The sequence below is a fragment of the Mesoplodon mirus genome (assembly GCF_964341445.2).
Source record: "Mesoplodon mirus genome assembly, contig: SUPER_3_unloc_1, whole genome shotgun sequence".
Taxonomy (NCBI): domain Eukaryota; kingdom Metazoa; phylum Chordata; class Mammalia; order Artiodactyla; family Ziphiidae; genus Mesoplodon; species Mesoplodon mirus.
The window spans coordinates 5,336,248-5,408,336 of record NW_028295818.1 but is presented as its reverse complement, the minus strand read 5'-3'; the positions used below and the strand labels follow the sequence as shown (position 1 = coordinate 5,408,336).

Genomic DNA, 72,089 nt, shown 5'->3' with positions numbered 1-72,089 from the left:
TTTACCTTAGTTTCTCAATCCTGTGTTTCTCTTATTTTGCCTTCTTGTGGGTTACTTAAACATTTTTTAATAAGCCCATTTTAATTTAATTTATTTATAATCATTTGTGTATACTGTTTGCATAGTTATCTTAGTGGTTGCTTTTGGCATTACACTATACATATGTAACTTATCATAGCCTACTGGAATCAGTGTTTTATTACTTCAAGTGAAGTTTCAAATTTTTACTTCCATTTAGTTCTCTTAATATTCCCCAGTTTTAAAGTATGATTTTCTGTAGTATTTCCTTTCTCTACATTGAGAACCACATCAGATGGTGTCATAATTTTTGCTTTGACCATCATATAGAATTTAAGAAACTCATGAGGCTAATGATAGTCTCTTCTATTTACCCCATTTGTTTTCACCCATTCCATTGCTCCCCTTTTCTTTCTGAAGTTCCCAGTCTTCTATTATTGTTTTTTTATGTTTTCATAACTGTAGGTGATATCTGGGCTTTCCAGTGCCATTGGATATGAGTTTCAGGAAACACTGAGCCTGGCTCACTTAATGCTACTGAGTTGGAGGGTTTGTATATGTTGGGCTTGTTGGCACAGCAGATGCTAACAGATTAGACTAATGTTGATGGGACTAGTGCCACAGGAGGATGGGTTCCCATTCAGGCTATGCTGCTGCTACAGTAGATCAAGTCCCCCTCTACCCCAAGTGTGGGGCAGTGACCTGCTGCTGTCACTGCTTTGTATTAGGCTGCTTTTGCCTCAGGTGTGTGGTGGGATCCCTTGGAAGCTGCTGCTGCTGTCAATCACAAGGTTAAATTCATTTCAGAAATACTTAAGTTTAAATATATAGCCTGGCTCTTGTAGGACTTCTCTATTTGTTTTTTATTGCTTTCATACAAATTACCAAAAATTTAGTGACTCAAAACAATGTAAATTTATTACCTTACAAGTCTGACATTGGTCTCCAATGAGTAAAGTAAAAGTGTTGGCAGGATCAACAGATGAATGCATAAAGATGTGGCACAGGGCTTCCCTGGTGGCACAGTGGTTGGGAGTGCACCTGCTGATGCAGGGGACATGAGTCATGCCCCACTCCGGGAAGATCCCACATGCCGTGGAGCAGCTGGGCCTGTAAGCCATGGCCGCTGAGCCAGCGTGTCCAGAGCCTGTGCTCTGCAACGGGAGAGGCCACAACAGTGAGAAGCCCACTTACAGAAAAAAAAAAAAAAAAGTGGCCCATATATACAATGGAATATTACTCAGCCATAAGAAGAAATGAAATTGAGTTATTTGTAGTGAGGTGGATTGACCTAGAGACTGTCATACAGTGAAGTAAGTCAGAAAGGGCAAAACAAATACCATATGCTAACACATATATATGGAATTTTTAAAAAAAGAAAAAATGGTTATGAAGAACCTAGGGGCAGGGCAGGAATAAAGGCACAGCCATAGAGAGTGGACTTGAGGACACAGGGAGGGGGAAGGGTAATCAGGGATGAAGTGAGAGAGTGGCTTGGACATATATACACTACCAAATGTAAAATAGATAGCTAGTGGGAAGCAGCCGCAAAGCACAGGGAGTTCGGCTCTGTGCTTTGTGTCCACATAGAGGGGTGGGATCGGGAAGGGAGGGTGGTAGGGAGATGCAAGAGGGAGCAGATATGGGGATATATGTATACGTATAGCTGATTCACTTTGTTATGAAGGAGAAACTAACACACCATTGTAAAGCAATTATACTCCAATAAGGATGGTTACAAAAGAAAAAAAAGTGTTGGCAGAGCTACATTCTTTTCTGGAGGCTCTTAGGGGTGTTTCTGTTCCCTGGACTTAATCTGCTTCCAGCGGCCACTTGTAGTCCTTGACTCAGAGTCCCCTTTCTCCACCTACAAAACACAAAATGTTGCATCTCTCTGATTCTGCTTCTATTAGGACATCTCTCTCTTTCTCTTTCTACAGTTGGGAATGGTTTTCTACTTTTAAGGACGCATGCAATTAGATTTGTCCCATGAGGTAATCCAGGATAATCTTTCTACCTCAAGGTTTATAACTTCAGTCATATCTGCAAAGTTCTCTTTACCATGTAAGGTATCATATTAATAGGTTCCAGGGATTAGGGTGAGGGCATTTTTAGGAGCCATTATGCTTCCTACCACACCCTTAACAAGTGACCTTGAGAAAATTACTGAGATTTTTAAAGCCTTACTTTCCTCAAACATTAAATGGAAAGCTAACTAGTTAATATCATGAAAGTGAAACAGTATATATGAAATCAACTAATTCAGAAAATAAGATTTCTTCTTTTTCTTTATGATTTACATGATTCTCAGAGTTCAGTTACTTTAAGAGTTACTTTTTTTAAACAGAACTAAGGAATTTCAGGGTTCAGGTGCTGTAAGATTGTCTGAATTATCTGAGTAGCAGTTAGCTAAGCACAGGTATAAAACATTTGATTTACTCCCTAGTGTTCTCTATCTTCACATCCCGCTAAATACATATCCCTTGTCGAGCTCCAGCCAGTAGAGTCAGAGCTTGTTTTACTGTTTAAAGTTCAATTTAAATTCTCTCTACATCTCCAGATTCTCAGCCCTGGTTGCATATTATAATCACCTGGGGAGGTTTCAAGAACTACTGATGCCAAATTTCTACCTATCATGGATATTTGAGGAGGGACCTGGAATGAAATGCTCTAGCTTATGGTTTTTGGAGCCAAATCATAGTCTACACTGAGCCAAATCATTTGCGAGATCACCTCTAAAAAGGAATTTATCTGTGGTAACTAATGCTCTTCCTTTGTCAGTATGCTTGATTTGTCCCTCTTTGGGGGCAAAAAAGAGGGGGAAAACCCCCCAGCAGTTGGACTCCCTGAATCACAACCTGATGCTGTGGAATTAGTGTTGGCTTAGAGCGCACATCTTCAGATACCCATTCTCTTTCCTGCTTCCTTGCATGAACTTATATCCTTGGGCAGTTTTTCATCCACCACTCTCTTTTGCTTGTAATCTTAACAAGTAAACACTCCCCTTGATGAAGCAGCATTTCATGAGACTTACTTGGAGCATAGGTCTGTTCCATACCTATCCTATGTTAGCTAAAGCAGATATAAATGATATATTTTTGGCAATCATCCTTGTGGGTTGGAGAGAGAAGACAGAATTTTATCCTTTAGGTGTCATCTGACTGGGCAAATGGGCTCTTTCCCTCTGCTGCCTACCATGTGAAAACCTGAGGGTGTTACCTCTAGAAGGTATCTTCTAGGTATCAGAATAGTTCAGATAATTCAAATTTCTCAGTAAAAGATGACAAAACTATGGCTTCGGTTGTTAATTTTCCATGTCAATTTGTCTGGGCCACCATGCCCAGTTATTTGGTCAGATATTATTCTGGATATTTCTGTGATGGTGCTTTTGTGTTTTTTCAAATTTTTGTTTGTTTGTTTATTTATTTATTTATATTTTTGGCTGCGTTGGCTCTTCGTTGCTACCTGTGGGCTTTCTCTATTTGCAGCAAGCGAGGGCTACTCTTTGTTGTGGTATGTGGGCTTCTCATTGTGGTGCCTTCTCTTGTTGCAGAGCATAGGCTCTAGGTTCTTGGGCTCAGTAACTGTAGTGCACAGGCTTAGTTGCTCCATGACATGTGGGATCTTCCCAGACCAGGGCTCAAACCCATGTCCCCTGCGTTGGCAGCCGGATTCTTAACCACTGTGCCACCAGGGTAGTCCCTGTGATGGTGTTTTTGGATGAATTTCATATTAAAATTGGTGGTGGACTTTGAGTAAAGCAGATTATCCTCCATAATATGGGTGGGCCTCATCCAATCAGTTGAAGCTCTTAATAAAACAAAGACTGGCCTCCCTGTCGCAAAAAGGAATTCTGCCAGAAGACTTACAGAACTTGAACTGCAACTCTTCCTAGAGTCTCTAGACAGCCAGCCTAACCTGCAGATTTTGAATTGACCAAGCCTCTATTATTGTGTGAACCAATTGTTTAAAATCTCTCTCTCTTTCTCTATCTTTATATAGATATGGATATAGATCTAGGTATCAATATTGATATCTAGATCTAGATCTATCAATATATATGGGCACATTGTATACACCTGCTGTTGGTTCTGTTTTTCTGGAGAACCTTGACTAATATAGTGGCCCATATAAATAAAAGGATGAACCCAAGTTCACCCAGGTAGAAAGTAGTACAATGAGAACTGGAACTTAAGGCCTCATGACTCATTCAGCTGTGAACACTGACCCAGAACTGGGGTCCGCAAACTCTGGCCCACTGATCAGATCTCGCTTGACTCCTGGTTTTGTACATAAAGTTTTGCTTGAACACAGCCACACCCATTCATTAACGTATTGTGCATGGCTGTTTCTGTGCTACAGCAGCAGATGGGCAGTTGCAACGGAGAGGTATGGTACACAAAATCCAAAATATTTCCTATCTGACCCTTTACAGAAAAGATCTGCTGACCCTTGCTCTAGGATGCCATCTGATTTCTGATAGCACCGAGGAGAATAATTCATGCACATTGGGGTAGATTGTTAATCTCCTGTCCTCCTTAGGTCAAAGATCTCTTAAATGCTCACCCTTGCAATAGCCAGCTTGGGGAGCACTGTCTGAGGTTGCAGAAATATTTCTTGCCAGGTCTTTCCAATCCACACTGCTCCCTAACTATGGTTCTTAAAAACTATGTTTTAGAAATTTTTTATTGGAGTATAGTTGATTTACAGTGTTGTTAGTTTCAGGTGTACAGCAAAGTGAATCCGTTATACATATACATATACCCACTTTTTTTTTTTTTTTTTTTTTTTTTTGCGGCACGCGGGCCTCTCACTGTTGTGGCCTCTCCCATTGTGGAGCACAGTCTCTGGAAACGCAGGCTCAGTGGCCATGGCTCACGGGCCTAGCTGCTCCACGGCATATGGGATCTTCCCAGACGAGGGCTCGAACCTGCATGCCCTGCATCGGCAGGCGGACTCTCAACCACTGCATCACCAGGGAAGCCCCACTTTTATTTTTTTGAGTCTTTTCCAAATAGCCCATTACAGAGTATTCAGTGGAGTTCCCTGTGCTAATAAGAAGAGCAGGTTCTTATTAGTTATCTATTTTACATAGAGTAGTGTGTATATTTCAGTCCCAGTAGACTCCCCTCGACAATCCCCTGGTAACCCTAAGTTTGTTTTCTACATCCCTGCCTCTACTTCTAAAACCTGTCTATTTTAACCAAGTACCACTCATTGCTTACTGTCTCTGGCTTCATTACTTGATAATAAATCTACTTCTTGTTCTATCCTGGATGACATGTTCCAAGGACTGAGATAATACCTCATTCTACATAACTTGTCCTTGATATTGTCTATCTTGGGGTCTTCATCTATGTCCCAAAGAAGACAGTCACACTCTGTCTTCTAGTACTACTACTAATACCACATTTTAGGGCATGAATTTGACCCAATGCACTGAACTATCCATTTAGAAGCTGTATTCAACCTGTCACTGGGTTTTAGCACAGGGGTAGAACTCAGATTAGTGTTCGTATTTAAACAAATCTACTTGACCAGAAACTTTTTGTCTCACCATTTATTTTATTACACAAATAACTTATGTCTTTGCATCTATGATGTAAATATTTTTAATTTCCTAAATTATCTGAAAACATATTTAGAGCCTCCATTTCAATAGGCATTGGAATTGTTGTGTTATGACTATTTCAGTAGTTTATTACCAAATGTTAAATTAGGCTTCAAGCTTTGGCCAAGAGTAGACAGAAAAGGGTTTAAAAACAAATGAAGAGTGGGAAAGATTTCTGATGCAAGGGAGACATAATAAAGGTTTGATTTTGAATCAAGAATTTATAATAAAAGTTTGATTTTGAATCAATAATTTATGTCATTGCAAAATAGCTCCCTGGTAAAATGCCATTCTTTGGTCATCATTAAGTACAGAAATTAACAATCAAAATATGCAGTGCTCTTCTTCATTTTCTAAACACAAACCTATACCTAGATGAGAGGAGAATTCATTTCATCACTCAGGCTCTGGACTTATGACTCCAAGTCCTGTCTTCTTTCAACCATACCTGCTAAGTTTCTGTCTAACTTCTTGAGCATGAGGTAATGGCTTCAGCTTTCATCCCCTTTCTCAGTATATAGCTTGGTGACTATGAGTAAGGGATCTAAAACTTGAGACCTTGGGTTCAAATCTTGACTCTAAAATTTACTTGTTGAGTACTCTTGAGCATGTTATCTGTTTCTGCCTCAGTTTTCTCATCTATAAAATAGAGATAACATTACTTCTCTCAGCGAGTTGCTATCAGGGTTAAAAGAGAAAATTCATACAATGCAAGAATTTATCAGTTCTTGGAACACAATAAATACCGAAAAGAAATGTTAGCCATTATCAAGGGCCCCTCATTTTATGGATAATATAGATTAGTTTATATAGGTCTAATATTTACATATACATAAACATTTTGTACCTATATGTGTGTATACGTTCCTCTTAGAAATTGAGCAGTCAACATTCACATCTAAAAGTATGTGCTCTGTGAAATGTAGATCTCCTGTGTATAAACACAGTGCTATAGTTATCTATTGCTACATAATAAAGAAATCCAAACTTAGTGGTGAAACAAACAAAAATTTTAATATGTGCCCAGATTCTGTGGGTCAGCAATTCAAACAGTACGCAGAGGAGATGGCTTGTCTCTACTCTGTGACTGATGTCTGAAACCTCAGCTCATGAGGATTCAAATGACTGGGGCTGCAATCATCTAGGTAATTTTAATTCACATGTCTGGCCCTTGAGATGGGATTACTTGAACACTGCACCCAACAAGGACTGTTGCCTGGAGTGCCTATAGATGGCTGCCCATGTGGCTTGGACTTCTCATAACGTGGTAGTTAGGATTCAAGATATAGTATCCCAAAAATGAGTGTCCAGAGTTCAAGCATTCCACGAGAATCATGCAAAACCTGCATGACTTTTTATGACCTAGTCTTAGATGTTACATAACATCACTTTCATTATATACTATTGCAGGCATTGGAGACCTTTTTCCATAAAGTGTCAGATGGTCAATATTTTAGGCTTTACAAGCCATACAGTCTCTTTTGCAACTACTTAGCTCTGCTGCTGTGATGTGAAAACAGACACAAACAATACATATACTAAGGAACATGGCTGTGTTCCAGTAAAGCTTCATTTGTAAAAACTGGTAGAGGCCTAGATTTGGCCCACCAGCCATAATTTACTGACCCCTGCCCTATTGTTTGAAGCCATGGAAAGCCTGCCCAAATTCAAGGGAAAATGCGCACATGTGGATGCAAAGAATGGCAAGGAATCTGAGAACCTGTATTAAAACCACTACATAAGAGGATCTGTCTGCATACCTTGTTTCTCCCATGTATGGTGGATATGAGGTATTGGGACATGTTACATCTCTGTAAGCCTGGTTCAAGGTCAAAGTTGGAATCTGAACTTAATGACCTTGATTTCTGGAATAATTGGTAACTCTAATTATGATTTCCTTACACTCCTTATCCCAATAAATATACCGTAAAAGATAGATTTCAAGTAAACAGCTGCTTTATGGCAGATTTTTATTAAGTCTCCATTGACTGAATTATTCCATTTTGGTTGGAAAGCATGAGTTTTGTTTCTTTCCTAAAGAGATCTGCAACTTTTCAGATGTGGCATCTCAGTCTACTGAGAGGGTGATGTAGGCTTTTATAAACGGAAAAGGCAGGGTAGGCTGAGTTCACTCAGATCCTACTAATGCTTACAGGAATAACCGAAACTGGAACACAGGCTTCCAGGTTTTCCTGTCCTGTGCTCTTTCCGGTAGGTGCCATTGTCTGCTGGGCCTGGCAGTAATAACTCTTGACCTTTACCTCTCTATGCTATTGTGAAGTGGTTTTGGGCTTTGTTAGCTTTCTTGTGAGTTTGTACTAAATTGTGTCCATAAAGTGGGCTGAATTCCTCAGGGAAGGATGATAGCTGTTACTGTGTTATTACTGCAAATGTTGTGTTGGTTACTTTTTTTTCTTTTCTTTTGTCCTGTTGTATCCTGAACTTAAAAGTTGTATTATCTGAAATGAACGATGTGCATCTGGTGGAAAACGCTAATTAAAGGGAAGAAAATTCCTGATGATTGCTTCAGTCAACGCTTAATACACACTGAGCTTCATTAGTAAATAGACAACCCTCAGACCTTTCCCTTGGAAGAGGTCGCATAATCAGGCTTTGTGTTGATTTCGCATTCTCTTCGTTAGACAGAGAACAAATTAGAATAATTGGCTGGTACAGGGAAAGCAGAAAGAACTTTCTTCTATTTTGTTGATGCATCCTGTAATAAGGGTTGAAAATGAGACTGGAGGTAAGAACATGAAACTCAGAAGAGCAAAGGAGAGAGGATATTGTTTCTTTGAAAATATTATTTCAGTGTTGGCCCAGAAGATATATGAAGCTGAGGAAATTTTTTTTAAATGATGATTTTTGTGTTAACGATGTGAGTGTGGAATTAGTAAGAATCAGGAAGCAAGCATCCTTTTCCACCAAGGACTTGGGAGTAAGTGAAACCATAAATACTCCCCGCTCTTGGAAACCCTTTTGGAGCAGTAATCAGAGAAGGGTAAAGGCAAAGCCTCAGAGCAGAGGTGTTCAGAGCAAAGGGATAGGAGGAGAACAAAAGGAGAGTGGATATTTTTAGAGCTGTCATTTTGAAATGTACCTGCTTCTGATTCAGTGCTGCTTTGCTACTGTGTTGATCCCGTGGAAATCCTCAAAGCAGGAGCAGCCCTATTTTAAAATAATAAGGTTAGAGCAAGTGACTTGAATCCAGGTCTCTTTAGCTCAAGAGCACAGAGGAGAGTGTGAGGAAAGAGTGAGGCCACAAGGAATTGTTCACTGGGTACATTTTCCCCAAACCTCACTAACTGGGAGAAACTGACCACTGGATTATGTGGCTTGAAGGAAAGCAAAAATGTTGAAAGCAAAGAGTGTGGAGCTTGTTTAGAAAGCAAGCTCTATCATTTGGTCACCTGCTGATGATAATAACATCGGCTGAGTCCTGACCATTTACAATGAAGGCACTTCTGTAGGTCATAAGTTCCAGGAGGGCCAGAACTGAGTATGTCTGTTTCAGCATTTAGCATGGTTTAGCATCTTAGAGCCCGGTACATTATTGGCATATAGTAGACTTAAAAATGAATATTTGTGGATTGTCTGAATGAGTGGATGGATGTGTGTGATTCATATCCTATTTGCAGGTCCTATGCCCTACAGTGGATTTTCTGTGTCAGATTGTGAAAGTATTTATGACGGGGATTGGCGTTGTTCCCTATTTTATGGATAAACATTACACATGAAAGGACTTTACATTGACATCCCAAAAACCTCATAGGAATTACTTAACAAAAAAATAAACTTGGATTCTGTATAATTTCTAATTTATAAGCTGGCCAGGACACTGGTATTTCTGCCAGTCCTCTGGTAGTTCGGATGATGTCCCCATGATGACCCAGGCATAATCAGAATGGCTTTAGGATTTGGGAGCCAAAATGTTCCTCAGTATTTACTGCTTTGCTAGTCCATTTAAGAAAATGGACTATGGATAAAATAGCTTCAGACACAGTATGGCATTTTATGATTTAGCATGAACTTTGAGAAATATAGAGGTTATCTGAAGCCTGCAGTGGTAAAGTTCCCTCTGCTATCGAAGTTATTGTCTTTAAACAAAGATTCTACATCAGTATTTATATATATATAGATAGATATATTTTATGATATTCAGGTTAATTTCCTATTCTCTCTAAGGAAGTAATTGGTTGGTTGGTATGAGAGATAGTGTGGCTTCCAAAAGTGAAAAGTATTATTTTGTTGTAATTTCCGGCTACCTAAGGATGGGAGAGGCTCAGGACACTGCAGTCAGTATATTATGTGGAGCAGGTTATATTGTGGTTTATTTATGACCTTTTACACGTTTATTTTCTATTCAAGTTTGTGTGCTCCTTTTTGAATTTTCGTAGATAAGTGTTTTGTAACTTTGGAATACTTGGAGTTATATATATATAACTTTTATATATATATATATATTTTAACATATTAGTTAAAGCCATGGAGAGTGTACTAGTCTACCTAGGTTCAAATTCTGGCTTTACCCTATGACTTCCCTGTGGCTTCCTCTGCTCACCTATTAAAAAGGAGTATAATAAGACCACTGTGGTGAGTTATATACTAAGTGCTATTTAAGCATTTGCTATAATGATTATGTATACTCGAAGGCAAGGAACTTGCCCCTTGATCGTCTCTGTATTCCTACTGCTTAAGAATTCCTAGTGCTTTTCTAGTGCATTGTCTTAGGATAGAGATAGCTCAGTATAGTTTTTCTCACTATAAAGTACTGTTAAGTTGAAAGTCTTTGCTTGTGTACTAATAATCTATGACATATCTGCTGAGGAGAAGGAAAGGAATAGTTTTAAAACTGCAATGGATAACAAAAGATTGTATGATGTAATGCCTTTATTATGTAATTATAAAACTAACAAATGATCATGGTAGGAAATTTGAAAAACTCCTAGACAAAATAGAGATCAACAAAATTTGGAGTAACTTTCAGAGTGTAGAATTGTCCATGAATATTAGTGCTTTCACATTTTCCAGGACTTTACGTAGACTCTGTTTCTTAAGAGTCTATTCATGATATTTTATTTTAATGATGTTTTCATCATGGGGACACACACACACAGAAATCTGTTAAAAAAAAGAAAGACATGTAAATCACTGATGTTTCAGATAGCCACATGAAATAAAGTGAGAAAGGTCAACAAGCTGAAAGAATGTGGAGTAGCATCTCCTTAATCACTTACATAATTCTGATAATTACCTCTTTGTGGGTAAAGTAATTAATGGGGAATCTAATTCAAGAAAAATGTATGAACTTCAAGCCTTCTTGAAGCCAAGTATTTCTTTCCACAAAAGGTTACTTTCCATGGCCGTGCTTCCTTATTACCTGACAGGGAAAGTGTATTGTATGGCAAAGGATCTTCCCGAAGGAGGGTGCTTCCCACACTGATTGTCATAAATGACTTCGGAATTACTGTTGCTGTATTACCAAAATCTTAAACTAGGATATTTTTTAACAAATGCGGTCCTTAGTTAATTTTTAGAGCTACAAACTGTCAGATGGCTCTGAAATAACAATTGTCTGGCTATTCTTCAGGGTGATCACAATATGTAATGACCTTGAGGTATCACTAAAAAGCAGAAAGGTGTGAGTCTTCCTTTGGTTGCAGAGTGAAATGCGAGTTGGAGTTGGAGTTGGAAAAGAGGCCGATAACCAAGTGATACAGAAGGAAATGTGAGGTCATTAGTGAAAAACCAGGTTTAAGTTAAGGTGAAGAGGCATGAGGAAATGGTCAGCTGTTACAGTATTACAAAGATCATGAAGAAGCATATCCATGAATGTGGTTTGTATTGCAATCTGCTGAAAAAGAGACAAATATCCTGGCCTGACCTTCATGGAGATTATATTTTATTGACCCTGATAATAGATTATTGTTAAAAAGGGCCTCCTATAAATTATAACCATGCAAAGGCAGCAAGATAATTTGCTTTTTCTTTATGTATGTGTTTCTCATTCCTACTCACTTCTCTCTTAGGTGAAGAGAAAATCACAAAACACAAAAATGTCAAATCTCAGCTATTCATTTTCAAAATATTTTTTTTTCAAAATTCCAATGGAGGCAATAGGTTAACTGTTAAGATTTGTAAGGCTCAAAAAGCTAGATTTTTACAAAGTGTAGCTAAATTTTATTCCATAAATAATAGATTTGGAAAGAATATGTGATGATGCAAAGTTGGAAAAAGCTGGTTTTTCTTCCGTAAATGACTTCACTGTGTTGGGAGAAGAGGCAGAGAAGAAATCAAAGTAATTTAACATGGGGTGAGATTTTCTGATAGGAGACTCTAGTGCTTTAAAATAGACTAGATAATCCTCGGGATAATCTGAGGGTAGAACAGACCAGTGCCTCATTTCCAATCTGGTACCCTGGAAGAAAACAGTGTATTTCCTTTGAGGTCTTGAGAGGTACTTCCTCTGCATTGTTTTGTTTTTGGTTCATTTTGCAATCAACCTTATTAAGGTATCATTTACACACAATAAAATGCAGACATTTTTAGTCAACGGTTCAGTGACTTTTAATTAATGTATACATTTGTATAACTACCACCCCCATAAAGATAGATAACAATTCTAAAACCCTAGAAAGTTTCCTCCTAGGCTTTTGCAAAAGTATCCCCGTCTCCCACCCCAAGGCAACCACGGATCTGATTTTTATCTTTAGAGATGAATTTTGCCCAGTTTAGAATTTCATGTAAGTTGAATAATACAGTAGGTGCCCTTTTGATCTGGCTTCACTTGCTCAGCATATGGTTTTTGAGATTCATTCATGTTGGGATGTTTTAAACCAGGACTTTAGCCTGGGTGGCTGATGTTGTCTGAAGGCACCTTATAGGTACATCTGAGTCTCTGGCATTGTCACTGTCTGTTCTTGGCTCAGTATTTTCAACTTTACTAAGAAGCACAAGGTTGAAGTAAGGAAGATCATTTTCAGTATAATGGAGGTGAAGTGGGTTCTGTTATATAATATTCTCAGCATAAATTGACCTGCTTGGAATCATTGTGTTGATAATTGACAAGGATACTCTTCCTCCAAAAACCTTGATACTATAAAACTTCTAAAGGACGCTGTCCTAGGACTCTTTCAGTTTTCATTTTTTGGGAAACATTTGTGGAAAATTGAAATGCTCACAACCTGAAAGAAGCAATTATTCACCTGAAGGCTAACTCTGCTAAAGTTGAGTTGTCCAACCTTTATATGCTGATAGAACCCAAATAGCCTTGCAAAACAATGCTCTCTTATTGGATATAAGCATATAGATTGTTTAAGATGGATGTGTATATGCAGTAAAGTGAAAAAACAAAGAATCTTTGAGTTTTCCTTGCTGTTTTTTTTTTTATTTTTTCACTTACGCTTCTATATCATACGCTAATAGTTTAGGGTAACCTCAGGTTAGTTTTAGGTCCACTCTTTACATAAATGTTGAAGTACTCCATACCCACCTTTTTTCTACCTTCCTTCTTTTCTTCCATCTTTCCTTTCTAACTTCTTATAATCCATTATACTTAATCCTGCATTTGTTGAGGTGGCAATTAGTGTAGGAAAATTGAAAGCAGTGTGAAATTTTGTTGTTCAGAATGCATTTTGACCAAATTCTATATTGAGAAAAGGTCTGAATTTACCCACAGTAACCCTTTCTCAGCATCTTTGAATAAAGGCCATAGAAACTGGGCTTTATATAATATCCTGACAGGTATGTAGAATTCATAGCAATTGCCCTCAAAGAGCTTAACTAGCATAGATGCATATGAATGCATTTAATGATTACTTTATTGGCTGCAGTGCCAACATACACAGTCTATTTTGTTTTATATCATTATCATTACCTGTTTACCACTGTATACATTGCTAATGGTGTGATTTCTATGGCTTGTGAATTTCACGGACAAATAGTATGTAATTTATTACACACTTTAGTGTAGAAGATAGAGACTTCATAAATTTTCGTGTGCTCTTTGCCCCCTTTGGAATGTATTACACTGAGATCAGGAAAAGTAATAAATTTATTTCAAATGTACGTGATAGCTGAACATCAATTAGGACTGATGGGAAATATTTATTCTTCCAGCAACATAACAGTTTTTAAAGACTAAGCCATTGAGTGTGGAGTTACTGAACATGGGACTCAGTTCACTGGGATCCCTTCTTAGAAAAATAAAGGAAAACTTGAATTGGATATGTGTGGCTTATTCAAGTAGTAACTAATCAGCTACATCTTGGTTAACTTAATTTGTCACAATGATTTGGTATTTTATTAACTCCCTTCCCCTTCTTCCCCTGACTCTCCCGAGAATGGATCATGAGTATGTTAAAACATACTAAGTCGTCTTCTATCCCTGTTAATCTAACTACAAAAACACACTTTCCTTATCCAATGTAACTTACTGTCTTTTAGAGTAGCTGTGGTTTTAATTCTCTACAAAATTAAAACCAGCAAAGAGAAACATTTTCAAGGAGCCACCACATTGCAGAGCTTTAGAAAGAAGACTTTAGAATTAAGGGCAACTATATCATTTTATAGCTAAAGCACCTGAGACCTAAAGTAGGAAGGTAACCATCGAGGTCAGGGAAAGGGGTTGAAGATCAGGTTTCAAGCTGAGAAAGAGTCTACAGGGACTCAATCTGAGCAGGTCAAAAACTGAAATGAGACCACGAATGTTCTGGGAAGGCTGGCATCTGGCCTCAGGTGTGGGATTCAGACAGGAAGTGGGCCCGGGGGGAACTGAGCTTCTGCAGTAGGCAGAGAAGTCCACCTCATCTCTGGAAAGTGCCATTAACATCAGGGAGTTGAGGGGAAAGAACAATGAATTCCAGTCCCCCTGAGAAAGCAGGCCAATCTGATTAACTCTGAATTTAGGCTTATTTCAGATACTTCTTGAGAAAGAACTTGGACAAGAGCAAATCCCGCACAGCCTCTTTAAATCCATGCCCAGTATTTTCTGGTGGAGCTGCTTAAACCCTCCAAGTGACTCCAGTATTTTAATTTCACGCTATGTTTAATTCCGACAATTCTATGATTGATTATTTAATGGGCAAATAAGTAGGGTCACAAAAGAGTGTGAATGTATTTTACAGGATGAGGATGGGCGGAGTGGAGCAGTCTGGAATAGGACACCAATAAAAAGGGATCTTGGTAAATAAGAACGTCTATTAGAAATGGAGAGGAATTTGCAAGGAAATTAGTGCCTGACACCACGCCCTTCTCTCTGCATGTTTAGAAGCTAGTTTCTAATTTTATTTTCATAGGAGATGTCCCTGTGATGAATTGTCTTTTACCTCCACACTATTTATCACGTGACATATTGTGAAGTTTGTGTGAGAGAAAGTAAGTATTAGCATTTGTCTTGGAAGCAGCTATAAACATTTCCTGGAACAATCTAGGGTAGAAGGAAAAGGAAAGGAAGGTGGAAACAAAGGAGAAAGACAGCTAATGGTGCTGGAGTCTCTCGCTGGGATTTGTGATATCTCTTTTTGAAACTAACTACAGAAAGTCAGAACTTGACTGATTGTTTCTTGATCACGGTTTGTTTTCATTTTTGTTTTTTTCTTGCTCTCTCATCAGTTATTCCAGCCAGTGCTATGTCATTTTCAGTTTCATTAAGCATGCCTGTCTTGTTTCCATTTGCATTATTCATGCAAACGTTGATTGAACTGATGACCCCGAGTTATCACGGAAACATTAGATACACCAGTGGATACATTTCTTAATTTTAGAAAAAAATTACCGAGTGAAGGTTAAAATAACTCCTCTTAAATTTGTCATTTAAAAAAAACTTCTCCTAACATACAATACCTCATTGCCTAATAATGCCAGATAAGTGAAGAATACCTATGTATTCATGAATGCAGGCTAGTCTGTATATTTTTTGGCAGGTATGACCATTACCGAGGGTAACGGCCTGGTTTGCTAGCCATGTCCTGTCTCCTAGAAAGTTGTAGTTTCTGTTGTCTTTCAGTTGGTCCATTGGATATCAGAGGTGAATTTATAAATCTATACTTCCCTTTACACTTACTTTGTTTTGTTTTGTTTTGTTTTGTTTTTTACTTGAAGTATAGTTGATTGACAGTGTTGTGTTTCAGGTGTACAGCCAAGTGATTCAGATATATATATATATATATATATATATATATATGTATGTATATATATATATATTTCTTTTTCAGATCCTTTTCCACTATAGGTTATTACAAGGTATTGAATATAGTTGCCTGTGCTATAGAGTAGGACCTCGTAGTTTATCTACTTTATATATAGTGTACACTTAATTTGTGTGATCCAGGCTGGTCAGACCACATAATTATTTTCACTTCTGATATATTTTTTTCAGGTTCAACCTCAAATCTTTGATAAGAAGATATTTTAAAATAAGGTTAGCATGTGTGTGCTCTAAATCCAACAGTAGTTATTAGAGATATGGTTTTGCACTAGGTATTCCTCTCTTTTTTGTTCTTGGACAACCAATTGAAAATTAGCTTTTATTTTCTGGTTGGTTTGCTAGATGTTTATGACTATAATAAAAGTCTTAAATTTTGTCTCATATCTTAAAACACAATCTGAATTAGCAATGGATATTGTGCTATACATAGGGGCTGTGATATAAATATAGTTTCTAACTTCAAAAACATATAACCTAGAAGGGAACACAGACACATATGCAGCAATTATGGCAACTGCATTTGTTTACTAAGTGAAGTAGTACTGAGATGGATAAAGTGCTAGCAAGCCTTGAACAGACAAATCAGCTTCAAAAATAGATGTGCAGTTCTTTAAAATATTTTAACATTTTTCCAGCTACATGTAGAATATAACTTAACATAAAAACGGTATGGGTTTGAGGATATGGGGAGGGGGAAGTGTAGCTGTGACAAAGTGAGAGAGTGGCATGGACATATATACACTAACAAACGTAAAATAGATAGCTAGTGCAAAGCAGCTGCATGCATAGCACAGGGAGATCAGCTCGGTGCTTTGTGACCACCTGGATGGGTAGGATAGGGAGGGTGGGAGGGAGACAAAAGAGGGAGGGGTTATGGGGATGTATGTATATGTATAGCTGATTCACTTTGTTATAAAGCAGAAACTAACACACCATTGTAAAGCAATTATACTCCAATAAAGATGTTAAAAATAAATAAATAAATAAAAGAAGACTGACTCATCCAATTAAAAAAAAAAGAAATTCTCTCGTCCTGGATTCAAGAGAAGGGATGAAGTAAAAGGGTGAGGAAGAACAAGAAGAGGAAATGTGAGCGTGGAGAGGGTAGGAGGAAGAGCAGAAGGCAACTAAGTGTATGTGCTTCCCTTACCATCCCTGACTTTTTTTTTTTTTTTGGCGCTTCAGGAAAACCCAAAAGCCAGAAAAGAGCACGGAGGTGGTCACCACTGCGTGTGAACAAAAAGGTGGAGACAAGAGAATGGTGGTAATCTGCGCAGGCAACTGGAGGATGACCTGAGTGCATCTCGCCAGGTAACGGTCCCCGTTCCATAGAACCCCTGAAGATGCCAGGCTCTTATGTTTAGAGGGGGGCCGGAGGCGTCTGTGGGGTCACCACATACATCACTCCTGGTGGTGGTGTTCACATTGTGTTCTTTGTAAAGAGTGTCCCTGGTGAGGTTCAACATCTCCCTCTGCAGGACCCAGCCTTGCCCTCCCAACCCGCCAAGGTCAGCAGGCAACATCCCCAGTTAATCACCAGGTGTGGTGAGATATCTGGAGTGGCCTTGGTACCCCCCAGTTCAGGCCTCCTGGGGAAAGGGTGAGGAGGACAGAGGCACCGGGGCTTCTTCTCATGCAAGAAGACAGCTCACCTGGCCCAGCGCTGCTGCGTCCCTGTGGGCACGCGGTAGCCCTGGTATCCAGTAGGGGACACTGCAGGATCCACACCTGGCCGGGATTTTCCCAACCCCTGGGGACTGGGGACCCCTCAGCCTCTGTGGAGCCCCACTGCAAGGCCTGGGTCACCTCATGGCACCATTTCTCAACCTGAGGTTCTATAGATTTTTCATAGATGTGTAAAAATTGAATACAACACACACAAAAAATGAAGGCAATTCAAGGCAATGCTCATTTAGGATGAATTGAAGGACCAGGATTCCAAATTAATTATGACCTTAAAATTAAATAACAAATACATCTGGTTTTATTACACTCTGAAAGGCAGTGTCTTCTGTAAACTTTTCATGTTGGGATATAGCAAAGCTATAAAATTTATGATTCTATTACCACAGCATCAGGATATTTTTATTTTTATTTTTTTTCCTTCCCTCTTGCATCTCCCTCCCTCCCACCCTCCCTATCCCACCCCTCCAGGCGGTCACAAAGCAGTGATCATCAGGATATTTTTTAATTAAAAAGCACTGGCAAGTTTGGCTGGGGTGTTAAAGAAAGAAAAATGAGTATTAGGGGAAAAGGGAACATTACGGTTCTCTGCCCACTTCCACTGTGCTGGTCTCATGATGGGCCGTGTTGTGTGTGGGCTGGAGGGACAGGGTCACTACTCCCACCTGTGTCATCAGACCTCCCACTCCTCACAGTGCCCAGGTGAGAGGGACCCACACTTTTCACCCTGGAGCCCCAGGGCCTCCCCTTTCCTCTGCATCACTTTCACTGTTCAGGGGACCAGTCACTTGAACGCCGCCCAGCCAAATGCCCAGGTTAAATCGCCCCTGTAGGACATCTCTCTCTTATACCAGAACACACTTGGCAAAGAGCAGCAAACAGGCCTCAGTGCCCTGAGGATGTGAGCCCTGTGGATGTCAGGGCCCAAAGTCACTTCCAGGGTCTGAGTAGCCCCCTGGGCCCCACACACCGACCCCAGGGAGCCCACCTCCCCACTGATTCCAGTCCCTGCCTTTGTGTGGCAGGTTCTGGTCTGACACCTGTGAAGACCGTGACCTGGAGGCCTCAGCCTGAGACTCAGAGGGGATGGAGCTTGTGCAGTGTCTGGCAGCTTAAATGAGACACGAGGCCTAGGAAGGAGGGCCGCCTCTCTGCTCCCCCTCCGCTCCTGAGTCAGCTAGTGAGTGCCGGTTACTTCCTGTCAGAGCTGTACAGATTTAGCATTAATTTTAGATATATGTTTTATTTTTAACACTGGAGGCTCTTACATCAAGCAAAATTGATCTCCTCCTTGGTTTATTTTTTAAACATTTCTATGTAAAATAACACACAAGTATAGAAAAGCACTCTCCGCAAAGGGAGGGCTCAGTGAATTACAATGGGCGCTCCACTCTGGGGAGCAGTAGTTTTTCCCTCTGTAAAAGCCCAGATGCTTCTGAGAAGCTCCTCTCAGCTTCCTTACTCTGGCCCCAGACCTCGACAGCGGAAATCCCAAAGGGACTGGATTCTCCCAGCCCTCCAGCGCCCTCCACTACTTTCTGATTGTGCTGCCACACTAATTTTGAGTTATTTGTGTGTAAATCACTGCACTTGGAATATACACGGAGTAACTGATTTCATTCTTAGAACCGAATAAGTTAGCACTTATTCTTCTCCCCTTCTACAGGGGGCTGTGAGGGTGCTGGGGATGTCCTGTGTATTGAACTGGGTGTTGGTAATAGATGTGTTTATATTTACAAGACACCATAAAGCTCTACACTTAAGATCTGTGCCCTGTACAATACACCAAGTAAACTTCAATTAGAAAGAGATGCAAAAAAATTTCCCCGCAAAACAAACTTCAGGCCCAGGTGGCTTCCTCTGATTTCTACCAAACATTTAAGACAGAAATGATGCCCGTCTCCTACACACTCTTCCAGAGAACAGATACAGAGGGAACACACCCACACTGCTTTCATCGGACCAGGAGAATACTGATGTCATACCAGCAGCAGATATTACAGGACAGGAGAAATTACAGGCTAAACACTTCTGAATGTCAATGTCAAAATCCAAAAGCAAATGTTAGCAGTCTAAATCTAGAGGTTTTCAGAAAGGAAGGAAACTGGGATTTCATGGCAGTATTTCCAGTGGTTGATGTGGACAGGATCACTGGGTGTTTGCGTGGAGAGAAGGGACAGTGCCATCGGGTTAGTGGAATGAACATTTGGTGACAGAGATTGGGAGGGCCTGGGTCATCCTCAGAGACAGTCCTGGGATGGGATCTCTAGGCTGTGGCTATGGAGGGGTCCCTCTAGGAGGACATGGGCCTCTCTCCTGTGCCACTGCAGGGTCTAGGGATGGATGAGGAGTTTGTAGGGGCTGGATTTTGATGAGGAAGGATGAGCAGGGAAGGTGCGCCCTCAGAGCCGGTGCAGCCACGGCCCCTCCCCAGCCGGGCTGTAGCCCAGGCTACTCAGACAGTTGCTCACATCAATAGTCAGGCGACAGTGGGGCACGCCAGCTTCACCCACTAAACCACCAAGCACAGCCCAGCAGGCCACTGTCCTCATTAATCAGCACTAACTGTGCATCCAGGGCTGGTTGTTGAAGACCAAGCTAATTTGTTAGAGATGTGCCATGTGGGCAGCTGGCTTGGAGAGACCAGGCCTCTGGGCCACGTGGAGACAAGCCAACCACTGGTCAAACCACCAGGAGGCTCACCCGGTGTGTGAAGATGCTGAGGGAGGAGGGTCGTAGATGGGACCCCCTGATCCTTCAAGGGACCCTCTTTCAGGGATATTTAACAGCTGTGGAGTCAGGGATCAACATGTAAGGGAGGCAGCTGGATCAGGCATGGGCCCTCCTGTTGGCTCAGACCCCTCCTGTCCTTGGAGCAACCATGGGGCAGGCAGGAGGATTGGGGGGATGGAGGGAGGGGAGCCCTGGGCTCAGGAGTCCAGGGCACCATCTAGAGGATTCAGGGGTTCAGTGATTTCTGTCCCAGGGAACCAACTACATTCCTGTCCCACATCCATCTGTCATCAGCTTTGCGACTCTGGGAAAGTCACTTAAAATCTCAACATTTTAGTGCCATGTACCATAAAATATGGATCACAGCACCTGCCGTGAGTTCCCCACGGGGCTGATGTGGGGATCACAGGAGATGATAACAGATATTCTTCACAAGCTCTAAAGCATCACACCCATAACCTTCCCTGCTCCCCTGCCCTGTGGCATCCAGGTCCCCTCTCTGGAGGCAACACTACCACATTTCTTGCTTATTCTTCCAGACATTTACTATTTGAACACTTAGGTAGCACTTATGAAGTACCCATCATTTTTCGTCAGGGTCTACCTGATTTGTTGTATTAAGCTTCATCATGTAATACTAGTAAGTGGGCCCTATTAACATTTCCATTATCACAGAACAAGGAAGTGAGCACAGAGGGTCTGCATAACTTTCCCAGGTTCACGTGGCTTCTGGTATGATTTGAATCCAGACCATCAGGCACCAGCCCCCACTCTGTTGGTCACTGTGCTGTGCTCCCTTTCTATATTATCTCACTAAATAAAGTCATGTCCCCGTGCAGTCAGCCTGCTGGCTAGTTTAAGTGCACACCACATTGCAACACCCTCTTCTCAAGCCCAGCTTTGATTCACTTGGCTCCCCTAAGAGGCTGGTGAACAAAGAGAACAGACGTGTGACCTGGGAATGAATTGGCACCTCCTCATGGTCTTCTCCCAGCAACATATCAATAGTTCTCTCAATTTTTCTTGTGTTTTCCAGGATCATGACTTGGGTACCAAGAAGAAAAGGAAGATTATAAAGGAATCAAACACAGGATGCACAAGAATACCTTCTGCGATCAAGATAATCTGTTGGCCATCCGCAGCGGTGGTTCAGACACATCAGAATCAGCATCTGGCCAAACAACAGGGTACAGACACAAATAGCACCCCCACTAACCACTCCACCGAAGGTACTGTGGAAATAATACCAGTAAGTAGATTCAGGAGTAATGGCTGTAGTTTGTACAGCAGAGCCTGGATCTGGCTGAGGGAGGGTTGGGCAGGGAAGGTGCCCACTCAGAGCCCATGCAGCCACTGCCCGCTCTTAGCCAGGGCTTAGTCCAAGCTGCTCAGATGACTGGGCAGTTTCTAGTCAGTGAGACCCTGGGGGGCTGTAAACTTCATCTGTTAAGCCACCAAAACACCAGCCCAGTAGACCCTGTTCCCAGATAATGAATATTAACTGCTCATCATCCAGGTTTGGTCAGTTGAAGATGATGCTAGTTCTCTGTGCAACTGTCATGTGGGCAGTTGGTTTGGAATGTCCTGGGTTCTGAGTCGTTAGGGAGTCAAGTAGACTACTGGTAATTCAGGGTGGTCACCTGACCACCAGGAAGTCTCACTGCAAATCAGCTGCTAGAATCCAGTGCTGAGGGGGAAGGGAGGGGAGATGCACACATATTTGGATATCCCGCTCCATCAGGGGGTCTTCATTTGGGGGAAAGGCATTGTATTTGGGGTCAGGGATTGAAACGTAGAGCCAGGAGGTGGGTCCCGATTTGAGCCATTCTCTTGGGCCTGGTACCTCCTCCGAGTATCAGCTGTCTCCCTGCAGCATCCTTGGGGCAGGAGGATGTGGGAAAGGGAGTGAGGAGAGCTCTTGGTTTGTGTATCCAGGGCATGATCTCATGTCCACGTGTTCAGGAATCTCTATCCCCAGGGAATCAACTCCCTCCCCTGCCTCAGACCCATCACTCCTCAGTGTTGTGACTCTGGGCAAGTTACTCAATCTCTCTAAATTTCAGTGCCCTGAACCGTAAAATATGGGCCACAGCCCCTACTCTGTCCACCCCACAGTGCTGATGTGAGAATCCCAAGAAATAACAGATTCTCTCCACTACTGAAAGTTGAGTATTGACGTTTCTCACTATTATTGTTGAGGAGTCTGTTTCTCTTTTCAATTCTGTCACTTTGCTTCACGTATTTTGGAACTATCTTGTTAAGTGCAAAATGTTTATAATGTTTCCTCCTTGAGAAATGGACCCTTTTGTCACTCTAAAATGTCCTTACTTGTCTCTAGAAAAAAATTGCCATAATGTTTTTTTTGCCTTATATGATAAAGCCAGTCTAATTCTCTTTTGGTTAATATTTGCTTGATATACGTTTTCCCATCTTTTTTCTTTAGATCTCTTTGTATCTTGAATTTAAAGTGCAACTCTGTAGATGGCATATAGCTAGATCATAGCTTTTTATCCATTCTGCCAATGTCTGCCTATTGGAGTCTGTAAACTATGTATGAATACATTTAATTTAATCACTAATCAGGTAGCATTGAAATCTGTCATTTTGCCATCTGTTTTCTGTATGAGTTATATCTTTTTGTTCTAATATTCCTCCATTGCTGCTTTCTTTTGTGCTGGTTATTTTCTAGTGTACCAATTTAATTCCCATGTTGTTTCTTTTACTATAGATTCTGGGTTATAGACTTAGTGGTTTCCCTGGGGACAATTAACATCTTAATTTATAGCATTCTAATTTGGATTAATACCAAATTAATTTCAGTGACTTACAGAGACTTTACTCATCTGTGGATCTGTTCCATGTACCCTTCTGTATACTGTTATTGTCATATAAATTACATATTTTATACATTGTGTGTTCAGCAATGTAGATTATTATATTCTTGTAAGTGTCCTTTTTAAGCAGATAGAAGAAAATAGTACATTGTTTATATGTTTGTACTATATACATCTTATGTACTTATATTTACACTTTCTTTTATATTTACATATGTAACAATTTCTTCATGTAGATTTGCGTTACTCTGTTGTCTTTTCATTTCAGCCTAAAGGACTCCATATTCCTTATAGGCCTGATGATAGCAATGGATTCTCTCAGGTTTTATTTATCTGGGAATGTCTTAATGTCTTCTTCATTACTGAAGGGCATCTCTACTAGAGAATTCTTGGTTGACAGTCAATGTCTTTCAGCACTTCATTTTTTTTTTTTTTGGCCACGCTGCAGACAGCTTGTGGGATTTTAGTTCCCCAACCAGGGATTGAACCCGGCCCCTCTGCAATGAAAGCGTGGAGTCCTAACCACTGGACTGCCAGGAAATTCCCTGTTTTAGTACTTTTACTACGTCATCCCACTGCCTTCTGTTCTCCATGATTTTTAATGAAAGTCGACCCTTAAACTTAGTGGGGAGCCTTTGCCCGTGATTAGTCACTTCTTTCTTGTTGCTTTCATGATTCTCTCTTTGTCTTTGACCTTGAACCATTTTATTGTGATGTGGGCTTATTCAACTTGATGTCCATCGAACTTCTTGAATATTGATTGTGTTTTCCATCAAATTTGGTGAGATTTTGGCTAATACTTCACATGGCCTCCCTTTCTCTCTCTCATGTCTTTTTGGGACTCTTCTTTATGCATGTGTTGGTATGCTTGATAGTATTACCCAGGTCTCATAAGGCTCTGTTCATTTTTCTTCCCTATCCCCCCCTTTTTTTAACTTACTGTTCATCAGACTGGAACTCAGTTAACCTGTCTTCAAATTCACTGATTCTGTCTTCCTCCTGCTCTCATCTGTTCAGCCCTATTGTGGGTTTGTGTCCCCCCAGTTATATATTAAATCTCTAACACCCAGTACCTGTGACAGTGTCCTTATTTGGAAATAGGGTCTCAAGTTAAGATATGGTTATATGGGATTACTGTGGGCCCTAACCCAATGGCTGTTGTCTTTATAAGAGCAGGGAAGTTTGGATACACAGACACAGAGGAAAGAAGGCCCCGTGATAATGAAAGCAGAGATTGAAATGATACAGCTGCAAGACAAGGAAAACCAATGAGTTCCAGAAAATACCAAAAGCTAGAAAGAAGCAAGGAAGAATAATTTTCTAGATCTTTCATAGGGAGCATAGCCGGGCCTACAGCTTGACTCCAGACTTCCACCGTCCAGAAGTGTGAAACAGTAAATTTCTGTTGTTTTTAAGACATGTGGTTGGTAGTAATTTGTTACAGCAGCCCTGGGAAACTAATCTAAGCCCCTCCAGTGAAATTTTTAGTTATTACTGTCCTTTTCAACTACAGATATTCCACTTGGTTCTCTTTTATAATTTTATCTTCTTTATTGCCATTCTCTACTTCGAGGAATATAATTTTCATACTATTGTTTAGTTTTTAAAATATGATTTCTTTTAATTCTTTGAACATACTCAAAAAATGTTCCAGGGTTCATAGCAGCACTATTTACAATAGCCAAGACATGGAAGCAACCTATATCTTCATCAACAGATGACTGGATAAAGAAGATGTGGTGTATATGTGTGTATGTATATATATATATATATATATATATATATATATATATATATATATATATATATATATATATATATATATATATATAATGGAATAATACTCAGCCATAGAAAAGAATGAAATAATGCCATTTGCAGCAACATGGATGGACCTAGAGATTATCATATTAAGTGAAGTCAGACAGAGAAAGACAAATATCATATGATATCACTTATATGTGGAATCTAAAAAAAATGATAGAAGTTAACTTATTTACAAAAATAGACTCACAGACATAGAAAACAAACTTATGGTTACCAAAGGGGATAGCAGGGGGAGGGAGTAGATATAAATTAGGAGTTTGGGATTAACATATACACACTACTATGTATAAAGTAGATAAATAGGAAGGACCTACTGTATAGCACAGGGAATTATATTCAATATCTTATAATAACCTATAATGGAAAAGATTCTGAAAAAGAACACACATATATATATATATATATATATATATATATATATATATATATATATAAACTGAATCTTGTTGCTGTATACCTGAAACTAACACAACATTGTAAATTAACTACACTTCAGTTTTAAAAAATGGTTTAAAAAATAGCTGATATAAAGTATTTGTCCATTGTCAGGAGTTTCATGAAGATACTGTCTACTAGGGCTTTTTTCCCCTTGTGTGTCAGCCTGTTTTGGGGGGTGGCGAGAACACCCCCAGGCTATGTGATTCTCTCGCCGCCCTCAGTATATTATCATACTAGCTGCTATGATTTATTACCATGACAGCACACGAAGCAAAATAAGCTAAGGGTAAAAGTGCATGAAGGAGGTCCAGAGGAAACCAGGCACAGGCTTTTAGGAATCCTGCTCCAGTGGAGTCACACAGGCACACTGAACTCCTCCAGCAAAACTTGTGACAGCACATGTGAAATGTTGTCTTCCAGGAAACCTCATTAGAGACTGTGTGCCCAGAGGTTGTTACTGGGGGCTGGTCATTTAGTCATCCTCTGCCTAGCACATACCTAAACTCAAGAATTTCAGCAGGAAAGAGATGTTCAACATAAAGCACAGTGTTTGCAACAACAGCTTGGGCACAGTGAGCCACTTTGACTGGAGAATGGTGGGGACTGTCTTGATTCCAAGTTCCCAGTCTCGAGCCAAGGGCCAACCTAGCAAGCAGGCCTTTCTAAGGAAAGCAGTCTCAGCCCTACTATGTCAACTCTTTTCTGGACCACGTAGGACACTTTTTTTACTTTCTTCTTTTTTTTGGTGGGGGGGCATAAACTGGACATTTAAATTAATATCACATGGAAACTCTGAGAATCAGATTCTCACCCTTCCCCAGGATTTGTTGTTATGCTATTTTTTTGTACTTGTTTTTTTTTGTTTTTTGTTTTTGCAGTACGTGGGCCTCTCACTGTTGTGGCCTCTCCCGTTGTGGAGCACAGGCTCCGGATGCGCAGGCTCAGCAGCCATGGCTCAAGGGCTCAGCCACGCCGCGGCATGTGGGATTTTCCTAGACCGGGGCACGAACCCGTGTCCCCTGCATCGGCAGGCGGACTCTCAAGCACTGCGCCACCAGGGAAGCCCTTGGTTTGTTTTTTGTTTTGGGTTTTTTTTTCTTTTGTTGTTTTTTTGCTATTGACTTTTCTGGGGGAATTCACTAAAGTGTATTCTGTGTCGTGTGTGACCACTGTCGTCCCTGTTTGGTTACTTGGTGGTCATTTGTTGACTGGATAGAGATTTCATTAACAGCCTGGAACCAAGAAGTCACCCAATCTTTACTGAGGGGCTCTGTGAGCATGGGGATTTTTGTCTTAACACTCAGCCAGGCAGTGGAAATCCCCACCTAAGCCTTCACTTCCTGCTTGTGCAGAATGGCAAGGTCAGCCAGAGGTGAGAGCTTAGAACCTTCCCAGGTCTTTCCTGAGCATGTGCACAGCCCTGAGTATGTGAGCCAATTCCTCATAATAAATCTCCTTCTATCTCTTTTTGTTTCTCTAGAGAACTCTGACTAGCTCAGGCTCCACATGACCTCTACAGCCAAATGCATACTTAGAATGTGTCAACTTTACAACATGGCTGCACCCTTCCTTCATCTCATCCAGACACATCTAGAGTCACTTCTCCTGACCCTGTCCCTACCGCCATCTGCCACACTTAGGCCCAGTGCAAATTCTATTATTTACTTGGATGAACAACCAAAAATTTTTTTTCTGTTGTTGACATATGCTGTTACCAACACCTAGAGCATTTCCCCCCTCATTTCTCCTTCTAGCTCATTTCCATAAATCCTAAAGATATCACCCTCTGGGGTCAGGTTTCTGTGTCCTAAATGCTTCCCCCAAGCCCAAACCCTCACTGGGGATTTAACTCAATTTGTGCTCCCAAGGCACCCTTCTAATTCTCACACCGTTGTGTTCAGGGACTGGTAGAAAAAGGTGAAGGTGGGGCTTTGGAGGCACAATTGAAGAGACTGACATCCAAAAACATAAGCTGTGTGAGAGCATTACTGTTCTAGCGTTAGGGACCCCAGGAAGTGGCCAATATATGCTGTAATGGTGGATAATCCACAGGACTGAAAAATTAGATCATTGCATGGAATTGAAAGATTGTTAGGAAGAAGTTGGGTAAGTAAATGTCCCTTTAGCTATTCTTGGCATTAATTGTTTACAGTTCCTTTATGGAAAAAAAATCGGAGGTTAAATAAACATTTAACCTAGCTCCTCTTCATTAATAAATACATGTAATACACATCATCAAGTAGATCCCAGTAGGTTTAGAACTGTGCTGCATATAAATATTTTTGAATGAGTAATTCTAAACATCCTTAACTGGATTTATTGAGTTTTGTTGGCAGTCCCAACTTAAAAAAGCCCCTTCAAGTACCCAATATTGTCTACTCCATATCTCCTCAGGGATCCATTGCTCCCCGATGCTCTGGGCAGCGAGTAGGTAGCCTGAAGCCCAAAGGTCTTTCTCTCACTTCCCTGTGGACCTTGAGCACAATGCAAGCACCAAGCTGCTGTCCCATGCTGAGCACTAATAATTAGCCTCATCTCCAGGCTGGAGACCAGAGAGAGAGAAGCCAGTCTGCCTTGACCCAGAGCCCACGAATCTCTCTGTGATTCCTGAGAGTGGGTTAACATACTTGTGGGTCAGGAGTGTGAGGACACAGCCTGAGTGTTGCTGCAGCCAAGCTGCTCCCTGGTTGCCCACATTGTTGCTATTTCCAGTACAGGTGATGGTGGCCATCTGTCCTGGGCCCTTGGATGCTGAGGGTGGCTAAGTCAGCCCTGCCTGGGCCAAAGACCCTAGAGGGAGAGAGGGAAGAGTGAGCCAAGTGAATGAGGGTACAGGGCAGAACTGAGGGGTCCCCCACAAATATTCCACCCAGAGCAGGTCAGCCCTCACCTATGCAGAGAGGGAGGAGAATGATGAGGAGAGGGGTGCAGGTCATGGGGCAGGTGCTCAAGAGCTGTGCTGCCTGAGACTCCAGTGGGTGCTCCCCTAAGTCTCTCTTATTCTGAGGCACCCATTGGAGGAAGGAGTTCCTACATTCACATGTGTCCCTGTTCCCCGACACGCTCAGCCCTGGACAATGTCTCTGTGGCAGGTTAATGGCCCCTCCAAAGATGTCTATGTTCTAATCCTTGGATTCTACCCAAATGTTGCCTTATATGGGGAAAGGGAATTAAGGTTGCAGATGGAGCTAGGCTGCCTATCAGCTAACATTAAAATAGGGAGAATATCCTGGATTATCCAAGCGGTCCCAACATCTTCACAAGGGCCATTAAAAGTGGAAGTGGGAGGCAGAAGAGTCAGTGTCAGTGGGATATGAGAATGACTCCGTTGGCCATTGCAGGCTTTGAAGATGGAAGGGGGGCCAGGAGGCAAGGAATGCAGACAACTTCTGGAAGCTAGAATGAAGGAAACAGACTCCTACAGCCTCCAGAAAGGAATGCAGCCCTGCTGATATTTATTTTAGCCCAGTAATGCCCACATCAGACCTCTAACTCAGAGTCAGGAAATTCATTATTCTTAGATTATATATTATATTGCTGCTTAGGCCAAATTCATTCCTAAGCTACTCAGTAACGTGAAACTTAGGTACTATGATACACTGGAGAAAGTTTATCTATAAGCCTTTGGAACAATAAAGCTTTCTCCTAGGAATATTTTTTGTTTGTTTTGTTTTTTTGCGGTATGCGGGCCTCTCACTGCTGTGGCCTCTCCCAATGTGGAACACAGGCTCCAGATGCACAGGCTCGTGGCCATGGCTCATGGGCCCAGCTGCTCTATGGCATGTGGGATCTTCCTGGACTGGGGCACGAACCCGTGTCCCCTGTATCGGCAGGTGGACTCTCAACCACTGCACCACCAGGGAAGCCCACTTTCCCCTAGAAATATTTGATACCCAGTTTCCTTCATCTAATTTATAAAGGACTAGTAGGCTAATAAAGTCAGATGGTGTCCTGGTCACAATATTTCTATTCATCTTACAAAAGCAACAATTTTTTCTAATCAGTAGATTAAGAAGCCCAAGACCATATTTTTAATAACAAGACTGAATTCAGTGATTTTAACATGAATACCTTTATTGAATCACATTTTAAATTTATAATTCTAGACATTATAGTTTTGTGAATAAATAATATTTGTATTGCATTTATAAGAAATGTTCAGAAAGTTCTCATTACTTTGAATTTGTTCCAAGTGATTTTTGTAGCTCTCTAGAAATGTACTACCATAAATGTATTATCATAAATCAAATTCTAGCTTTAGAAAAGAATGTGTTATCTTTAATCATGGAAACCATATCCTATATTATATTTATCATTATTAGCAATACAGCTAGGTAGGACGTTACCTGGATTACAGTATATTTAAAAGACTTGTTTTAATTTTGTTTCTTATAAGATGGGTTCAAATTGCAAACCTAAATTGATTAACCTATAATCAAAGCAATTATATTGTTTTTAAACATATCCTTTTTGATGTATTTGAAGCCCCCTAACTACCCCACCTCAAAAAAAAAAAACACTCTAGGAGTATAAGAGAACAAAAGTTTCACATATTGTTTTTTAAATAAATAAATAAATAAATTAATTAATTAATTAATTATTTTTGGCTCTGTTGGGTCTTTGTTGCTGTGTGCGGGCTTTCTCTAGTTGCGGTGAGCGGGGGTTACTCTTCATTGTGGTGCACAGGCTTCTCATTGCGGTGGCTTCTCGTTGTGGAGCATGGGCTCTAGGCGTGTGGGCTTCAGTAGTTGTGGTGTGTGGGCTTAGTAGCTGTGGCTCGCGGGCTCCAGAGTGCAGGCTCAGTAGTTGTCACGCCCAGGCTTAGCTGCTCCACGGCATGTGGGGTCTTCCCAGACCACGGCTTGAACCCGTCTCCCCTGCATTGGCAGGTGGATTCTTAACCACTGAGCCACCGGGAAGTCCCTCATATTGTTTCTTAAGTCTATTTAAAGATAGTTTTAAGTGGAGAGAGAAAAAAAATGTGTCTGCTTTCAGGAAAAACATGATAGCTTCATTTAAACAACTTATTCAAGACTTTCTTCTGATGATGATACAGCTAACACAATAATGTCACTCTTAGACATGCACAAGAGAATGAATTAAACAGAAATGCTAACAAAGCCCTTAATTTACCTTCTTTGTGGAAAAAGTGACTAAATATTACATTCCTGAGCCACCAACTTTTAAATCGCAAAGCTCTCCTTACTGCAGCTCCACCAGAAAAAATTCAGATTCCCATGCAGGTACAAAGAACAAACTATTTCATACATAGGTTGTTTCTTTCATACAAAGTATTACACACAAATAAATTCCCATTTAATTTTGCCACTTTTATGTCTTCGTTGTCCTTGAGAAAAAGGATGTTACAAAAATAAAGTAGGTATGATTTTCCAAGTAGAATTTACTTGTTCATAGATATATATATATTCTCCATGTGACTAATGACCAACCTTTTTAAAAAAATTTATTTATTTATTTATTTATTTATTTTTGGCTGCGTTTGGTCTTCATTGGTGTGTGCAGTCTTTTCTCTAGTTGTGGTGAGTGGGGGCTACTCTTCATTGTGGTGCACGGGCTTCTCATTGCGGTGGCTTCTCTTGTTGCAGGGCATGGGCCCTAGAGTACGTGGGCTTCAGTAGTTGTGGCATGTGGGCTCAGTAGTTGTGGCACATGGGCTTAGTTGTGCCACGGCACGTGGGATCTTCCTGGACCAGGGCTCGAACCCGTGTCCCCTGCATTGGCAGGCAGATTCTTAACCACTGCACCACCAGGGAAGTCCCCCAACCTTTACAATTAGAGCAGCATTGCTTGGAGTACAGAATATTCAGGCATGTTTAATCATAAAGTCCTTGTTACACATTTGAGAGGTAAATTGTAAAACAAAACTCTCACTGTCAGTTCTCCCGCCTGGAGAAGAGAAGCCTCATGTTAAGTTAGTGGTAGTATTGAAAATAGCATAACACACTTGGAGTCTCATCCATGTCCAGTCAAGAATGGTTTTAAACTCTGATCGTGCATCTAGGAAAAAAATTTCAGATGTACAGATGCAGAATGAGAAAATAAATTTACAAATTGTGGTTTTCAACATCCCATCATGCTTTCTTCTCTATGTTAAAGGTAAAAGAGACTTTTGACAGCGATCCATGTGGTTCTTGGTGAAGACTCTGGCCCACCAGGTAAGCCAGCTTATGGGCATAATGGCAAGGAGCAGGAACTCGGATGATACCCTTTAGGAGAAAGATCAACTAAAAAATTTTTTTTTACCTTTATATCTACTTTCCCTAAGTTTAAATTTTTATGGATATCCAAGGTTCAAAAAGTAGATTCAATTTTGAACAGTTTCACAGATCTGAAGGAAAATCAGTATCAAAAAATACCATAGCCATTATGGAGAACAGTACGGAGCCTCCTTAAAACTAAAAACAGAGCTACCATATGACCCAGCAATCCCACTCCTGGGCGTATATCCAGAAAAGATGAAAGCTCTAATTCAAAAATATGCATGTACCCCAATGTTCATAGCAGCACTATTTACAATAGCCAAGACACAAAAGCAACCTAAATGTCCATCAGCAGATGAATGGACAAAGATATGGTAGGTGTATACAATAGAATAATACTCATTCATAAAGAATGAAATAATGCCATTTGCAGTAACATGGATGGACCTAGATATTATCATACTAAGTGAAGTAAATCAGAGACAAATATTATTTGATATCACTTACATGTAGAACCCAAAAAATAGCATACAAATGAACTTATTTTTATTTACAAAGCAGAAACAGACTCACAGCGACAGAAAACAAACCTATGGTTACCAAAGAAGAAAGTGCAGGGGGGAGCAATAAATTAGGAGTATAGGATTAACAGATGCACATTACCAAATTAAAGAAAAAGAATACTTACTAAAAAAGTGTAATACATGTGGCATAGTATGTAAGTTAGACTCTGTACTGCATCTGGGCTCAAGTAAAGCATGTCATGGATGACATTATAATGAGTGGGAGTGCCAGTGCCAGTGCCTTCTTTCACAGACTGACTCACAATAAAAAAGTCATACCTAGAATTATAGAACATAATTGGTATCAAGCTTATTTTAGAAGAAAAACAATGTAGCAAACCTAGTCTTTGAAGTAACAATTTACAGAAATCTATGATACAGAGTTTCCTTTATATTTAGAAGCCTGGCTAAATTTTGAGCAATGATTTGCTAAAGCAAATCCACAAAGGACAGTGAAATCATTGACAATAACACTCATGGGATTTAAACTCACAAGCATATGCACCGATGCCTAGAGGCAGCAAACATCAAATTATCATGTTCGACATGGTCATAGGTAATGTGATTCAGAGATTTAGGGAAAGATCGGAATATCCATCTCTGCAAATCACCAGAATATATTCAAACTAAGTTATATAAGTGGTAAGGTTAACCAATTTATTGTAAATATTGAATGTTTATGTCATTTTATGTTATACTTTATGTTAATTGTACTTTTCATTTGCTTTGTTTTCTTCAATCCTTTCATGCCTTCTACTAGAAAAATCAATGTTTCTGCCTTCAAATTTAATTCATTTCTCCCTATCAGTTGGTATGAATGTCCTGTTTTATTTCTTGCTGTGGTTTTGCATAACTTTCTTATTTGCATAATTCACTTAGAAGTCTAAAGTTAACCAGAAGTTCTAGCCTTCTTCCTAACAACTGAATCATAGAACGATCAATAAATATTTGTCTGTTTTTAAAATTCTCTGAAAAACAAAATGATTGAAGACAGAAAAAATTATCATCTAATATACCTATCATTTTTAACCTTCTTTAGGTCAATTCTTCCTTTCTCGTCCAAATCATGCAAACCTTAAAAAACTCTGTTACTATTTAAATAAAAAGGAATCTTTAAAATAAAGAAAGATGGCTTACCATTCCATCCTAGTCACCTCTAAATCAATAACTGTTCCTGGAGATGGATTGTCAAGTCTTCATCCTTTTCAATAAAAAATCTGATGTTTGTTTCTTCACCACGATGAAAGTTAGTCTGACACTTAAAAGATTAAGATCAATGTCACTCTGTTTGCTTTGCATTATCTCAGAAGCATTCAGAGTGTCGAAAACAGCCCACACATAGGAGCCATTAAAAGGAGTCTGCAGATGGTATCTCTCCACACACCCCAATTTTACTGTCTTAGCTCCAAGAGCCTGATTCAGGAAGTAAAGGAGGAGGTTTCTATTCATAGCCATTCAGATCCTAGGGGAAGGGTCCCTTCCTCCCAAAGTCAGGATTACTAGTACTGTCTGTGCTGGGCGCCAGGCTTCACTGACAAACAGGTGAAGCCAGAGAAGGGAACTGAGAGGAATCCCCAGTCCTGGGACGTACAGAACTCCAGGATAAAGGAGCTGCATAGTACAAACCATTGACAGGCTATGTTCATGGATTTTTAGGAATATCTGAGGTTAGCAAGCCCTCCTCCATCAAGGTTTGGAAGGAGATTAGAAAAAGAGAAGAATCATGCGGTTCCATATGGGGAAACAACCTGCTACTGCAAGGCTTCAGTTCTGCTTTCTCCTCTGACATGGGCATGGAACACAAAGTGGGAAGGGTCTGTTTTTTTCTCCCCACCCATCCACTGAAGCCCTCTGTATCCAGCTTTCCAATTCACACATCACAACTGTTGTAGATATTTCCCCCTGCCCCCGGAAACTAAAATGTAAAGCTTACAAAATCTGCACTTAATGAGTAATATACCCACTTGTGTCCTCTGTAAGCATTTTCTAAGTAGGACTCCATCTGTTTTAGTTCTTGGTCAATCAGTGCTTGAAACTGTCCATCTCCCACTCCAACTCGATGCACAATGGTAGAATGTGGCAGAGATGAATTTTGTTCATACCAGAGCTTCAAGGCAGCTGAAAGGAAGTCAGAAACACATATAAATAAACCATAACTTGGAACAAAGTGGCCACTGTTTTTGACAACTTCTATGTTCATTTGTCAACATGGTAGCTTTCAGGACACTGCTTAAATCTTCAGTCTAGTCCATACTTAACAACAGTATGAAAATTTTGAGCCAGATAATTCTTTGTGGTGGTCAGGGACAGGGAGTGTTGCTGTCCCATGCATGGTAAGACATTTAACAGCATCCCTAGCACTCTATCCCCATTGTGACAATGAAAAATGTTTTCACTCATTGCCAGATGTCCCAGGTGGGGGGGCAGTATCTCCACCAGTATAGACTCAAGCCCTCCAGCTTCCACCAGGCACTGACTATGCAAACAGGTCGTCAGCCCATTGACAAGCTCCTGCCCCGATTGCTGGATGATGCATTGAGAGAACCACCTGTATGGAGAAAAATAAGCCATTAGTTTGGAAAACAAGATTAATTCAGAATCAAAATGATGAAATTAATCCATGACCAAAAAAAATTCACTATCAGTGGTTGAGGACCCAATTAAAGATCCATTCTTCATCCTGCTGTAGAGATCCAAGTATTGGTCTCTTCACATATCTTAGGCATTTTGTAACATTTTGCATGCACACAAAGAGTAAGAATGGAAACATTTGTTAACATTAACTACAAATTATACATGCTTTGAATACATATGACTCATATTGTTTCAGCTCCTGGGGAATTCCACAAAGTGCAAACCCAGTGTTTTTCTGGAGACTCCTACTTCTAGTTCAATGTCTTAAACAATGGTTCATCCATATGAATCTGCTTTGGAGGGAGCAGTTTGCTTCAAAACAGTAATAGCTATTGTGACCACTGCTCAATGTATCAAGTAAAATCACCTGTTTGTCTAGAGTTTCTATCCCCTTATTGCGTTTTTGTTTACTTCAGAGTATTAGGATGACCTGATAGGGTATGATGTATGTTTGCCTCTTCATCTGAATCTGTACTCCGATGGATGGGATCAGGTATTTTGGCTTTACATTTTCACTGCTGCATTCTCAGTATTTACACATAGCAAGTGCTCAAAAATATCTATTGCATGAATGCAAGCTTAACTTTTTACCTATTATCACAACATTTTCTACTAAAAAAGGCAGAGTAAATCCATGTTACTGTATTTAGAGTATGACTGGAAAAAAAAGATCCTTAAAGGATACTGTGGAATTATACTTGGTGGGCCACAAACAACATTGAACATAGTGGTGGTTTGTGACTGTCCCACATACCATAATGCACAAGAGAAGAATATGCAAACCCATCTGCACTATGGGTTTTATTTTCTACTCTAAGCACAGAAAAAAGAAGGTCCCTGGAGAAAAGGAGAATCATAGGCTATAGAAGCACATCTCCTTATTCAGGTACATTATATACAAATGTATGAAGACAAGATCTTATGATACCTACAGGCCACTAGGTATGTTCCCATAGGTGTCTTCACCCACGTATATCCTAAGTGCTTCCTCATGTGTCCCTATGCAGAGGCTCACTGATCAAATCCTGCGGTTGGCAGAATTCTACCTGTCCTCATCCTTGGAACTTGTGAACATACTGAGATCTAGCCCCTGTGATGATGTTATATGGCACAGTTGACTTTAGGATAAGGAGAGTCTCCAGATGGATGATATCCGACCTCATGAGCTCCTTTAAAATCAGCAAGTTTTCTTTGGCTGATGACAGAAGAGGAAGATGGAGAGATTCAAAAGAGAACAAGAGCACAGTGTGAATTGGCGGGTTGGAAGTTGGAGGGGAGGCAAGGAGCACATCAGAAGGAATGTGGATGGAACTCTAGAAGCTGAGACTAGCTGTAGGTGACAGCCAGCAAGGAAGTGGGGTCCTCTGTCCCACAATCACAAGAAAATTGGCTCTGCCACATCGGCGTATGCTGGGAAGAGGATCCCAAGCCTCCAGGTGAGAATGTGGCTTCTGTGACACTTTTAACTTAGCCTTGGGGCTTCCCTGGTGGTCCAGTGTTTAAGAATCTGCACTTCCTCCTCAGGGGGCATGGGTTCAATCCCTGGTCAGGGAACTAAGATCCCGCATGCTGCGCAGTGCAGCCAAAAAACAAAATCTTGGCCTTGTAAGGCCCTGAGAGCCACGCAGTGCCCAACATCTGACCCACAGGACTGTCCATGGTCATGTGAGTGTCGTCTTAAGCTGCCATATTTTGTCATAGTTGTTAGGCAGCAATAGAGAATGATCAGAGGCTTCCATACAGAATGTTCTGGGAGCCTGACTTTGCCAGAAGATCAGGAGAGCACATCTCTAAGAACAACTTGCCCATGGAGCTTGCCAACAATGTGTGTTAGGTCCGCCTCTCCTATCTGGCCTCCAGATAGCTCCCCACTAAACACTGTCTGCCAAAGCTTACCCACCGCATCAAGTCTGGATCGATGCTTGCCACAAATCCTGCGACTGACTTCCGTCGATGTACAATACCATGGAAACAATCGATAATGATGAACATTGCATTCTGCAACTTAAATTTTAAACCAGGTAGCAGCTTGAGTTAGAACACAAAGCAAATTTCCAATTAAATAGGACCTTAACAAATTCTACCAAAGACAGATGAAAGCAAGAGAAGGCAACAAAATCCCCACGTACTTCTATATCCACCTTCCAGAGGGCACCTCCTAGCTTGCAGTTCATCTGTAGGGCAATCTTTGTAGTGATGGTCTCTCTAAGGTCCGTTTCAACACACACTGGCTTGGAATCGGGTAACTGACACACAGATATCTTTTTATGCCTTCATAAATTTCTTTATTTTCAGTGGGCAGCAAGAAAAGGACCTTGAAAGAAAGCAAACATGACATTCCCCAAAATGCAAGAACACAGTGATGTGAGAAATGGATGCGTGTCGAGGAAGCTATATAGGTGGAGCACTGACAAAGTAGAGACTATTTATTAAATAGATATCTGAATCCATGAGGGTGAAGGGTCTAGAATCACACTGCATTCAACAAGTGTGAGTGTGAGTGTATGGAAGAGACAGGCTGCGAGACAGGCATTTGGCAATATGCATCGATCCTTTAAACTTGCAAAACCCTTTCATCCTAGTCATTCCATTCCCAGGAGTCATTCCATTTCCAGAAGTTTATCATGAAGTCAATATGGGTGGGTTAAAAACACAGACTGATCTATACCGTCCTCAGGACAGTCACCGTCGATGGGATGATGGCTCTGTGTGGGCACTTCCCAAGCATTCTACTTGATTCACTTAATTCTCTCACCAATCGACTGAGATAAATACTATTATCTGCCCCCACCAGCAAACAAGCTTGGGGGCTGTTATGGAAACTGCCTGATTTACAAGCAGCAGAGCAAGTTTCCAAACCCTCGCCAAGACCTTCAGTAGGACACTGAGCAGTTAGGAAGAGAGGCTACTGCTTGCCTTGTTTCTGACTAATGGGAAAAATCATCAGTATATTCTTTTGAACATAATGATGCTTATAGAAGTTTTTGGCAGACGTTCTTTATCAGATTAGGATAATTCTTTTCTCATTGTAGATTAAGTGAGTTTTTCTTTTCACATGAAGAAGTATGAGATTTTATTAAATGCATTACCTGCATGGACTAAGAAATATTCACCACACTATAATTCACCACACTAACCAGTTTTTTTGAAAAATATAAACAACCTATTTCGAACTTAGTGGCCCACTCTAGCCCATGGTGTTCTCCTAATATTTCCTTAACCACCAGCAAATCTCTAATAATGAACTCTATTTATTCCTAGTGTTGTTGAGACTTACTCTTTTTCTTTATTCTTGACAGTATCTAATTTTAACTTTTCCAAAGCTTTAGATTTATTTGCAGATTGTTTTCTATTTAGTTTCTCTTTTTACTGTTGATTTCATTCATTCTATTTTACTTTGGTTGACTTGGTTCTTGGTGCATTAAAATCCAGACTTCATTCCCAGTGTATTCGTCAAGGGCTGTTGGTCTCATTTCTAGTTTGCTGTGTCACCCACGTTTTGATGCCTAGTACTTATTTATATAGTCCCTCGGTTGTAAGAGTTTAATAAATTTCCATTATTCTCTCTAATATCACTGTTACTTAAAAAAATAATGGTTTCTTCAGGTGTACGTGGTTTAATGATTTCTAATTGTAATGTACTGTGGTCAGTGTATGTGGTCGATAGGATCCTGGTCCTACATTATTTGGCTAGGTTTCTCCAAGCCCAGTGTGATCAGTTGAAGACAAAGACAAAATGAACTTATAGATGCACTTTTAAAGAGCACCTAATCTTTTGAGTCCATATTTTATACACACACACACACACACATGCATGCCCACGTGCACGCACACATCTCCCTGTCTCTCCTTCCTCTCTCTCTCTCTCTCTCTCTCTCTCTCTCTCTCTCTATATATATATATATATATATATATATATATATATATATATATATATATATGTGAGTAGGTTAATAGGTCAAGCTTTTAGGTACAAGTTTAAAATCTTCTAGATTCTGTTTTTTTTTTAAATCTGCTGATCTGAGTTTCCTGAGAGTGGTCAGCTAATATTGTCTCCTAAAATTTCAGCTTCTGGAATAGCATGGACCTGTCTCCTCTTAAGAGCTATTCAAGCTGATGAAGATATAGAAACATGCCTGTTTCAGGCTCAGCCAGTTTAACAAGGCAATAAAGAATGATAGGATTAAGATAGGAGAGAAGTAGGGACCCAGAGAGGTGATCCCAGCAACTGAGGCTGCATTCTCTCCTGAGGTATCTGCCCATCCCAGTAAACATGGCTGAGAGGTTGGGAGGCTCTGAAAAGACTAACAGCCTCTCCTCAAAGAGGGAGAAGGACAGAAATCAAAGACCAGGTCCTGCCAAGGAAAGGGTACTCGTGTTAAATCTTGAGCCTACCACTCTAAACAGATTCGATTTATAATACTATGCTTTAAAGACATGAAGCTATGAGAATGTTCCAGCTGATGGTGGGTGTGTACCACCTTGGTATAACCATTTAGAAATCTGATTAGCAGCATCTAGTGACAAGGAACATTCTTCTCCCAGGTACATCCCAGCAGAAATGCATACATATGAGCACTAAAGACAAGTACAAAAGTAGTCATGATAGTAGTCATGATTATTTGTAGTAATAGCAAAACTACAAATATCCCAAATGTTTGACAATAGGATGCATTAAGTTAAAAACAATGGGTTACTATCTAGAGCAAGAGAACAAAAAACTACAGCTACACCCAACAAAGATAAACCTCAATGCTGAGCCAAAGAAAAACCAACACAAGACTGAAGCCACATGGCTCTTTAGGTAAAGTTCAAGAACAGACAACATTAAGCTATGGTGATAAGAAGTCAGGGAAGTAGTTTCTTTCGTAGGATAGTGAGTGTGAAGGGGACAAAGTGAGCATCCAATGAGATTAAAAGATTATGATCCATTAAATAAGAATCCATGAGTCTGTGTTTACATAAGTAAGAATGAAGAGCTCTTCCTTATAATAAAATATCAACTAATAAATATAGAAGGGATATTGGAAACATAGACATCACTATTTGGTGAGACTATGTTAACTAACAACTGTTTCAGACAAGAATCCTCAATGGATGCTAAAATTAATGAGTGAAACTTCAATGAGAAACAGAACATTTGCATAGTCTCAAAGTGTCGCACCATAATAACTTTAATCAATTACAAAGGGATAAAACAGTAACTTTATAATGGTGAAACCTACCAGACCTCAACTTAATCAAATGAGCAAAATTACAATGACCAGTTAATACAGCAGAAACTAACACAACACTGTACATCAACTAAACTCTAATAATGATAAAAAATTATTACATGGAGAGCTGATGACTTAAACCATGAAAAGAAAAAAAAAAGACCAGTTAAATCAACATCATGGTCTTCCAAATATGATGGATTTAGTAAACCATAGAATACTTCTGTGATATTCTGCAAGAATGCATTACCTGAATCTAGTCATAAGGAAATGGGCAAACCTATATTGAGGATTGTTCCATAAAATAACTGGCCAGTACACTTCTAAAATGTCAAGGCCATAAAACCCAAAGACAGATTGAAGATACTTCCCAGATTAAAAGAAGACTGAAAAAGCCTGTTGGTTAGATGCCTCAGGTGACCCTTGATGGACCAAAGAATTTATTTTGCTGTAAAAAGGAATGATTGGAAGAATTTGGATTAGGGGTATAGATCAGATAAATGGCTCAGGAAAAAACATATATATACACATGTAACTACTATGAATAATGACACGTGTATATATATACATATATATGTATATATAGTGAGAAGGAAAGAATGATTATATGTAGGTAGATATAGAGAGGGAGAGAATAATTATAGGAATGTGCTAAAATTTACTGGTTGGGAAATCTGGATGATGGTTATAGAGAGATTTGTACTGTCTTTGCAACTCTTCCTGTAAGTCTGAAAATATAAAGTGAAAAGAAAAAAGTTTTAAAATATTCAGGAAAATAGATAGTGGAGGTTTTAGATTGGATTGGTGTGTACTCATTTTTAAACAGAAAATTTGTAAAAGATTCTCTATTTAAAATAACAGGGACTATGTTCACAGTTGCCATTTTTACTGCCAATATCTGATTTTGAGGAATAGGTTATTAATGTTATGTGTAAGAGGGCTATTTTTATTCTTTTAGCCTTAAATTATTAATACAGTACTAGATTGCTTTTCCTTCCTGGTTTTAAAATTGTCTATAGTTTACCTATGCTTTTATTTCCTCTATTTCTGCCTTACTCCACCAGCTCACACGTTTATAGGAATTAAATTCTTTACTATTCCCAAACTATGTGAGTACTTATGAACTCTTGGTAGTGTTACCACCAATTCATATTAATATTTGGGAAGTTAATGTTTAATTTGGGATATAATATAAATATTTGACTTGATGTCTTCCCATCACATTCAGTGGATTACCTTACACAGCCTGGTTCTGGCCCCCACCCAGCGCCACACAGCGTTTGAAATTTGTGAGCCACATGGCTTCACCCCTGCTTATATACGAGAATTCCCCTCTGTTCCTGGTCTAGGGAGACTTACATTTGTGCCAGAAGATGTTTTACACATAATTTCCAGTTCCTATTTTATTGGTCATTCCCAGTTGTTTGGCATGCATAAGATTGTAGGCATGCTCTCCCCACCATTTGAAAAGATACCTTAAAATATTTAAGGGACTGCCCTGAATAAAAGATATTGTTCCAAAAAGCAAAACTAGGATAAATTAGTAAAAGTGGGGCAAATTCCCATTCAAGTTTCAGATAAACTTTCTTAAGAGAAATTCCCACAATTAGAAAGGCAGTCTTTCACTTTCTAGGCAGATGCTAAATGAACAAAGAAAGTCATGTGATGAGTTGGGATGCAAACCACCACCAAGGCCTCTTGAACTCCATTCTAACACGTGATGCTTTGCTGAGTCCCACCAGAGGCTTCCTTGACCTAGCTGAGCATTTAAGGCTACAGCACCAGAGAAGCATGAAGCATGGCATTCAATCAAAGTAACAGGAAGCAAGACACAGATTTAAGAACAGGATTTCAAAAGTAAGACATTTCATTTGAGTATAATAATGGCTCACAGAAGGTATCCTTCAGAGTAGCCTACAAGGTTGCTTGGTAGAAGCTGAAAGGAGAGAAAAGTCTAGGCTCTATGGAAAAGACAAGAGGAGGAATATCCTGGTTTCAGGATCAAGAAACAAAGATCCCTTTTAAGAGCATCCTGGGGACTTCCCTGGTGGTCCAGTGGGTAAGACTCCACGCTCCCAATGCAGGGGGCCCAGGTTCGATCCCTGGTTGGGGAACTGGATCCCGTATGCCACAACTAAGAGTCCACATGCTGCAACTAAAAGGCCCTGCATGCCACAACTAAGAAGCCCACATGCCGCAACTAAGACCTGGCACTGCCAAGATAGATAGATAGGTAGATAGATAGATAGATAGATAGATAGATAGATAGATAGATAAATATAAAGAGCATCCTGGATGATGAGGGAAGAATGGGAGATGAGTTTGGGAAAAGAATCCAAGGAAGAAAGGAAAAAGATGTTGCTTTAGTAATTCAGATACAACGTAGTGACAACAGATGGGAGAAAGGAAAAATCCCAAGAAAAATACCAGACAAAAGAAAGAACACTTACTGGAAGAGAACAGATCATAGACTTTGCAGGTTACAGCTGGAGAGAGAAATGATGAATGTGTGCCTACCATAATCCATATTACTTAATATTTGTATGGTGTTTTTTAATCTGAGACTTAAAAGATAATTCTAAGTCCTCAAGCCTAAAAGAATGAGCATAACATGGTGATATTAAGTAGTAGCTTAAACCCCAAAGTCTGTATTCAGCTACATTATAGGGGTAAATTTATATTTTCTGGCTGGTTTAGGAAACCAATGGCAACATCCAAATTCTAAAATACATACAAATGCAGCTCACTAAGGACGGGGCACACATCAAATAGACACTTACAATCTGTGTTTTTTGTGAAGCATGTTTTTCAAAGGTGCTTATATAAGAATGGACTGTATCATCTGCTTCAAGCCTAGAAAATAAGTATTTCATCTATACTTCAAAAGTAATGAACAGTGAAACATGTCACATTTTATACAGCCAATGAAACATGATATAAAACAAGGCAAGATAAACTGCCAAGGTAAGTATTTCAGTTGAAGGTTTTTAAGACAAAAACAAGTTCAATTTTTGGAAACAAGACTGGGAAGTAGTTTTTGCTATTCCCTCCTCCCCCGTCCACTCATATCAAGTTGCTAATTCTCATGTCTTCAAGATGTAGCCCAATAGCCAGAAATCCATAGATCACAAAAGCCTGATTTAATATGTGTGGGCTGGAGCAGACTTTACTTTTTTGCTTACACACTTTCAGAGTTTGGATAACGTGACAGATTCCTACAATTTAAGAAGTTTTTCCACTTTCAAATTGCCAGCAATCGATTTTGAAATTGTAGATAATTTCTGCTCTACTTACAGTTTTGCATTTCTGACAATTATGCCCATTTTGGGTGTGATTTTCTGTAGATTCTGCTGAAAGGTAAGGGCTGTTCCATAATTTCCCTTAGTGTAGAGTATTAGCCAATGATCCAGTGACATTGCTCTAAGTACAGGTACCCTTGTGTTTCTTGACCAATCTTCATTATGGTTGTCAAACTGGAAGAGAATTCCAAGACATGGTATAAAACTTCATTAAAAAAAAAGAAAACCAACATCATCTAATATGCAAAGGCAATTATCCATTTACAATCCTTTCCACTGTAAATCTGTGCTATCTCCCATTGAAACATTACCATTTTAAACTTCAGCCATGACAAGATTTTTTAAGTACTTTAAAAATAAGTTTATTATAACTAATGAATACAAAAGCTGACATGTTTTCAAACATGTTTGCAAAAAAAGTAAAGCCCTCCCTTGTTACCCCTCCCCACAAGATACAGAGTAAGAACTTGGACAGAGTTTTACATGAAATCTAAACATGAAATTCTCATTTGTCAGTTGATCCTGAAAAGCTCCAACACATTATATTCTAGGTAAAGGTCCATTAAAATTAAGAAATCAACAAACCACTTGCTTTCTACTGTCATTATAATGCTCATTCAAAATGCTGAAGGACAAGAACAGGTAACATAAGATTGCACGTGACAGATATTCAAAGTTCACGGATCTATGAAATCACAAACAACTGAGATGAGAATCCTGGGGTTGGAATTAAACGCTGACTTAAAAAGGCAGTCCAGGTCTTCCCTGGTGGTGCAGTGGTTGAGAGTCCGCCTGTTGATGCAGGGGGCACGGGTTCGCACCCCGGTCTGGGAGGATCCCGCGTGCCGTGGAGTGGCTGGGCCCGTGAGCCATGTCTGCTGGCCCTGCGCGTCCAGAGACTGTGCTCCACAGCGGGAGAGGCCGCAGCGGTGAGAGGCCCACGTACCGCAAAAAAAAAAAAAAAAAAAAAAAGGCAGTCCAAGGAAATCTATGTACATTGTAGTCTTTCACATCTGGTCTAATGTCAGCTATTTTTCCTTAAGATATAGGTTAGTCACACTAGAATACCATGGGTTATTATGATTTTAGGTATTTGACTCTTAAGGATACATTTGGAAGATCATTTTACTATGAGAGAATGTGCACAATACTAATAAAGATATAATACAGAGACTACTATATGCCAAGCATGTTACCTGTATTCTTATTAAATGATGTCTTGTCCTCTCATATGGAAATGACAGGTAGTCTGAAAACAGCAGTCATAGTTATTGACATGACCGAGTTAGTTCCCCTTTGGGTTGTTACTAATTTGACCCAACTTTGACGTGACAATTCTGCAGCTGTCTTACAATTCTTCTTCCTTGATGAATTCTTACATCTTGCAAAATTCTTCCAGAAAACAATAAAAACTCTGTCTCAAGTTCCAAATTCCAGTCTCGAAGCTCCTTTTGCACAGTATTATTTCTGAAAGAAAAAATATTTCCACATGCTCAAATCCAAGAAAATATGCAGAGGCAATTATCCATTTGCAAAACACAAGTCAGTGTTCCTCTCATCTAAAGTTCCTTATTGCTTGTGTTTTGTGTCAAGATGCTACAGGTAAACTCCCTAAGACTCAATCTTGTCTTTGTTCTCACATTTGTGCAGACACTTAGAATCTATTTCATTCTTAGCCCCTCTTGGCCTCCTCTGACACTGCAATGACAGAAAAAAATAGAGTTGCACCTCCCCACTCCCCAAATATCACTTTCTTCCCAATCGTCACTTTTTTTTTTTTTTTTTTTTTTTTTGCGGTACGCGGGCCTCACACTGCTGTGGCCTCTCCCGTTGCAGAGCACAGGCTCCGGACGTGCAGGCTCAGTGGCCATGGCTCACGGGCCCAGCCGCTCCCCGGCATGTGGGATCTTTCCGGACCGGGGCACGAACCGTGTCCCCCACATCGGCAGGCGGACTCTCAACCACTGTGCCACCAGGGAAGCCCCAATTGTCACTTTTTAATTGAAGAATCTGAGATGCCAAGTGATCCACACAGGTCTCCACTTCACACACACAGAAAAGTAGCACTTACCCTGTGCAGCTTGCAGGATCTTAGTTTCCTGACCAGGGATTGAGCCCAGGCCCTCAGCAGTGAAAGCATGGAGTCCTAACCACTGGACAGCCAGGGAATTGCCACGCACTTACTCCCTTAAAGCATCCATGAATGTTAGCAATTTATGCTGCCTTCTACCTGGATCCATCCTCATATAGGTGGACTACTCTCTCATCATTCTGTAGTCTTTATGCAGGTCATCCGTTAAGCCTTAAAAAAAAAATCCGAAAGATAACACTCCAAACTAGCAAGAATAGATTTCTATTAGAGAAAACTTAACTGTTGTATCCGGAAGAAGAAGAAAATCAGAGAGAGCAAGTCTGGGTCATGTGGAGTCTTGTGAAAATCCTGTAAAGTAATATTGGTGACTTTAAAGAAGGGCTCTCTTTTATGAAAATGGTATAAATCCACAGTACCTGTCAGGTGGCATAGCTCAGGAACCAGCATTATAGGTTGATGGAGTGTGTCCTGTCGGCTCATTTTCCATTTGCCCTTGGTGATCAAAAGTGGCTGATTTAAGGTAGTGACCACTGTACCACAGTGCTGTTCAACAGAAAAACGAACACTGGCATGCCTATTAGCAAAACCTTAGTAACATCAAATAAATAGGTACAAAAGTGCATTTTTGGATCACAAATGGAGGACTAGAGGTGTGGTGATATTGTTTCCCCCAGTTTAAGAAAGCCTCCAAAACACTCTTAATATTCTCTTAATTTGATGTCCCAGGGATCACTTATAAACATAGATGGCCAAGGAGAGTAGAACACCCACAAAATATAATGGAATCATTGTGCTACCCTTTTTATTATAGATGTAGATGGGTGAGACTTGTGTAGTATGTTTTTCTCACCACAGTAATGCCTTGAAAGTTTCTAAAACATATTGAGAATTTTCAAGAGGATTCCTCTACTAATGGGGGACAAAAAAACCTGGCAACTTTTTAGAGTGGCAATTCCAGATCTATTCCCAACATTCCTCTTACTTTATTTCCCCTAAACCCTTAGTCTCTGCTTCCAGTAGGGAAAGGCATCTTCTAAGACATCACATACAGAAGTTCCTATCCCTAAGGCAGCAAATTCTTGTACAACAGAGTGACTTTACTCCCCAACACAAAGTGGAGATTCTTTGTAGATCTTCCTAAGCTGCTTATTAGCAAGGTCCTCATCAATAAGTTAACCACATGAATTCTGGTATCATCTGTCATTTAAGCATCTGAGAGCTTCAAAAGGAGTTCCAACTTTGGGCAAGAAGACTTCAAATCGAGGTTTCATGGCTCTTTTCTTTTCAAGCTGGGTGGCTACTATTAATTCTCATGCTATTGTTGCAGATTATATATTTTTTCCTTCAAGCACTGTAGTTATTTGAAGGCAGCTAAGATTCACCCCCTATTTCCTTGTCCTAGACCCTTCTTTAAGGAGGGCACTTGTGCAGGTATATACATGCATGTAGAATCATGGCATCATTTTAAGCTTCATCCACAGCTCCTATCACCCAGTTTATCAAAGCCTTTGGACATGCTCTTCCTCCTATAGAGAACTTTAGAAATCACACTTCCCATTTCTTATAGCTTTTGTAAAAAATAAACAAACCTCTAGGGAGGGTGGGAGGGAGATGCAAAAGGGAGGGGATATGGGAACATATGTATATGTATAACTGATTAAATTTGTAAAAAAAAATAAAAAATAAATAAAAATAAAAATAAAAAAATAAACAAACCTCAATTAAATAGAGTCAGGAGACCAGAGGGGGAGCTCTCTCATACCCTGCCATGATAGCAGAGCCCAACAGGAAGAAGAAAGACTTCTCTTCTTCCCAGGCAAGACCTTGGCCAATGAAAAGCCATGGTCTCTTTGTTTACTAAAGCCCTTCCAACTTTCTTTTCTCTTCTATGAAAGGGTTCTCCTGTCCTCCTCAAGTGGGACTTGCACATGGCTCACCAGGGTTGCAGACCCCAAATTGCAATTCTCCACTGATCCCAAATAAACCCATCTTTGCTGAAGAAGAAACCTGCAGTCTATTGTTTTAGGTCCAAAAAACAAATCAGTCCTGTTGTCCCTATTTCCATTATTTGAAAGGTAGGATTGTGCCTACTTTCTAATGCCTCATCTATGAATTCAGCAGTTTTTCCCAGATCTCATTATGAGACTCTTATGAGACTCAGCTCCTACCAGGGCATCCTGAGACTACCCTAGTCATTCAAATATTTCAGCACATCCATTTCACTCAAGTAAATCTGCTGGAACCATTTTCTTATGTTTACATGTAAGACTCTATATATCAACACATGCTGAGAAGGTAGTTTGCCTTAATGTGACACACTCTCTCAAATTATTACTAATCCCACTACTCTCTGATTCTAACATGCATGAATTATCTATTACAACCTATGTGTATGAACTACTATGTGTCAGTCATGGTGTAAGGTATAAGAGATATGTATTGCAAAGAGCAGAATCATAGCTCTCCTAGTCCTATGAAACTCATAGTCTATTGGGGAGGGGAGAGATTTATAAAAATCACCCAAATATATAATTACAAATTGGGATAAGTGTTATGAAATACAAGTACATAACAGAAAAGGGTGACCTCACAGAGGCCTGATGTTGCAGGTCAGTGTATGCATGGGAGGGAGGGGTACTGTTGGGATATCCAGAATGGCTCTTTTTTAAAAAAAATTATGAAGTATTGTTGATTTACAATACTGTGTTAATTTGTGCTATATAGCAAAGTGACTCAGTTATACATATGTATATTCTTTTTCATATTCTTTTCCATTATGGTTTATCACAGGATATTGAATATAGTTCCCTGTGCTATGCAGTAGGACTTTGTTGTTGTTCCATCCTATATATAATAGTTTGCATCTGCTAATCCTAAACTCCCAATCTTTCCCTCCCCGACTCCCTCCCACTTGGAAACCACAAGTCTATTCTCTGTACCTGTGAGTCTGTTTGTTTCATAGATATGTTCATTTGTGTCATATTTTAGATTGCACATATAAGTAAATCATATGTCCATCGACAGATGAATGGATAAAGAAGTTGTGGTGTATACACACACACACACACAAGTGAATATTACTCAGTCAGAAAAAAGAATGAAATAATGCCATTAGCAGCAACATGGATGGACCCAGAACGGCTCTTCTTAATCAAAGATCTTTGAGATAAAATTTGTAGGATGAACAAGCAAACATCAGCCTAGGTGGAGGTATCAGCACACATAAACTGAGAAGGAGAGAGGTCCTTAACTCTCTCACAGCCTCACCTCCCTTACTTCCCCAGCTTGCATTCCATAGCCTGTCACAATCACGTCCTCACAAATGCCATTCATTCCTTCACTATGCCTTGATCATGCTACGTTGGCAAGTCTCAAACCCTGGTAAAACCCAGCTGTCTGTTCTGCCCATGCAACCAACAACCAAACCCTGCTGACTGGTTCTAGAGTTAGTCTGCCACAATCTAAAAGGGGTGTTCTGTTCAGATTCCCTAGTTATGCTTCCTACCCGTTCAAAAAACCAGCATTTCACACTTTCTCATCTCTTCTCAAATCTGCTATACATCTCCCTCATCGCTGCCCATCAACTAACTCAGCCAATGGTCTTGCTTCATACTCACTGAGAAGTGAATGTCTGAGGATTCAGACAGGAATACACTTATATTCTGCCCAGTGTTTGCCTTCTCTCTACACATATGTATGTTCTTCTTGCCCTCTGATTACTATGGAGGATGTGTCCTGCTCCAGAAAAGGGTCTGTAATCTCTACTACAGCTATGGATTCTAACCTCTTCTTTCCTTCAGGGATTTTGTTCCTATCATTACCCCTCATTTATCTTGCCTTCCGTATTAACAATTTCTCCTTCTCTAGTTATACCAGGATAAACACACACTGTAGTATTCTCTGACTTAAAAAAATCCTTCATCTACATAGCATTTCTCTTCCCTTCTATGCAAACATTGCTAAATTTTTCCTTCAGTACCCTCCACCTGGACTTCAATGCCCACCATTACACAATTTGCTCTTGGCAGTGAACTCCATGCTATGAAACTCAATATACTCTTCACTGTGTATTTTTCCCCCAGCTCTATTGAGGTATAATTGGTATACAAAAATCTGCCCATAATGTGTACAGTTTGGTGAATTGGGGCATATGTATACGCTCTCATTTAACCTCATCTTAACATTCTACAGAGACGCATATCTTTCTTTCCTGAAATATTACATTCTCTTGGTCATCTATATATTCTGCCTAGGTGACTGCATATCAAAATCCAAGACTAGGTAAGAGCTAATAATTCCCAAAATGAAAACTCCAGGCTTTACACCGTGGGACTCCAGACTCATCAGCATGCCCAAAGAGCATACTTTTTTTACCCCCTTTGGCAGAGAGATGATACTGAACTCACCACATCTGTACACGAAAGAAAAGAGTGTCCACTTAGGTAGGTTCAGGCTATAGGACTGAATTTTAACAAAGAAATATGAGTGAAAGTAGTGCATTAGCCTATCACTTTCAGTCTAAGGGACCTAAGAGCCAGTATGCTGCTTCTACCTCTTTTCTTCTAACATGACAACCTTGGAGTCCTCTTGTTGAGATGGTAGAGCCACAAAATGGTAACAGATGAGATCACTGAGTCTCCCTGACTCTCATTAGACTTTATTCAAGCCAGAAATAAACCTTTTAAAATTAACTTACTGATATTTCAGGTTGCAATTCCATCTGTGCCTATCTCATCCCAGAACAATCTTATTACACTTATTACAACCAAGCCTTCACTATGTCCTCTCCATTTTCACCCACTTCTCCCATCCTGCTCCAGGCCACCATCATCACTTAAGTCAACTGATTTAATAACCTCCTCACTGGTTTTCCTGCCTCCATTTTTACCCCCGTACAGCCCATTCTCTGTATATTAGACAGAAATCTTACAAATATCTACATAATATGATTTTTTTTTCTGTACGCGGGCCTCTCACTGTTGTGGCCTCTCCCATTGCGGAGCACAGGCTCCGGATGCACAGGCTCAGTGTCCATGGCTCACGGGCCCAGCCGCTCCGTGACATGTGGGATCTTCCCCGGACCGGGGCACAAACCCGTGTCCCCTGCATCGGCAGGCAGACTCTCAACCATTGCACCACCAGGGAAGCCCTACATAATATGATTTGACAATAAAATCCAATTTACTTCTCTAGAGAACACTCCAGCCTAGTTTGGGCTCTGGGTACACCATGCCCACCCCAAAAATAGTGCCTTTGTTCTACCTCTTCTCCCTCATCCGTACCTAGCTCGCTCCTTGCTGCCATTTACATATCAGCTTCGCAGAGAAGATATCCATGACCTTGCAGACTAATAGCCACCAGATGTTCTCCATAGTACCACCCAATTTTAATTATCTCCATATCCCTTATAACTATTAGAATAGTTTTCTTCTCGTTTGTCATCTCTCTGTCTGCCATGAGAATGCAAGTGCCTTAAGAGCTGAGAACTAAATAGTCTTACTAATGTATACCCAAGATATACAATAGGCACTCACTAAATGCTTTTGGGATTGAATGAACAAGTAATAAGTGTGGAACACAAATGAGGATAATGTCATAATAACCCTCCCTTGAAGGGATGTCAGAGGGTTATGTACCTGCAATTGTTCCAAGTAGCTATGTTTTGACTCCCAGTATAATACAAGCTTTCTTAAAAAAAAGCATCCATCTATAAGTTCTTTCCATTTGCCACAAATATCTGCCATTCCTTCAATTACCTTTCTCTCATCTGCTAAAGCTAGAAAACCAACCTCACCAACTGGCCTGAGTTTATTTGTGAGCACTCAAATTAAAAATAGAGGAGGGAGGGCTTCCCTGGTGGTGCAGTGGTTGAGAGTCTGCCTGCCGATGCAGGGGACATGGGTTCATGACCTGGTGTGGGAAGATCCCACATGCTGCGGAGCGGCTAGGCCTGTGAGCCATGGCTGCTGAGCCTGCGTGTCCAGAGCCTGTGCTCTGCAATGGGAGAGGCCACAACAGTGAGAGGCCCGCGTACCGCAAAAAAAAAAAATTAAAAAATTAAAAATTAAAAAAATAGAGGAGGGACTTCCCTGGTGGCACAGTGGTTAACAATCCGCCTGCCAATGCAGGGGACACGGGTTCGTTCGGTGGTCCGGGAAGACCCCACATGTCGCAGAGCAACTAAGCCACCACAATGAGAAGCCCGCGCACCACAATGAAGAGTAGTCCCTACTCGCCGAAACTAGAGAAAGCCCGCGCACAGCAACGGAGACCCAACACAGGCAAATATAAATAAATAAATAGAGGAATCCATGAATTATGAGATTTAGCACATAACAGACATCATCTCAGATTGTAACTGGTCATTTTTTCTTCTTTTTGAACCAAGTTCTGTAGGGCTGAAACTCCTACATAAAGTTCTCATTTCTGAAGTCTTACCATATTTTATTTCTACCTAACAATCCATCTACATGGTCAAAACATCCATAGCCACTTCTAAGCCTGACAGGGAGGGCCATCTTGGAGCCATTCTAATTATGTGACATTACCCTATACACAAAACACTGAATACATGGATAACAGATATAAGCCACGCTATAATACCCCAAAAGGAGAATATATACAAATACATATATATGTGTCTAACTAAGACTTGAGAAATATACTTAATTGTATAACATGAAAAATTTTAAGACAAATATGTTTGAAGAAATAAAATTTCATAACTCCCTGTAATAGTCTACAAAGGAGGTTTCACTGCCATCCGATCTTGTAAATGTAGAGCTGGGAGACTTCTCCCAAGTAATACCATCCACCCTATAGGTTCTGTTGTCATACCTGTGGAATAAATGTAATATGTGGTATTATTCCTGACGTTATTGCATGAAACCATGTAAGAAAGAAGTGGTTTAAAATCCTACAGGTAATTGCAGGATATATATAGCTTTGTTAAGATTAATTCACATAACATGCAATTCACCCATTTAAGTGTGCAGTCCAATGGTTTTTAGTATACTTACCGAGTAATGCAATCATAACGCGATTTTAGAATATTTTCATCACCCAAAGAAGAAACACCTGAACCATGAGCAGTCACTCCTTGTTTCCACCCAATTCCCCCAGTCCTTAAACCACCACTAGTTTACTTAGTGTCCCTATGCATTTGCCTACTCATCACATTTCATATAAATTGAGTCAAATAATATGTGATCTTCCCTGACTGGCTTCTTTCACTTAGCATAATATTTTCAGGGTTCATTCATGCTGTAGCATGTATTGCTACTTCATTCCAGTTTATTGACAAATAATATATCATTGTATAGATATACCACATTTGTGTTTATCCGTTTACCAGTTAATGAACATTTGGGTTGTTTATGCTCAAGCTATTATGAATAGTGATGTTGTGGACATTCATATACCAATTGTGGTGGATATGTTTTCATTTCTCTTGGGTATATAAGCTGGAGTGGAATTGCTGGGTCGTATGGTAATCCTATATTTAGCACATTGAGGAAATGCCAGACTGTTTCCCAAAGAGGCCATACATATACCAGCAGTGTATAATGGTTGGTTTCAATTTTTACACATCCTTGCCAACAGTTGTTAACATCTTCCTTTTTAAATTTTAGCAATCCTAGTAGATAGGAAGTGGCATTTCATTGTGGCTTTAATTTGCATTTCCCTCATGGCTAATGATGTTGAGCATCTTCTCATGTGATTATTGGCCATTTGTATATTTTATTTGGAGAAATGTCTATTCAGATCCTTTGCCCATTTTTTAAAGTTGAGTTTCTTTTATTGAGTTGTAAATATTCCTTATGTATGTAGATACAAATTATTTACTACATGTGATTTGCAAGTATTTTCCCCTGTTCTGCCAGTTGTCTTTTCACTTTCTTGACAGTATACCTTAAAGAACAAACATTTTATTTGGTTAAGTCCAATTTATTTGTTTCTTTGGGCATTACTTGTGCTTTTGGTGTCTTATCTAATAAGGTTTTTGCCTAACTCAAAGTCAAAATTTACTCTTATGTTTTCTTCTAAGAATTTTATATTTTTACCTCTTTTAGTTAGGTCTATTTTGAGTTAATTTTTTAGTGAATTTGAGTTAATTTTGTGTATCCTGTGATGAAGGGGCAGGTGAATATCCAGCTATCCCAGCAATACTTGTTGTAAAGACTGTTCTTTCCCTGATTGAATTATCTCCATACCCTTGTTCAAGTCAACTGACTATAAAAGTGAGGGTTAATTCATGGATTCCCTATTCTGTTTCACTGAGTTTTAGGTCTATACTTACACCAGCGTCACACTGTCTCGGTTACTGTAGCTTCATAATAAGGTTTGAAATTAGGAAGTGCGAGTCTTCCAACTTTGCTCTTCTTAAAGATTGGATTTAAGGTTACTTAGCCAAAACATCCTCTTATCAATTTAAGATTTCTGGTGTAGAGGGAGATTAAAAATAAAAGCTTCCTTCGAATGGAAATTTTCTAGTAGATTGTAATTAAGCACCAATTTTTAAAAATAGCTAGACAGAGAAAGGAAAAGAGAAATTTGGAAGATGCGTACTCTCTTGAGTGCAAGTGAGCGTTCAGAGCCAACAACTGAGTTAACAGTAGGCCTCACAAGAGCCTCAGAGTTTACAACTGACACATGTTCCTCTCCCATGCTGTACAACCAGATGAGAAAAATTATCCAGTGATTCTTGCCATTTTCATGCTATTTCTACTTCTGAATGTCTACATTTAATCATTCAAAAACCCTAGGAACATCTCTAATGAAAAAAAGTCAAAGTGATTGGATAGGTTTCCAAAAAGCAGACATACTTTGTAAGAACAGATGACCCAACTAATTTTTTAAGAATTTCTCTTTTGCATCTTCTCCTCTGGCTTTTTCACGAGTGTGTGATATTAAATCATAAGCAGTTTCCATTCGGAGCAGTTTATGGCTCACATCAGCACAGAGGGTAAGACCAGTTTCATATGGAAGAATGGAAGTAATATAGCCAGGCTAGATTTCCGATCTGCAAATAAGTTAGATGTGGGTGTCAAGATCCCAGCTCTGGACGTAAATCCAGGTATTAGGGAACCTAAACTCACTGTCTAAAATTGAGGCTTTTAGAGTCAGTTTTAATCTCTTATTTTTAATAATCACTGGTCTTTTGAAGGACCTTCAAACAGAGATTTTTACCAGATACACTAGTTATAAGTAATACATCATCTTTGTTAAACCATTTTTATTATCACCTATGGGCTTAAACTATTATCTGTACTCAAATGTGAGGATATATGTGATACATACATATGTAAATTATATACACGTATACCAAGGAGTAATACATACACAGAGACACAAGTGTGATGACTGACAATATTTTCAGAGAAATTACCCAAGTAATCAACCAACATACCTGCTCAATTTGAAGACCCATAAAGGACTTTGGGGCATTAGTGTGAAGAGGGCTTCCTTTTGCGTTTTGTGTATGTGTGTTATTTGCTTTGACACTGTGGTTAGGCTAAAGTAGCACTATTCTGGGTTTTCATCTTTGGCAACTATTTTCTCACCAAGAAGCTTTTTTATTGGGTTGATGCCAAATGAGTATTTGCCTGATTCTTCCTGTCCTGATTCTTTAACTATTTTCCTAGTTTGGACAGCCACAATTTCGTTAGTATGTGTTAATTTCACCCTTCAACGTGGACACACTTGAAGCGAAGTGAACTCCCACCACACTGATGGTAGACTCCATCTGAGCATGCTCAAAAGAGCACAGAAGTTTGTCCATGGGGAGGGTACTATCAGACGCTGATTGACAGTATCTGTGTTGTAGACCAACTTAAGGGAAAACACATACGGTTCTTACCCTTTGCTGCTCCTGATAATAGGCAATGGCAGGCTCTGGATCACAATGTTTGAACCCAGCAGGAATAGTTTTGCACTCTATGTGGCATGACTAGGATAAGGGGTATATGTATCTTATCTAGCTTGTATCTTCTTTTCTATGCTACACAAATACAAGGCTGTCACTTTCTGAGACAATAAACTTTCTCTGGATGTGACAGATTCAAAGCAGATGCCAAATTAGAAACATTTCTGAATTAGGTGATTTGGGTGCCTTGACCAGGTTTAAGAAACAAAACTGTTTTTCTTCTTGGTTTCACATTTAAACAATATGTGTTAGTCTAAACTATATGACCAAAAAATAGAACTACTAAAATAACAGGCCCTGGGCTTCCCTGGTGGCTCAGTGGTTGAGAGTCTGCCTGCCGATGCAGGGGACACGGGTTCGTGTTCCGGTCCGGGAAGATCCCACATGCCACGGAGCAGCTGGGCCCGTGAGCCATGGCCGCTGCCCCTGCCGTCCGGAGCCTTTGCTCCGCAATGGGAGAGGCCACAACAGCTAGAGGCCTGTGTACCGCAAAAAACAAAACTAAATAAATAAATAAATAAAATTACAGGCCCTTATCATTATTATTTTGATATAATAAATAATAGAGGGATATTGTTTTACTACTAATTACCAGCATTTAGTAACGACAAGCTAAACATTAAGCCTTTAGGAAATTTGTGAACTCCTTCATTTCTTCCAATAAGTCTGTCAGATTGGTACCAGTATTTATCACCATTGATGAAGAAACTCAGTTTCAGAGGAAGACACTGAGGCACAGAGAGGTTGAAAGGAACTTGTCCATAATTGCCCTAGCTGCTATGCTAGTCTGCTTCATCAACCACTATCACCACTATCACATTTACTTAATTGGGCTCTAGATTCAGATAAACAACTTTTCCTGGTTGCAAGGAAATCATTTAACAAGCCCAGATTGCAATGCTTGAAATGCAAGTCTGAGCCCAAATCTTAGAACCCAAAACCATGTGATCACTAAAAATACTGAGTATCTATTCTGCGCTGTATAATAGGAGTTTGCTTTTAAAATAACAGGTCCTATTAGGAATAAGTGTACAAATGACATTCTAGGAGGGAATATATCCAACAGGTGTTTTCAATTCCTTTAGTGGCAATGAAAAAGTATGAAGGCATTTCCTGCAATACTAAATGAGCTGATTTGCTTTTGGTGGGTGAACACTGAACTTTGCTTACAAAACTTAACCTGAAAGCATTTTCTAAGTATACTGCTATTACTCTACTAAAAGTTAGCCTTGTTATCTCCTTTAACAAACAAGAATGGTAAGACACAGTCTCAGTTAGTATAGTATGGATAAATCATTTTTGGTGTTGGGTAAACTTGTACCTTAATGAGTGTCTTCAATTTTGGGAAGACATGAATTCAGAATTGCCATTCTCTATGCACATTATTGCCATCTAAACTAATTCCAGCAAGACATAGCTATAGTTAGGTAGATCCTTTCATAAAATGATGCAGTCACTCAGGAATACTTTATAACGTAAAATGACTGGACAGTCAGTAACCAATGAATTATCCTAATGCTGATTCATCTGAGAGGTCCTTTATTCCAATGACTGCTGTTGCTATCCTTCTCTTTTCCTTTTGGGATTAAGAACTATGCACAAAGTCTTACTTACTCTAAGGTTCACCTTGTACCTCTCCTGTCACACAACTCATCATTTTCCCCATCATATGCCACCAAATGCCAAAAAAAATCTGAGCACTCTGCGGTCATGGCACAGGTATTTCTAAAGAGATGAACACTTGTTCAAAAATCATTAATCTGAGAATAAATATATGGGGAAATGATTGGAATCAACTGAAACTATGAGAGGCCAGCAGGGCAGATATGTGTGTGTCTGTATGTGTCTTAAAGAATAATGTTCTCTATGAGAAAAAATGCTTTAGTGCCCCAAAACTTAATCCAATTAATATCCTGGAATATATTTCAAGACCACTTGTATATATGTGCATGTACATAATTTCAGCATTGTATATTGTTTGTGTTATGTTCTCCCTTCTATTCATGGGAATATGTTGCCTTTAAAGCTTAACTTTTCTTGTCGATTTTGTACATGGATGAAGGTTCACACAATAAGATAACTTCAAGGATTTCTTTCTCCAATACCATTGATATGAATTCCTATTACTTAATTTCTTTTTCATTGATTTGCAGATGACAGTCCAAGATAGTTCTGCCAATGGAAATCACAGGACTACCAAGTATGGCAAAGACTTTGGAACAATTAGAGTGTGTTTTCATGGTCTGCATCAGAATTCTACAGATGGCTTTTGGCTGAATTGGCAGTGAAATGAGAATGGAAAGTTAGTGTATCAGTTACTTTTCAGTTTGGTATTTTTTCTTTTCTAGTATTCTACTATGTATTAGAAATTACATAAAAATCAGGAGAAGAAAAATGGTTAAGAAAAATATAACCTGTCATGTTAACGACATTCAGCACTTACCTAGACTCACAGGTACCACGAGAGAACATGAGAGCTGGCTTGTGAGAGCTCACTTTGTTCTAATTCCCTCATTATATTCATGAAAAGCTTTGAGGCTCAAAGAAGGAAGTGACCCTGCCAGAAGCATACCATGAATCAGTGATGAAAGGGAGACTCCTTGGCTTCTGTAGAGCCATGTCTCTGTGCACAAGGTGTTAAAGAAGCATTAGTTAAGTGCCCCTTTACCTAACAACGTGGAGCTTAATCATTGGGTTTGGGCTTCTTGTCTCTTCTTTTCTTTTGCTTTCTCTTTTACATCCTTGGGGGCCTTAGGTTTTAGTTGCTCTCTTGAACTGGATTTAGAAGACATTTATTTTCACTAGCCCTTATTTTTTTGGGATTGTTGGCTGAATTTTTAAGAAGTTGGGGAAGGATACTGAACTGCCAAAAGTTAACAGATTATTGGCAAAGAAATAACAATAATTATAATGCCAATTTCTCTGGGTATTCCCTGTGTACTTTAGGGGTAGAAATAGTATTTGAAAAGTGATTTCAAAACGTGCAAATATTACCTGTGGGACATAACCTACTGGTTAAGACCACTAACTCTGAAATTAATTTGCCTGGATCTTTTTCCCCCAGCTTTACCACTTATTAGTGGTGGGACTTCAGGAGTGTTTCTTCTTTGTTTCACTTCCTTTTTAAAAAACAAGGGGTTAATAACCTCACCCATTCTACAAAGATGTGGCATGGAGTTAATACATGTAGAGTGGTTAGGAATCTATGCCACTCTTAAGTCTTTTAAAATCAACCTTACTATTGTTGTTACTATTATTATTATTTCGTTAGCTGTCCTTGAAACAGTTTGCCAGCAGTACTCACTTGTTTTTCTTTTTGTTGTATATTCTCTAAGCATTCTACCAAACCCTAAGTGGCTGGTTTCAGATATTTTACACCTCTTTACCTGTTTGTCACAGCAAAAGTAAAAGGACTTTGGCTCACCTTGATCAAATGAACCAGAACTTTGGTTTTCTCCCATTCATACACACTGGTAAACAGATGTGAAAAAGCGACTCCATGGGGCTTTCAGTCTGGAGCCAAACATCCAGGCTCTGTGTAACTCAACACTATTATGAACACATGTGGGTCCCTTAGGTCCCAAAAGAATCTCAACTAAGCCCATCATTATTTCAGGAATATGAAGAATGCTTTTTGTGAAGTGGTTGAACATAACAGAAATACAAGAAAAGGCAGAGATGTTTCGTATCACAGCTTTTTGAGAAATGCTCAGAGCTCTAAGATGTAGCTGACAATTTCCGCATCAGGTAAAGCTTTCAAAGTTACCAAAAATTTCACCATAAATATGTTTTTTCATCAATGGCAATAATGTGGTGACTCTATTGCTCAATTCCACACAGCATCAGCATTAAATACATGAAAAGGGTAAGTTAAAATATCTGTATGATTGCTTCTGACATAACACTGAGAGCTCTTTTATTTAGGTACTCCATCAGTTATAATGTGGAACATTAAGACAAATTATTTCTAAACACTAACAAGCAATGTAGCAATAAGTGGCAGACAATCAAGGAGAATTTTGCCATAGCATGGTGTTTATTTTGGTACAAGCAAGAATGCAAATCCAAAGGATGTAATTTAGAGGAAACTCTTCCTGTCTATTCTCTAGGAACTAGAACAGGGAGAATGAGAAGATGATTGTGGGTAAGTCAAACCGTTTTCTCCTAATTACAGCTGAATAACTGGGAGCAAACTCCCATGGAAAGTTGTGATCTGCTTGAAGAGAACTAGGAGGGTGCCCTGGTTAGGGTCTTCCATATACAGTTATTCAAGCTCAGACTTGATCGTCTGTCAGGGATGTTACAGTAGGGAGAGTTTTGCTGTAGCTGTGAGACCAGCAAGATCACTTCCAACTCTAAAACCTACAATTTGAATCACCAACACCAGCCGTCATTAAGCGCGACCTCAAATAACTCCAAATCTGTTCATCTACTCACATCTTCTTTACCCAGTCAACAGACCTCAAGTGATTACTACATGCCAGACACAGTTCTAAGACACAGAATAAGGGATAAGAAAAGTAACAACCTCTGTCACTGCGGGGCTTGAGTTCTTTGGGAAGAAGTTCATCTAAATACAAAGAGACACCAAAGATAATATTTGTTTTTATTATTATTCTGTGAAAGAAGTAAGGTAATCTGATAAATTGGGACTGAGTTAGGCTCGTAGGACAATCAAGGAAAAAAATATCTTTAAGAGATGAGTGCCAAATAGAAAGGAATCATTTATGGACAATTTTTCTGTAAATATTATTTCCAAGACATGGGAACAGCAAATACAAAGGCCTTGAGGGAAGATGAAGCTTAACTACAATCAAGGAACAAAAGGAAGCTACAAGGTAAGGTCAGGAGATAACCACACAAATTTATACCAGCTGGTCCCTAACTTCAAGTCTACGTGTATATATTCTTGAGGTGAGTTAAGACATATATATCATCCAAAAAACAAAAACAAGTTGACTCCAAAATTACCCTGGAAATTCTGAGTGAGAGTCTTTACAAAGGCACAACCATATTAAAGATCACAGCCATCATTCTCCAAACTCCACTCTGGCCGTCACTTGCAGGCATTTAACAGGGGTGGTTTAATTTCCTCTCTAAAATATTGTGCAGGAAGAACAAACATCCTGGCATGTCTGCACCGTGCACCTAGTGTCTCACAATTGAAAAGTAGCTGGAGCTCACCCTGCTGATGGCTTTGCCGGTTTTTGTTTTGTTTTGTTTTGTTTTGTTTTTACCTTTTATTAAGAGTCCCATCTCTTTTAAGAACTGGGATATATTTTTTGAGGGAAATAAAGTATAGGAAAATTCAATGGACAGAGATCATACTGTACTTGACTTTTCTGTTCTTTGCTACATTTGTCGAGACAAACGTCTGTTCTTAGCCTTTTTTAATGGCTCTGTTAAATATAACGGACACACGGTACACTGCACATACTTAAAGAACACAATTTAAGTTCTGAACTATGCATATACCCATGGAACTGCCAACACAATCAAGAAAACGAACATATCCATCACTTGCAAGTGTTTTTATGCCTCATTCATAAAGCCCCTTTTCCCCCCTCACATTCCACCCCTCCACATCCCCAAATGGCCACTGATATGCTTTCTATCGTTATAGATGTGTTTGCATTTTTCTAGAAATTTATATAAAGGGATTCACACAGTGAGGACTCTTTTATCTGGCTTCTTTTACTCAATGTAATCATTTTGAGAGTAATTCATATTTTTGTGGCTATCAATAGTTTATCACTTTGTTTTGCTGAGTAGTGTTTCACTGTATGAGGATACCACAGTACGTTTATTCATTCGCCTGTTGATGCGTGCTTGAGGTTGTTACAATTCTGTCTATTAAAAATAAAGATGCTATGATGATCCATGTACAAGTCTTTGTATGAACATATACTTTCATTTTTCTTGCATAAATATCTAGGTGCAGAAAGGCTGGATCATACGGTAGGTGTATGTTCAACTTATAAAGAAACAGCCAAACTGTTGACTGAAGTGACTATGACACCTTCCTTCCCACTGGCAGTGTAAAAGACTTCCAGTTCCTACACTGCCTCACCAATAAGTGGTGTGGTTGGACTTTTCTAATTTTAGACATTCAATAGGAATGTAGTGGTATCTCCTGGGGCTTTCACTTTCATTTAGCTAATAATTGATTACAGTGAGCAACTTCCTGTGCTTATTTGCATCCGTACACCTCCTTGGCAGGATCTCTTTTAAAATATTTTTACCCATACTGTTAATTTTTAAAATTTTTTCTAATTACTGAGTTTTGAGAGTTCTATATGTGTTAGAGATACAAGTCTTTTCATGTATATAATTTGTAAATATTTTTTTCCAACCTGTGGCTTTTATTAATAATGGCTTCCAAAGATGAAACCCAATTTATCACTTTTTTTCCTTTATGGATCTTGTTTCTGGTATCATCTGTAGGAAATCTTCACTTAACTCAAGGTCAAAAAGATTCTGTCCATGTTTTAGAGATTCATGTTTTCATCTACATTTAGTTAATTCTTTATATGGTGTGAAGTAGGGATCAGAGGTCATAATTTTGCATATGGCTATCTATGCACAATATCCGTGTACTACATGCTTCCAGCATCATTTGTCAAAAAGACTATCCTTTCTCCTCTAAATTGGCTTTGAACCTCTGTTGAAAATTCAATTGTCCTTATATGTGTGGATATGTTTCTGGGATCTACATTCTATTTGATTGACCTATTATATCTGACTCTTGGTTATAATATATTCTTCCACTGATTTCTTTTCACTTGCTCATGTAAATAGTCTCCCAGTAATATAGCCTTTCCATTTGACTGGACATATCTAGGTATACCTGAAATGCATTTGATAAATCGATGGAATTTGCACTCAAACTAGGGTTACTTTCCAAAAACACTTAAAATGTTGAGGTGTATAAACGATGTATTCTACAGCCTTCCTGCCTCAACCAAGTGTATGTTAACACATCCCCACAAGCTATTTTGCATGTGTATGGGGCTGTAGAGTCTGGGGAGTATGAGAGCGGTATGTGCTGTCTATCCCAAAAGATCATCATAGGAGGCAAAGGAAACATTAAGGAAATAGATAGGAATAGTCAAATGCCAAATGTCAAAATATTTCTCATGTGTTTTTAATGTTTACATTGAGATAAATAAGCAAATTATAAAATACAAAACTTCACAGAATATTTCAAAATGCTCTTTTTTGCCAGATGCAACAAGATACTAGGAATAAATAGAGGAATTTTCTGGAAACAGCTTGTCTTTCCTTTTTTTATCACCATCGAGTGATGGGGTTGTATTTTATTCAGTGTCTTGTACATGTGGGTGCGAATAAAAAGGAACTTCTCTCAAAAAGAGAAATGAGCAAAGAATATGTGTTGTCAACTTGTCTAAAGCATTTTTTCATGTTCTGACTCATTTTTCTTTGTATTGGCATTTCAAGGGATTTTGGTTTTTAATTTGACTATTCAAAAACCTTGATAACTTCAGTGAAACTCCATGAAGATAATATAAACAACTGTAATGGAAAATGAAAAGATGATAATAGCAACCAGCACTGTGATATTTCTTGTCAGTGTTCTTTACTATTTAAATAGTAACAAATCCCATATTAATTTGTCTTTTCGAACTTTGGCCTTTACTTTGGTGGAATAAGTTCCTTTTGCTTTATTATCTGTTTGCAATTAAAAACAATTAATGACCATACTTTGATATGATCATCTTAGAGTTGTATAGAGGGAGGATAGTTATGCAACTACTTATATATCTATGGGTTCAAAGAAGTTTAAAGGCTTGATATTTGAATCCTGTGGAATGCAGCCTCCTTTCCCAGAGGGAAATGAACATATACATGTACTTAATGTAGTTTAAAATAAAGCAACACCTGTTCGTAGAGGCACCTTCTATTTCAGGCATGTTTAGGCATAGGGAAGGGGAACAACAGCTATAAAATATAATTCGTGTCTATAAGGAGTTTACAGTTTAGGGGGGTTGAGGGCTCTCAGTGACTCAATGAGGATGAGCCTGATGCACGTGGCTACAAGGTCACTCTTGAATAAAGTCTGCTTTAGGAAAGACCAGCCTACTCTTATTCTGTTAACCTCTTTAATGTGGTGTCCAATAAACCTGAATATCAAGCTCAAATGCCACTTTAGAAATGTTTCCAGGGGTGCTAACAGCCAAGAAGTCAATATGATTCCTATACACTTGACACAACTCACCAGAGGTCTTGAATTCGGTGAGCATATTGACCTCTTTTAAGAAGGATCACCACTTAAACTTCGAATGCTAAACTTCTAAGAGAATGAAGTAAGTAATAAGTGATATTCAGGTTCAGAGGTGGAAGAGAAAAGAGGTCTCACCTTGAGTAGAACATTTTGTTGGATTCTCCAAAATGGCAAACAATAAAGAGAACATTAACCAACTAAGACTCTGAATAAGTTGATAATTAAGATGAAAGCCTCAGATGGAGGTCATAATGTCCCCTAGATTTAAGGATACACTTAGGCTGAAAGGGAAACTATTGAAAAAGATATAGAAAATGCTAAATATTTCACAAAAAATTTATTAGAATAAAACAACTTAGCAAAGTTTGCAGAGTAAGAAATCAACATATACACATCACTTGCATTTCTGTACATTAACAATGAACAATCTGAAAAAGAAATTAGGAGAACAGTTCCATTTACAATACCATCAAAAAGAAGAAAATAATTAGGAATAAGCTTAACGAAAGACATGAAAGACTTGTACACTGAAATCTACAGCATTGGGCTTCCCTGGTGGCGCAGTGGTTGAGAGTCCACCTGCCGATGCAGGGGACACGGGTTTGTGCCCCGGTCCGGGAAGATCCCACATGCCACGGAGCGGCTGGGCCCGTGAGCCATGGCCGCTGAGCCTGCGCGTCCGGAGCCTGTGCTCCACAACAGGAGAGGCCACAACAGTGAGAGGCCCACGTACCGCAAAAAAAAAAAAAAACAAAAACAAAAACTACAGCATTATTGAAAGAAATTAAGGAAGACATAAATAAATGGAAAGATACCCCATGTTCATGAACTATTGTTAAAATGTCCATATTATACAAAGCTATCTACAGATTTAATACAATGCCTATCAAAATCCCCTATTTTTGCAGAAATAGAAGAAACGACCCCAAAATTGATATGTAACCACAAAGGACCCTCAATAACCAAAGCAAACTTGAAGACCTCACACTTTCTTTTGAAATGAAGTTTTCTTGTTATTGTGGGTTAAAAATCCAAAGTCCTAAATGTCCATAAATTATCCTCCCAAATTTATATTTTGGTTCATTCTCAGTGACAGGGCTTTCGGTACCTGAGCGGCATTGAGGGTTCCTTCAATATCTGTAGCTTGGACTTCTGTCACTGACATGGTGTGGGTATCTCAGAGCCTTGGTTGTTTTATCAGTTTATCACGTCCCTCATGAACAATGCTCAGGAAGGCCCCACGCTTGCTTGGTTTCATGCTCTGCTACTGCTGTCTTGAAATTCTTAATAATTTTATCTTTGAACTTACGTTTTGTAAGGAACGTTTATGGGATGATAAAATGTACGCATGAGCAGAGGAGACACGTGCAATATGTGTGCCTGCCACCATTCCTGCTGCCCCTGCACATCTAGTTTTTACCCTGCTTATGGTGTGCTTTCCATGACATGCTGACTTGCTACCATTTGGAGTCTTACTGAGTTCCACCAGAGTTCTGTGCTACTGGTCACATCCAAGACTAAGTGAACATGTTAACAGCTTCGGGAAGCCATGCTTTCCATCTGAATATGAAATTACTTCTAACAGAGAAAGGAAGCAGTTCTTTTTTAAGAAACAAGAATGTCTAAGGAATCTTATCATATCCTTTCTTACTCGTGTTACCTCCCAATATTAGCCAAACACATCTGCTGAAAAAGATGACATATATGAAAATGAGAAGAGAGAAAAATATGCTAACAGATTCCTAATTACCCAAATGCCCCATATCTGTTTCAGTAAGTATCATTATATATTATGGAAATTTTTCTCAGTGACAGAGAAAGACATCCTGGCTGAACATCCCTCTGCCCATGACACAGAGATGATGGTCTACAGCTACCTTGAAGGCGTTGGAGCCCACTTTACCCGTCACTAATATTAATGGAGGACAAAACTTCATATTCCGTTTGCTCTGTATTTGTTACAGCACTTCTTCCCTTCATTAAAATGGATGGCCCATAATTCAGTCTGTAGTGTGTGTATCATTGGAAATTGAACAAATTTTTGTTGGTTTTATTAATGCCATAGGTTTCTAGGGAGGGTCTACTCAATAACTAAGTCTAGTTTCACAGTTACAAATAAATTATGATGTAACTTTGCATAAATTAAGTTCATCATAAAGGAAGGATACTGAGAGCTGCTACTACCCCTTCACTGAGGGGCTCTTGTAAAGCGCTAAATAAAGCAACAGAGGTGTATATGAGTGCATATATTTTCTATATTTGTACACACTTAAAAAGAACTCTTACAAAATGCATTATAAAAACCTTGATGCTGTGTGTCCCTAGTTCCCAGCTCTCTCATTAAAACTATTGAAATGAACAAAATGTTATCTATTAGGATAGCTATCAGAGTACTCCAAATACTACTTCTGCCCTGAGCAGGTAGTCAACGTTAGGAATCTGGTACCATCCAGTCACCTCCCACTTCCTTCCCCAAAGGAGAGGGAGGTGAAGGTCCCATCCCATGCCATGGTGTTCTCTGCCCCAACCGCATGCTGCTCCCTGCTGCTGGAGAGGCCAACAAAAGAAGTGCTGGGTGAAGACCACCAGCCCAAATCACCAGGCTCACTGATGGCTGGGAAGGAGCTGCAGCGTGAAAAGTCTTCACGCATCCCATCAAAAAGCTCCTCTTCCCTGGTATCTACCAGCAGTAGGCCCTGCAAGGGGGATTCCCCTGCCGCTTTTTCTGCCGCTGCCAGGGCTGAGGTCACTCCCATCAGGGATCGAGGCACTGACGTGGGATCAAGGTGAGCTGTCCCCTCCTAAGCTTCTGCGCTTAGCTGCTGCCAAAAACCCAGGCACCTTGGAGAAGAACACTGACTGTCAGTGGAACAAGATCCTGAATCATATTAAGGACGGTCAAGGAAGACTGCAGTGCCCCTCAGCCTGCCCCTTCTCTCTCCCCACCTGCCTCACACACTGCAGACTCCCTGCCCACGGCCACTCACACTTTGCAGGTCCCTGCTGCTACCACCGCCTTGGCCGACCTATATTCCACGTCCCTCATCCTGTCTGCCCCTCCACCTTCCCCAACACCTAATATTGATCAGGAAACAAGATACACAGTCCCTAAGCTGCCAGTCCTGCTGATTCTCTTCCTCCTTCAGCTTCTGATCCCATTTTGGGAATTCCACTAAAGAAGAATGAAGGACCTTTTCATTCAGTCACAGCCACACACCTCTTATTTCTGAACTCCCCACACCTCCTAGCATCCAGGCTTTCTCCTTCCAGCCACCATTCCACGAAAAGGAACCCCCAACACCTGTTTGTGTAGATTCTAGCCCCCCTTTATACTTACTTACCCCTCTTCCAGTCCCTACCATCAATCCCCCTATTTTAACCGGGCGGCCAATAAGTTCTATGGGAATCCCTTCCACCAGCATGGCCACGGCATCGGGAAGTTTCACCTTCCAGTCTACTGCACACTCTGATTTATACATGGACACGACAGCCTCTTCCCAAGCTGTAATTTTTAGGTCTCTCCCAGGTTTCAGGGTGGAGCAGAGGCACCCTGCAGGGGTAAGAGTGTCCATCACCGCACATCTGCCGATGGTGCCCTAGGCCACCCCAATTTTAACCATCCTTTTGGCCCCCAAACCAAACCACAGCCCATATTTGGGACCACTCATGGGCAGCAGAGGGCCTCTCCCCCTGGTGTTCCTGTTTTCCCAGCCACCCCATTTACGGCTTCAGCAGAAAAAGCTCTGACAAAGAACCTATGGACAACATACCTCCTTCCCAGGTTGTCACTTTTCATTCGACTCCTGTTTTCTCAGTCCCACATTTATGCCTTCAGCCAACAGAAGCTTTGACACTGAACCTAGGGACACCACACCTCCTGCCCAGGATGTCATTTTCATTCAGCTCCTGTTGTCCCCAGTCCCCCATTTATGGCTCCGAGGGCAGTAGCTGTGACACTGAATCTATGAACACCACACCTCCTTCCAGGCTGATATTTTCCAGTCGGCTCCTGATTTCCCCAGCCCCCCATTTACCACTTCAGCAGGCAGAAGTTCTGACAGTGAACCTATGGAAAACACACCTCCTTCCCAGGCTGTCTTCTTACATTGGGCCCGTGTTTTCCACAGCCCCCAATTTAGGGCTACAGCAGGCAGAAGCTCTGACACTGAACCTATGGACAACACACTGCCTTCCCAGGCTGTCATTATCATTGGGCTCCTGTTTTCCCCAGCCCCCCATTTCCAACTTCAGGAGGCAGAAACTCTGACACTGAACTTAGGCACACCACACCGCCTTGCCAGGCTGTCATTTTCGACTCGGCTCCTGCTTCCCCCAGCCCTCTATTTACGGCTTCAGCAGGCAGAAGTTCTGAAGCTGAACCTAGAGACACTACACATCCTTCTCAGGCTGTCATTTTCCATTCGGCTCCGGTTTTCCCAGTCCCCCATTTAAGGCTTAAGCAGGCAGAAGCTTTGACACTGAACCTATAGATAACACACCTCCTTCCCAGGCTGTCATTTTCCATTCGGCTCTTGTTTTCCCAATGCCCCATTTACAGCTGCAAAAGGCAGAAGCTCTGACACTGAAACTGTGAACACCACACCTCCTTCACAGGCTGTCATTTTCTCTTTGGCCCCTGTTTTCCCCTGGCCCCCATTTAGGCTTCAGCAGGCAGAAGTTCTGACATAAAACCTATGGAAAACACACCTCCTTAGGAGGCTGTCATTTTCCATTGGGGTCCTGTTTTCCCCAGCCACCCATTTCCAGCTTCAGGAGGCAGAAGCTCTGACACTGAAATTATGGACACCACACCCCCTTCTCAGGATGTCATTTTCTATTTGGCTCCTATTATCCCCAGCCCTTTATTTACAGCTTCAGCAGGCAGAAGCTCTGTCACTGAATCTATGGACAACACACCTCCTTCACAGGCTATCATTTTCCACTCGGCTCCTGTTTTCACCAGCCCTGCCTTTACGGATTCAGCAGGCAGAAGCTCTGACACTGAAACTATGGACAACAAACCTCCTTCCCAGGCTGTCATTTTCCATTCGGCTCCTGTTTTCCCAGCCCCCCATTTACGGCTTCAGCAGGAAAAGTTCTGACAAAGAACCTATGGACAACATACCTCCTTCCCAGGTTGTCATTTGTCATTCGACTCCTGTTTTCTCAGTCCCGCATTTATGCCTTCAGCCAACAGAAGCTATGACAATGAACCTAGGGACACCACACCTCCTTCCCAGGATGTCATTTTCATTCAGCTCCTGTTGTCCCCAGTCCCCCGTTTATGGCTCCGAGGGCAGTAGCTGTGACACTGAACCTATGGACACCACACCTCCTTCCAGGCTGTCATTTTCCAGTTGGCTCCTGTTTTCCCCAGCCCTCCATTTACCACTACAGCAGGCAGAAGTTCTGACACTGAACCTATGGAAAACACACCTCATTCCCAAACTGTCATTTTCCATTAGGGTCCAGTTTTCCCCAGCCGCCCATTTAAGGCTTCGGCAGGCAGAAGCTCTGACACTGAAACTGTGGATAACACACCTCCTTCCCAGGCTATCATTTACCACTCGGTTTCTGTTTTCCCCAGCGCAGATTTACGGCTTCAGCAGGCAGAAGCTCCCACACTGAACCTAAGGACAACACACCTCATTCCCAAGCTGTCATTTTCCATTAGGGTCCAGTTTTCCCCAACCCCCATTTACGGCTTCAGCAGGCATAAGGTCTGATACTGAACCTATGGACAACACACCTCCTTCTCAGGCTGTCATTTTCATTGGGCTCCTGTTTTCCCAACCCCCTATTTACGGCTTCAGCAGGCAGAAGCTCTGACCATGAACCTGTGGACACCAAACCTCCTTCACAGGATCTCATTTTCCATTCGTCCCTTGTTTTCCACAGACCCCCATTTATGGCTTCAGCAGGTAAAGCTCTCACAAAGAACCTATGGACAACATACCTCCTTCCCAGGTTGTCACTTTTCATTCGACTCCTGTTTTCTCAGTCCCGCATTTATGCCTTCAGCCAACAGAAGCTGTGACACTGAACCTATGGACACCACATCTCCTTCCAGGCTGTCATTTTCCAGTTCGCTCCTGTTTTCCCCAGCCCTCCATTTACCACTTCAGCAGGCAGAAGTTCTGACACTGAACCTATGGAAAACACACCTCCTAGCCAGGCTATCATTTTCCAATTGTCTCCTGTTTTCACCAGACCCACCTTTAAGGATTCAGTAGGCAGAAGCTCTGACACTGAACTTACGGAAAACACACCTCCTTCCCAGGCTGTCATTTTCCATCTAGCTCCTTTTTTCCCCAGTCACCCATTTAGGGCTTCAGCAGGCAGAAACTCTGACACTGAACCTATGGAGAACACACCTCATTCCCAAGCTGTCAGTTTCCATTAGGGTCCAGTTTTCCCCAGCCGCCCATTTAAGGATTCAGCAGTCAGAAGCTCTGACACTGAAACTGTGGTTAACACACCTCCTTCCCAGGCTATCATTTACCACTCGGTTTCTGTTTTCCCCAACGCCGATTTACAGCTTCAGCAGGCAGAAGCTCCCACACTGAACCTAAGGACAACACACCTCATTCCCAAGCTCTTATTTTCCATTAGGTTACTGTTTACCCCAGCCGCCCATTTACGGATTCAGCAGGCATAAGGTCTGATACTGAACCTATGGACAACACACCTCCTTCCCAGGCTGTCTTCTTACATTGGGTTCCTGTTTTCCACAGCCCCCCATTTAGGGCTACGGCAGGAAGAAGCTCTGACACTGAACCTATGGACAACACACTGCCTTCCCAGGCTGTCATTTTCATTGGGCTCCTGTTTTCCCCAGCCCCCCATTTCCAACTTCAGGAGGCAGAAACTCTGACACTGAACTTAGGCACACCACACCGCCTTCCCAGGCTGTCATTTTCGATGCGGCTCCTGCTTCCCCCAGCCCTCTATTTACGGCTTCAGCAGGCAGAAGTTCTGACGCTGAACCTAGAGACACCACACATCCTTCCCAGGCTGTCATTTTCCATTCGGCTCCCGTTTTCCACAGCCCGCCATTTACAGCTTCAGCAGGAAGAAGCTCAGATACTGAACCTATGGAGAACACACCTCTTCCCAGGCTGTCACTTTCCATTCGGCTACTGTTTTCCCAACTCCCCATTTACGGCTTCAGCAGGCAGAAGCTCTGACCATGAACCTATGGACCACACACCTGCTTCCAGGCTGTCATTTTCCATTCGGCTCGTTTTCCCAGTCCCCCATTTAAGGCTTAAGCAGGCAGAAGCTTTGATACTGAACCTATAGATACCACACCTCCTTCCCAGGCTGTCATTTTCCATTCGGCTCTTGTTTTCCCAATGCCCCATTTACAGCTGCAAAAGGCAGAAGCTCTGACACTGAACATATGAACACCACACCTCCTTCACAGGCTGTCATTTTCTCTTCGGCCCCTGTTTTACCCTAGCCCCCATTTAGGCTCCAGCAGGCAGACGTTCTGACATTAAACCTATGGAAAACACACCTCCTTCGGAGGCTGTCATTTTCCATTGGGCTCCTGTTTTCCCCAGCCCCCCATTTCCAGGTTCAGGAGGCAGAAACTCTGACACTGAACTTATGGACACCACACCCCCTTCCCACGCTGTCATTTTCTATTTGGCTCCTATTTTCCCCAGTCCTCTATTTACAGCTTCAGCAGGCAGAAGCTCTGACACTGAAACGATGGACAACACACATCCTTCCCAGGTGGTCATTTTCCATTTGGCTCCTGATCATCCCTGCCCCCCCATTTACGGCTTCAGCAGGCCGAAGCTCTGACACTGAACCTATGGACAACACACTTCCTTCTCAGGCTGTCTTCTTACATTGGTCTCCTATTTCCACCAGGCTCCCATTTCCGGCTTCAGCAGGCAGAAGCTGTGACACTGAACCTACGGAAAACACACCTCCTTCCCAGGCTGTCATTTTCCATCTAACTCCTCTTTTCCCCAGCCACCCATTTAGGGCTTCAGCAGGCAGAAGCTCTGACACTGAACTTATGGACAACACACCTCATCCCCAAGCCGTCATTTTCCATTAGGATCCTGTTTTCCCCAGTTGCCCATTTATGGCTTCAGGAGGCAGAAACTCTGACACTGAACTTATGGACACCACACCCCCTTCCCAGGCTGTCATTTCCTATTCGGCTCCTATTTTGCCCAGCCCTCTATTTACAGCTTCAGCAGGCCGAAGCTTTGACACTGAAGCTATAGACAACACACTTCCTTCCAAGGCGGGCCTTTTCCATTTGGCTCCTGATCAACCCTGCCCCCCATTTTTGGCTTCAACAGGCAAAAGCTCTGACACTGAACCTATGGACGACACACCTCCTTCTCAGGCTGTCTTCTTACATTGGTCTCCTGTTTCCGCCAGCCCCCCTTTTCCGGGTTCAGCAGGCAGAAGCTCTGACAATGAACCTGTGGACACCAAACCTCCTTCACAGGATCTCATTTTACATTCGTCTCTTGTTTTCCACAGACCCCCATTTACGGCTTCAGCACGCAGAAGCTCTG

The 72,089-nt window shown here is 40.5% G+C and overlaps 1 pseudogene across 1 annotated transcript; it reads right to left on the bottom strand.

The window, feature by feature from the left end:
* Nucleotides 1-31,443: 31,443 nt before the first annotated feature.
* LOC309801622 (piwi-like protein 3) lies at nt 31,444-64,708 on the bottom strand (annotated as a pseudogene). Its single transcript has 15 exons — nt 64,652-64,708; nt 54,202-54,385; nt 52,102-52,213; nt 45,793-45,919; nt 45,469-45,586; nt 44,637-44,751; nt 43,280-43,458; nt 42,766-42,838; nt 36,899-37,083; nt 36,670-36,773; nt 34,613-34,683; nt 34,100-34,253; nt 33,273-33,393; nt 32,261-32,414; nt 31,444-31,578 (listed from the first exon to the last, which is right to left on the bottom strand). The product of its transcript is annotated as a piwi-like protein 3 (transcript).
* Between the last annotated feature and the right edge of the window lie 7,381 nt (nt 64,709-72,089).